The sequence below is a fragment of the Bos indicus x Bos taurus genome, chromosome 15 (assembly GCF_003369695.1).
Source record: "Bos indicus x Bos taurus breed Angus x Brahman F1 hybrid chromosome 15, Bos_hybrid_MaternalHap_v2.0, whole genome shotgun sequence".
Lineage (NCBI taxonomy): Eukaryota > Metazoa > Chordata > Mammalia > Artiodactyla > Bovidae > Bos > Bos indicus x Bos taurus.
This window is the reverse complement of record NC_040090.1, coordinates 5,586,938-5,659,026: the sequence shown is the minus strand read 5'-3', so window position 1 is coordinate 5,659,026 and position 72,089 is coordinate 5,586,938. Positions and strand designations below refer to the sequence as shown.

General features: G+C 37.9%; 5 protein-coding genes and 1 non-coding gene across 6 annotated transcripts; 5 read left to right on the top strand and 1 right to left on the bottom strand.

The window, feature by feature from the left end:
- Nucleotides 1-884: 884 nt before the first annotated feature.
- LOC113905287 (olfactory receptor 4A47-like) lies at nt 885-5,083 on the top strand. The gene is made up of 2 exons (XM_027562327.1): nt 885-1,634; nt 3,003-5,083. Exon 2 carries the CDS (start codon nt 3,047-3,049, stop codon nt 3,974-3,976), a length of 930 nt encoding a protein of 309 aa, XP_027418128.1. The 5' UTR covers nt 885-1,634; nt 3,003-3,046; the 3' UTR covers nt 3,977-5,083.
- A 4,379-nt stretch (nt 5,084-9,462) lies between these two features.
- On the bottom strand, nt 9,463-9,567 carry LOC113906093. The gene has a single exon (XR_003514783.1). It is a non-coding gene; the product is annotated as a U6 spliceosomal RNA (small nuclear RNA).
- A 13,423-nt stretch (nt 9,568-22,990) lies between these two features.
- On the top strand, nt 22,991-24,409 carry LOC113904700 (olfactory receptor 140-like). Its single transcript, XM_027561807.1, has one exon. The coding sequence runs from the start codon at nt 23,020-23,022 to the stop codon at nt 23,944-23,946; it is 927 nt and encodes a 308-aa protein (XP_027417608.1). The 5' UTR covers nt 22,991-23,019; the 3' UTR covers nt 23,947-24,409.
- A 14,802-nt stretch (nt 24,410-39,211) lies between these two features.
- On the top strand, nt 39,212-40,135 carry LOC113904699 (olfactory receptor 4A15-like). The gene has a single exon (XM_027561806.1). It carries the CDS (start codon nt 39,218-39,220, stop codon nt 40,133-40,135), a length of 918 nt encoding a protein of 305 aa, XP_027417607.1. The 5' UTR covers nt 39,212-39,217.
- Nucleotides 40,136-59,838: 19,703 nt separating this feature from the next.
- Nucleotides 59,839-60,756, top strand: LOC113904698 (olfactory receptor 4A47-like). Its single transcript, XM_027561805.1, has one exon. It carries the CDS (start codon nt 59,839-59,841, stop codon nt 60,754-60,756), a length of 918 nt encoding a protein of 305 aa, XP_027417606.1.
- Nucleotides 60,757-69,319: 8,563 nt separating this feature from the next.
- LOC113905185 (olfactory receptor 140-like) lies at nt 69,320-70,246 on the top strand. The gene has a single exon (XM_027562161.1). The coding sequence runs from the start codon at nt 69,320-69,322 to the stop codon at nt 70,244-70,246; it is 927 nt and encodes a 308-aa protein (XP_027417962.1).
- The last annotated feature ends 1,843 nt before the right edge of the window (nt 70,247-72,089 follow it).

Sequence of the window (72,089 nt, the reverse complement as noted above, 5' to 3'; positions counted from 1 at the left end):
TTTTGTTTCACTTCTTTTCACAGCTATTCGTAAGGCCTCCTCAGACAGCCATTTTGCTTTTTTGCATTTCTTTCTCTTGTGGATGATCCTTATCACTGTCTCCTGTGTGATGCCACCAGAAGGAATGTACCACGACATAGTAAGTCCACATGTGACAGATCCATTGTTAACATCTTCCTCAACATTAAAGCTTTAAAACTTCCACATTAAAATCTTGAAGAAGACAAATGGTCACAGTCTCACAAGTCCTTTCTAACATAGTACTGACATGGAAATTTTAGATTTTCCTAAGTATAGCTTCTGTTTTCTGAACTGAGATAATTTTGTTATTAATTTTTATTTAGTTTTGCTGTCTGTAACAGTGCTTCTAACGGTAGCCATTTCCTTTCCTTTTAATCTCAGTTTAAGCATCACTTTTTAAGAAAGACTGTCTCTGATTACATTACTCATAGTAGAATTCTTCCTCTTATTTTCTATGCAGTACTTTTATATTACCAGTATTTCTTATATTACAAACCATGAATACAACTACAATTAATGTCTCTTTCTTTGTCTAACTTTATTATGAGAAAATAAATAAAGGAATGCAGGAAAAAGAAACTTTTACTGATTTTAGCCCATTTTCATTAATTGCTGTGTCCTCTCTTATAGTACAGTTGCTGACATTACAGAGGTGCCCTACTTTTTAAAAAAATTACTAATTGTTGAAATTATTAGCTTTATATCTACAATTTTAATATATTTAATTGTGTCTTTTGATATAATTTTCACATTTGTAATCAAATTTTATGGTGATTAAATTGAGTATTAAACAAAAGTAAAGAAAATCTTGCTATTGCAGGTGGGGAAATACACAACAAGTAAGCTCACTGAAGCAAAATGACTGGGTTGATATTTTATTCTTGATTGGTAGCCGTCTGATAGAGATCTAAAGCATTGTTTTTTTCTCCATGTTGCACTTTTCTGACATGAATTATGTGATTTGGCCTATTAATATCTTTACATATAGACGTTCTTTAAAAACTTTGTGGAAAATCCCACTAATTAATTAAGCAAGAATCAGTCTTGGACACATTCCAAATCTAAGATTCAATAATAATTGCAACTGGAAGGGATGGAATGTTTCACGGTCATCATTCTTAAGTCGAAGAAAAGGCTATCCAGTTAGTAACTGGCATCGATTCTTCAGGAGGTCTTTTCTTAGATTTAAAAAAATACAATCTGGCCATGTCAATGTGACAGAGTGAGAAGGGCTGAACAATCAAATGCTATTTTTCTGTTTAATGTTATTAGGAAAGAGGTTACTTATGAAAAATTTCCCTAGGAAATGACTAGTTGCTATCTTCCTATGTTTATATAGGATTTGTTGGCCGTTCTGATAAATTTCCTAATGTGATAGACCTTTGTTTTTCTGTGTACTCATGGAATTCTTTTCAAACAATCTACACTGCATATAAAAATGACCCTCTGAATAAGGAGAAGAATCCATTTAGAAAATGAACAGTCAAATGACATAGTTTTATCCTCAAGTATAAAGACATCCTTTGCCCTCTACTGTCATACTGGATGAAAGAATTCCAGGGCTTACATTGAGTTAAAACCCATTCTTCAGATTGTGAACAAGCCTCCACAAGGTAAGACTAATGGAAAATACTGGGAGACAGCTTATCAATTGAGTGACAATTTATTATGAAATAAATTAACTTACTTTGAAATAAATGAAACTTAGATTCAATTGCAGGTATAGCACTTAAAAATGTGTGACTTTGGGAAAATGAAATAAATGTTCTGAGCCTTAGTGTTTTCAGTTATGATGCAGGGATTGTAGTCTATGTTACTATAAATATTAAATGTGATATGTTAAACTATGACTGCATAATTGGGATATACTGCAACACTTTTGAGCAGCAGAGTGATATCAGCAGAAAAAGACTGAAAAGGACAATTTGGACTGCTTCAGGAGAACCAATTTTTGGAGGCCAGAATAAACATGGAGAGACTTGGTAGCAGGCTATCACAGTGGACCAGGAATAATAACAATAAAAAAAAGTATAGCAGAAAAAAATAGAAGGGATTGCAATTTGTGATATATTTTGAAAGGAGTCAATAGGATTTGTTTAATTTTTATGACAGTGAAAAATAAGTGAAGAGAACTGAAATTTTTTATCTGAGCAATAACATGGAAAATTATACCATTTAGCAAGATAAATAGGTAATAATTCTTCAAATTTTATATAGAAATGCCTACATTTATTGTGGAGAATAAAAAAGTTTGTATTATAAATATTAGTTCAGTTCAGTTCAGTTGCTCAGTCGTGTCCGACTCTTTGCGACCCCATGAACCTCAGCATGCCAGGCTTCCCTGTCCATCACCAACTCCCAGAGTTTACAAATATTAAATTGGATTAAATTGGATGTCCATAATTAGAGATATATAATTTGAAACTTAGGTGAAACACAGGGTCTGGAGGCACAAAATTAGGCTGTTGCAGTGTTTATTGGTCAGGAAAAGGGAAATATCCACTTAAAGACCTGAGAAGTATCAGTGAGATCTGGGACAATTCAGGACAGAAACCTTCTTTTCATGATTTGATCTACTCACATTGATTATGTTAATTACCTTAAGTGAGTCTCTTACACTTTGTGACTTCACTGAAGTCCATTCCTGTCCTTTCTTGCTAATTCACTTAAAAAAAAAACTCAGCTAAAGCATTAATTCTTCTGGAAATTCTTCTCTGATTCTAATTTTGATTGATATATCCTTGTACCGTGACTCTTAACTTCTGTGAATATCCTTTTAACTTAATACAGGGTCGGAATTATCTGATCCCTAGTCATGCATTATATCATGAGGGCAAGCAACTCTACATTATTCAACTTGGCAATTAAAATATCAACAACACATTGGATATGGAAAGATTGTCCACACACATTCTTTTAATTGTATTTATAACAAAGGATGAAAATTATAATTCATTTAAAAATTTCCCCTTGTTTTGTAGGCACACCGTTTCTAACATGTGAACACAGCACCTATACAGATTAGATGGAACCAAGGAACAATGTAACTTATTTCATCCTCTTGGGCCTCACACAGAATCCAAAGGAGCAGAAAGTCCTTTTTGTTATGTTCTTGTTCTTCTACGTTTTGACTGTAGTGGGCAACCTGCTTATTGTTGTGACTGTAGCTGTCAGTAAGACACTGAACTCACCAATGTACTTTTTTCTTGCTAGTTTATCATTTATAGATCTAGTTTATTCCTCTTCTGCTTCCCCCAGATTGATTTCAGACTTGTTCTCTGGGGAAAATACCATATCTTTTGAATCCTGTATGACCCAGCTGTTTACAGAGCACTTTTTTGGTGGATCTGAGATATCCCTTCTGCTGGTGATGGCCTATGACCGCTATGTGGCCATCTGTAAGCCCTTGCATTATCTGATTGTCATGAGGAAAAGGGTGTGTGTTGTGCTGCTGCTGGTGTCCTGTGTTGGAGGTTTTCTGCACTCAATTGTTCAAGTTGGCACTGTTTATGGGCTCCCATTCTGTGGTCCCAATATCATTGATCACTTTATGTGTGACATGTTCCCCTTATTGAAACTCGTCTGTACTGACACCTTTGTCATTGGCATTTTAGAGGTGGCCAATGGAGGACTGATGTGCACTCTTCTGTTTCTGCTCTTGCTCGTCTCCTATGGAGTCATCCTGCACTCTCTGAAGAACCTGAGTCAGGAAGGGAGGCGGAAAGCCCTCCAGACTTGTGGTTCTCACATCACTGTGGTTGTCTGCTTCTTTGTTCCCTGCATTTTCATGTATGCAAGACCTGCTAAGACCTTCCCCACTGACAAATCATTGAGCGTGTTTTATACAGTCATAAGCCCCATGCTGAACCCATTGATTTATAGTCTAAGAAGTTTTGAGATCATGAATGCTATAAAGAAGCTCTGGACCAAAAAAGTGAGGTCAAGTAGCAAATAAGTGCATTATGCATTACAGAGAAAGTAGTTTAACACTAGGAATTTACTTCAATATCAGTCTATTGCTTTGATGAAAACTTTTCTTTTCTCTGAAGAATTTATCATGAGTTTTTATTGAAGAATACAATATTTGTTTATGTTATTAATAGCAGGTTCCCTCCTTGAATGTAAACATTACTGTCTAGTTTATCACTGCAACTGGAAAGTTGAAATTCATTTAAAAGAGAGTCAATAAGTCATATGTAATTTGTTGGTCAGAATTACAAAAATAATTAACTAACATGCATTACTTATATTACTTTCTCATTTTTTGTAACCAGATTCTTACCTTTTATCCTCACTTTTTATTGTACTAATTAAAATATTTTGTACTATATATGCTATCCTTTTCATTCACTTTTATTTGCTTACATATGAACATTTAGTGTAACATTTTCCATTTTATAGGAAATTGAAAGTACGATGTATAATAGTAAATGTTAAAAAATAGAATACCTACAGAAATAGAATCATGTAAAATGTGCCTCCTGTCCAACCAATATCAGAATTCCCCAGTTTTCCCAGATGCAGTCACTATACTGTTTCTAAGATTATTCAAATAATGCTTTTTGCAAAGAGAAGCATATTTTCATGTGTGTTTGCCCATATGTATGTGTGTATAAATTTTGCATTTTGCAACTCAGTTTTCTGAAGATCTTTCCATACAGTCTTTACAGATCTAACTCATTCTAATTTTCTCATACTGCTCAGCTTCTTTAAAAGTCTCTAAAATTTAGGTATCCAGTTTTCTTCAAGTTTGTTCTCTTTTTCTACAATAAATAATTCTGCAAAGAAGTCTTTTAAAAATTTTCTAAGCATGAGTTTCTAGAAGCGGAATTGTTGAGTTAAGTGGTATATGTATTTAAAATGTCGATATTCATAGTTATTCCAAAAATGCCATTATGAGCTTGAACAAACTATTCTCCTCACTTCAGAAAATACATTTGACAGCATGCTGAACCACTAGTGCTTGATAAACATTTATGGTATATGAAAATGTGATTAAACAAATTGTTTCATTTGTATACTTTAATTGCTATTCAATAAACATAATTGAATTTGAGTATCATCCATGTTTAAGTGATTTGTAGTCCTTTTTCATGAATTGTCTCTTAATGAATTTTTGTATTTGATTGCCAACACTTTTCCATACTGATTTTAATGATTGAATGACACACTAATTATCCCTATTACTCTGTGTTTGGATTATCATTTTTCCTACTTGTGATTTCTTTAAAATTTTTTTTAATACAGTGAAGAATATTTTTGGGCATGTACAAATATTTATAATTTACATAATTAATTCTATCAATATTTTTTACCTGTATATCTTAAATTTGTCTAACTCAATGTTGTCAAAATATTCTTAACATTTTCAACATTCAATTTTTTGTCTTTACATTTTATGCTTACATTTTCCTTTGATATAAGGAGGTAAGTAGGGATTATATTTTAATTATTTTTCTAGATTGTTATTATTATAGATGCATAATTATTTTTCCCCATGGCTTTGATATCTTAACTTTGTATTCCAAAATATGGCATGTGTTTGCATCAAATTCATTCCTCCACTAGCTTCTACTGATGTTTTTATTCATGTGCTATTTAACACACAATGTAATTGTGTACATTTGATTTAGAATATACTTTACTATCTGAAAAGCCTAGGATTCCTTCATTGATAATTTTTTATCAGAACTATGTCTATTTTTGCATATTTGCATTTTAAAATTAAGTTTCAATAAGCTAGTCTGGTAAAAACTACATTGAGTTAGTATTTTGAGTAATATTTGATTGAGAAAGCATTTGTATCTTCAGAGAATTGAGAATTCCTATCCACAAACTAAATGGTATCAGATCCATCAGAGAAAGGTTGGAATGAATATTTATGCCACCTATTTGTGGTCATATTGCATACATCTTATTCAAGAATTCAGTTCAGTTCAGTCTCTCAGTTGTGTCCGACTCTTTGTGACCCCATGAATCGCAGCATGCCAGGCCTCCCTGTCCATCACTATCTCCCAGAGTTCACTCAAACTCACGTCCATCGAGTCAGTGATGCCATCCAGCCATCTCATTCTCTGTCGTCCTCTTTTCCTCCTGCCCCCAATCCCACCCAGCATCAGAGTCTTTTCCAATGAGTCAGCTCTTCGCATGAGGTGGCCAAAGTACTGGAGTTTGAGCTTTAGCATCATTCCCTCCAAAGAAAACCCAGGGCTGATCTCCTTTAGAATGGACTGGTTGGATCTCCTTGCAGTCCAAGGGACTCTCAAGAGTCTTCTCCAACACCACAGTTCAAAAGCATCAATTCTTCAGTGCTCAGCTTTGTTCACAGTCCAACTCTCACATCCATACATGACCACTGGAAAAACCATAGCCTTGACTAGATGGAACTTTGTTGGCAAAGTAATGTCTCTGCTTTTCAGTATGCTGTCTAGGTTGGTCATAACTTTCCTTCAAGAATATGTGAATTCAAAAATCTCTGGGTTTGAAAAATACTTGCATCTGGCAATTGGATGAAGGAACATGATTTTCCTGAGTTGAAATCTGGTTGTTCAGTTCAGGTCCCTGTTCACCAGACCGAGATTTTTTTTTTTTAATCATTATCATTGTCACCTTAGTCTGCATGTGTTGTCATAACAAAATACTACAGACTGCCGAGCTTAGACAACAGACATTTATTTTCCCATAGTTCTTCAGGCTGATATCCAAGGTCAAGGTGATTGCTAGGTTTGGTTTCTGGTGAATCCTCTCTTCCTACCTTGCATTGGGCACTTTTTCACTCTGTCTTTGGATGGCCTTTCTTCTGTGCACTTGTGCAAGAGAAAGCTCTTTGTCCCTTCTACTTCTTATAAGGATGCCAGTTCTATCAGATTAGGACCCACCTTTATGATCTCAAGGAGTATGAGCTATTTCAATCCCCATTTCCAGGTTTCCAAGCGTCGGTACAAGATGTAGGAGTGAATAAAATTTTTAGATGACTTCAGTCTGACAATTTCTAACTGCAAAAATGAGAGAGGTGGAGACAGAAGTATTCAGGTGAATGGATCAAATTCTTGACTCACTGAAATACTCTAATATAATAGACTGAATATTGGTGCTTTATTATTTTTTATTTATTTTGATTGGAGGCTAATTACTTTACAATATTGTAGTGATTTTTGCCATACATTGACATGAGCCAGCCATGGGTTTACATGTGTTCCCCATCCTGAATCCCCCTCCTACATCCCTCCCCGTCCCATCCCTCAGGGTCGTCCCAGTGCACCAGCCCTGAGCACCCTGTCTCATGCATCAAACCTGGACTGGCGATCTGTTTCATATATGATAATATACATGTTTCAATGCTATTTTCTCAAATCTTCCCACTCTCACCTTCTCCCACAGAGTCCAAAAGTCTGTTCTATACATTTGTGTCTTTTTTAGTGTCTCGCATATGTGGTCATTGTTACCATCTTTCTAAATTCCATATATATGCGTTAGTGTACTGTATTGGTGTTTTTCTTTCTGGCTTACTTCACTCTGTATAATAGGCTCCAGTTTCATCCACCTCATTAGAACTGATTCAAATGTATTCTTTTTAATTGATGAGTAATATTCCATTGTGTATATGTACCACAGCTTTCTTATCCATTTGTCTGCCAATGGACATCTAGGTTGCTTCCATGTCCTGGCTATTATAAACAGTGCTGCGATGAACATTGGGGTACACATGTCTCTTTCAGTTCTGGTTTTTTCAGTGTGTTTGCCCAGCATTGGGATTGCTGGGTCATATGGCAGTTCTATTTAGAGTTTTTTTTTAAGGAATCTCCACAATGTTCTCCATAGTGGCTGTACTAATTTACATTCCCACCAACAGTGTAAGATGGTTCCCTTTTTTCCACACTGTCTCCAGCATTTATTGTTTGTAGATTTTTGGATAGCAGCCATTCTGACTGGCGTGAGATTGTACCTCATTGTGGTTTTGATTTGCATTTCTCTGATAATGAGTGATGTTGAGCATCTTTTCATGTGTTTGTTAGCCATCTGTGGTCATGTATGGATGTTAGAGTTGGACTATAAAGAAAGCTAAGCACTGAAGAATTGATGCTTTTGAACTGTGGTGTTAGATAAGACTCTTTAGAGTGCTTTGGACTGCAAGGAGATCCAACCAGTCTACCCTAAAACAGACCAGTCCTGGGTGTTCATTGGAAGGATTGATGTTGAAGATGAAACTCCAATATTTTGGCCACCTGATGCAAAAAGCTGACTCATTTGAAAGGACCCTGATGCTAGGAAAGATTGAGGGAAGGAGGAGAAGGGGGCAACAGAGGATGAGATGGTTGGATGGCATCACCAACTCAATGGACATGGGTTTGGGTGGACTCCTGGAATTGGTGGTGGACAAGGAGGCCTGGCTTACTGCAGTTCATGGGTTGCAAAGAGTCGGACATGACTGAATGACTGAACTAGCCATCTTCTTTGGAGAAATGTCTGTTTACTTCTTTGGCCCATTTTTTGACTGGGTCATTTATTTTTCTGGAATTGAGCTTCAGGAGTTGCTTGTATATTTTTGAGATTAATTCTTTGTCAGTTGCTTCGTTTCCCATTATTTTCTCCCATTCTGAAGGTTGTCTTTTCACCTTGCTGATAGTTTCCTTCGTTGTGAAAAAACTTTAAAGTTTAATTAGGTCCCACAGTGTCAGACTTTAACTTTTTTTGGTTCAAAAATCACTGCAGATGGTGATTGCAGCCATGAAATTAAAAGACACTTACTCCTTGGAAGGAAAGTTATGACCAACCTAGATAGTATATTGAAAAGCAGAGATATTACTTTACCAACAAAGGACCATCTAGTCAAGGCTATGGTTTTTCCAGTGGTCATGTATGGTTGTGAAATTTGGACTGTGAAGAAAGTTGAGTGCTGAAGAATTGATGCTTTTGAACTGTGGTGTTGGAGAAGACTCTTGAGAGTCCCTTGGACTGCAAGGAGATCCAACCAGTCCATCCTAAAAGAGACCAGTCCTGGGTGTTCATTGGAAGGACTGATGCTGAGGCTGAAACTCCAATACTTTGGCCACCTGATGCAAAGAGTTGACTCATTGGAAAAGACCCGGATGCTGGGGGGGATTGGGGGCAGGAGGAGAAGGGGGCGACAGAGGATGAGATGGCTGGATGGCATCACTGACTCGATGCACATGAGTTTGGGTGAACTCCGGGAGTTGGTGATGGATAGGGAGGCCTGGCGTGCTGTGATTCATGGGGTCGCAAAGAGTTGGACCTGACTGAGCGACTGAAATGAGCTGAACTGAGGTCCCGTTCGTTTATTTTTGCTTTTATTTCTGTTACTCTGGGAGGTGGGTCATAGAGGATCCTGCTGTGATCTATGTCAGAGAGTGGTTTGCCTATGTTTTCCTCTAGGAGTTTTATGGTTTCTGGCCTTACGTTTAGATCCTTAATCCATTAAAAAAAAATATGGAACGCTTCATGAATTTGTGTGTCATCCTTGCGCAGGGGCCATACTAATCTTCTCTATCATTCCAATTTTTGTGTATGTGCTGCCGAAGCGAGCACTATTGGTGATTTAAATAGTGAATTTTTTTCAGATATCACAATAGTACCTGAAACACTGTAGTAATTTGAACACTATGGTACTGGCTCATGGATATGTATACTGATTGAACAAAAGAGAAAGCTAAGATATACAATAGTAAATATACAGATTTTCGTATCTGGAAATAATGCTGTTGCAGGGTATTGGGAGACAGAATTGTTATTCAATATATGTACCGGGAAAATCTCTTTATCTTTTTTTTATTAAAAAAAATCATGATTTAAAAATTTTTTAATTTATTTTTTGCCTGTGCCACAAGGCACATGGGGTTTTAGTTCCTCACCCAGGGGTTGAACCTGCACCCCTGCATTGGAAGCACAGAGTCTTAACCACTAGACTGCCAGGGAAGTCCCTATTTATCCTTATGATAGAACAGTGTATTTTCATGTTACATTATACTTTAAAGAGTATAGTCTATGTGGGTTATATATGTAAATGTGAAATAAATAACTTTAAATGTTTAAAGATAATTATCTTTATAAACTTGAGGCTGGGAAGGACTTTGAGAAGTACATGCAGAGAACTTTCATCCTGCATCTAGTTTCCATATCCCTACGTGATAGAACAGGTGCTTAATCCTTGATCCCAACCATGTTCACTGCAGGATCCAGGTGTGAGCTCCCCTATTTTCATAATTTGGAAGTGTGTAATACAGTGAATTTCAGACACTTTTGTTGAGCATGATGGCTACTCAATTTCTTCTAGGGACTCCTGCCCACAGTAGTAGATATAATGGTCATCTGAGTTAAATTCACCCAACCAGAACAATTTTAGTTCGCTGATTCCTAGAATGTCTACGTTCACTCTTGCCATCTTTTGATCACTTCCAATTTCCCTTGATTCATGGACCTAACATTCCAGGTTCCTATGCAATATTGCTTTTTACAGCATTGGACCTTGCTTCTAGCACCAGTCACACCCAGAACTGGGTATTGTTTTTGCTTTGATTCCATCCCCTCATTCTTTCTGGAGTTATTTCTCCACTGATCTCCAGTAGCATATTGGGCACCTACTGACCTGGGGAGTTCCCCTTTCAGTATCCTATCATTTTGCCTTTTCATACTGTGCATGGGGTTCTCAAGGCAAGAATGCTGAAGTGTCTGCCATTCCCTTCTCCAGTGAACCATATTCTGTCAGACCTCTCCACCATGATCGCCTGTCTTGGGTGGCCCCACACGGCATAGCTTAGTTTCACTGAGTTAGACAAGGCTGTGGTCTATGTGATCAGATTGGCTGGTTTTCTGTGATTACAGTTTCTGTGTGTCTGCCTTCTGATGCCCTCTCACAACACCTACCATCTCACTTGGGTTTCTCTTACCTTGGATGTGGGGTATCTCTTCGTGGCTGCTCCAACAAAGTGCAGCCACTGCTCCTTATCTTGGATGACATCGCCCCTCCTGACCTTGAATATGGAGTAGCTTCTCTCGGCCCACCTGCGCCCGTGCAGCCACTGCTCCTTGAACGTGGGGTTTGCAGTACTTGGATGCAATCTCAAAAACGACAAAATGATCTCTGTTCGTTTCCAAGGCAAACCATTCAATATCACAGTGATCCAAGGCTATGCCCCAACCAGTCATGCTGAAGAAGCTGAAGTTGAATGGTTCTATGAAGACCTACAAGACCTTTTAGAACTAACACCCCAAAAATATGTCCTTGTCATTATAGGGGACTGGAATGCAAAAGTACGAAGTCAAGAAACACCTGGAGTAACAGGCAAATTTGGCCTTGGAGTACAGAATTAAGCAGGGCAAAGGCTAATAGAGTTTCACCAAGAGAACACACTGGTCATAGCAAACACCCTCTTCCAACAACAAAGAGAAGACTCTACACATGGACATCACCAGATGGTCAAAACCAAAATCAGGCTGATTATATTCTTTGCAGCCAAAGATGGAGAAGCTCTATACAGTCAGCAAAAACAAGACTGGGAGCTGACTGTGGCTCAGATCATGAACTCTTTATTGCCAAATTCAGACTTAAATTGAAGAAAGTAGGGAAATCCACCAGACCATTCAGGTATGACCTAAATCAAATTCCTTATGATTATACAGTGGAAGTGAGAAATAGATTTAAGGGACTAGATCTGATAGACAGAGTACCTGATGAACTGTGGGTGGAGGTTTGTGACATTGTACAGGAGACAGGGATCAAGACCATCTCCATGGAACATACTGCAAAAAAGCAAAATGGCTGTCTGGGGAGGCCTTACAAATAGCTGTGAAAAGAAGAGAAGTGAAAAGCAAAGGAGAAAAGGAAAGATATAAGCATCTGAATGCAGAGTTCCAAAGAATAGCAAGGAGAATTAAGAAAGCCTTCCTCAGTGATCAATGCAAAGAAAAAGAGGAAAACAACAGAATGGGAAAGACTAGAGATCTCTTCAAGAAAATTAGAGATACCAAGGGAACATTTCATGCAAATTTGGGCTCGATAAAGGACAGAAATGATATGGACCTAACAGAAGCAGAAGATATTAAGAAGAGGTGGCAAGAATACATAGAAGAACTGTACAAAAGAGATCTTCATGACCCAGATAATCATGATGGTGTGATCACTGACCTAGATCTAGACATCCTGGAATATGAAGTCAAGTGGGCCTTAGAAAGCATCATTACAAACAAAGCTAGTGGAGGTGATGGAATTCCAGTTGAGCTATTGCAAATCCTGAAAGATGATGCTGTGAAAGTGTTACACTCAATATGCCAGCAAATTTGGAAAACTCAGCAGTGGCCACAGGACTGGAAAAGGTCAGTTTTCATGCCAATCCCAAAGAAAGACAATGCCAAAGAATACTCAAGCTACCACACAATTGCACTCAGAGGAAGTAAAAGCTTTTCTCTTTCTTGATGAAAGTGAAAGAGGAGAATGAGAAAGTTGGCTTAAAGCTCAACATTCAGAAAACGAAGATCATGGCATCTGGTCCCATCACTTCATGGCAAGTAGATGGGAAAACAGTGGAAACAGTGTCACACTTTATTTTTTTGGGCTTCAAAATCACTGCAGATGGTGATTGTAGCCATGAAATTAAAGATGCTTACTCCTTAGAAGGAAAGTTATGATCAACCTAACTTCTGCTGCTGCTAAGTCGCTTCAGTCGTGTCTGACTCTGTGCCACCCCATAGACGGCAGCCCGCCAGGCTCCCCCATCCCTGGGATTCTCCAGGCAAGAACCCTGGAGTGGGTTGCCATTTCCTTCTCCAATGCATGAAAGTGAAAAAATAAAATGAAGTCGCTCAGTCGTGTCTGACTCCTAGCGACTCCATGGACTGCAGCCCACCAGGCCCCTCCGTCCATGGGATTTTCCAGGCAAGAGTACTGGAGTGGGTTGCCATTGCCTTCTCCCATGACCAACCTAGATAGCATATTAAAAAGCAGAGATATTACTTTGCCAACAAAAGTCCATCTAGTCAAGCCTATGGTTTTTCCAGTAGTCATGTACGAATGTGAGAGTTGGACTATAAAGAAAGCTGAGTGCTGAAGAATTGATGCTTTTGAACTGTGGTTCAAAAGAGAAGACTCTTGAGAAGTCCCTTGGACTGCAAGGAGATCCAATCAGTCTATCCTAAAGGAGACCAGTCCTGGGTGTTCATTGGAAGGACTGATGCTGAGGCTGAAACTCCAATACTTTGGCCACCTCATGAGAAGAGTAGACTCACTGGGAAAGACCCTGATGCTGGGAGGGACTGGGGGCAGAAGGATAAGGGGACCACAGAGGATGAGATAGCTGGATGGCATCACCGACTCGATGCACATGAGTTTGGGTGAACTCCGGGTGTTGGTGATGGACAGGGAGGCCTGGCATGCTGCGATTCATGGGATCGCAGAGAGTCAGACACGACTGAGCAACTGAACTGATCTGAACTGAACTGAATACAGTGAATTAAATGTTCCTTTCTCAGATCCTTCATAGAAAGGTTGGAATGAAGACTTACATCACCTATGTGTGGTCATATTGCAAACATCTTATTCCATAATACATGAAGACTCTTTCATTTAGAAGTCTCTAAATCTGGAAAGAAATTGTGTGTGTATGGTCAGTGTTATTGGGGAAGGAAATGGGAACCCACTCCAGTGTTCTTGCCTGGAGAATCCCAGGGATGGGGGAGCCTGGTGGGCTGCCATTGTGGGGTCACACAGAGTCGGACTCAACTGAAGCGACCTAGCAGCAGTAGCAGCATGGTCAGTGTTGTCTGCCTATTTGCAGTCCCATGGACTGCAGCTGCTCTGACCATGGAATTTCCAGGCAAGAATACTGGAATGCGTTTCAATTTTCTACTCCAGGGCATCTATCTGACTCAGGGATCAAGTTGGCCTCTCTTATGTCTCCTACATTGGCAGGTAGATTCTTTACCACTGCACCACCTGAGGAGTCCAAAAAGTCTTTACATCTGGTAATTAGATGAGGGGCCATGATTTTCCTCAACCAATTCAGGCTTCTGTTAACCAAACCCAGATTACTTTTTTTATCATCATCATTGCCACCTTAGTCTACCTGAGCCCTTTTCAAAATACTGTTTATCCTCTGGGTGCCAGAGCCTGTGTGACTTGCATGTGTGCTCTTTAATGTTGGAGTCTGGTTCTTACAGCTATCTTCTGGTTCTCCCCAAAGGAAGCCCCACTGGTCTTCAAAGCCAGAATATTTCGAGGGTCCCCCTTCCTGGTGCAGGACTCTTGGCTGCAGAGCTCGAAGTGAGGCTCAGACTCCTGACTTCTTGGGGAAAAAGCCTGCAACTGTTATTACCATCCTGTGTGGTTCACCCACTCAGAGTCATGGTCTTGACTATATTATGTCTTCACATTTCCTACCTGTTTGTTGAGGTTCCTTCTTTATATCATATCTTTTGCTGTAGGGGATTATCCTGCTAGTCTTCAGGTTGTTCTCTTTAGTAATTGTTCTGTATTATTATTATTGTGTGTGTGCTCAGTCATGTCTGACTCTTTGAGACCCCATGGACTATAGCCCACCAGGCTCCTCTGCCCATGGGATTTTCCAGGTAATACTGAAGCAAGTTTCCATTTCCTACTCTAGGGATCTTCTTGACTTGGATACAACCTGCATCTCTTGCATTTCCTGCATTGACAGGTAGATTCTTTGCCACTTGAAAAGTGCTCTGTTAATAATTATAATTTTGGTATCCCCATGGAAAGAAGTAAGCTCAGGGTTTTCCTACCCTGCATGTTGGCAACTCTCTCCTATATGTCTGTCTTTATGCCAAAGCTACGCTGCTGTGATTACCATTGTTTTGTCATATGTTATAGAACCAGAAATAGGAAATCCACAAATTTGTTCTTTTTTCAAGATTGTTCTGCCGATTTAGATTCCCTTGAGATTTCATATGAATTTTAGGATGAAGTTTTCTGCCATCCTATCTCAAAAGTGCATATTGTGGGAGAAGGTGGGAGGGGAGTTCAGGATTGGGATCACATGTACACCTGTGGCGGATTCATGTTGATGTATGGCAAAACAATACAATATTGTAATTAGCCTCTAATTAAAATAAATAAATTTAATTAAAAAAACAATACATCAATAAAATTTTTTTTAAAATGAAAAATGGTTGCTAAATTAAAAAAAAAATAAATCAATGGACTCTATGTCATAACAATATTTAGCACATATTATTGTCATGAAAATGTGATGGAGAGTAAGGACATTAACTTCAGGATCAGGAGACATTAGTTTTCTTTCAGACTATGCCATCATCTTCTATAACCTTAAACAGCTTTCCCTTGTTTTACAAGTACTTTACTTTGGTAAATTGAAAGGTGTTTCCAAGTTCTGTAATTACACCCAGAACAATATATTTATTGCCATAAATATTGTTTATTTTACTTCTACTTCAATTAGAAGTAAAATTGGAGGAGTTATGGGATGACAGTTCACCTCCCCAAAACATTTCCATTTCTGGTAAAAAAACCTTGGAGATGTCCTTGTCCTTCTGTGATGAAAGAGTCCTCGGATTGGACTAAATACTATCTCTGTTCCTTAGGGCTTTGTTATTTTGAGGATGTGTTTGTCTACCTATTTAAATGCATGAAGCTGCCCATAAGAATTCTTTAGCAGGTACCTTGTTTTTGTAAAATCAGTCCCTGACAACAAAAATCGGACCAACCTTCAACTAATTTCTGATCAACTATAATAAGATCCATATATAATTTCTCTTGCTTTCCTTCTGATTTGCGCTTCAGTTTTGAGACTATTAGTTGCTGATTCTCTGGAGTTTTAAATCACTATGTCCTTGATCTTGTATTCTGGAAACAGACTTTCCTGGTATAGTTCCAGGTGTTCCTCTTTTGAAGAACATTTTTATGGAAACCTTCTATGATTTGGACCTGATCCCATCTCTTTCCTTTTTATGCTGTTTCCGGGCTTGGGGAGTTGAATAGACAGGTATAGGGGTTCTAAATCAATTTTTACCAAGCACTGTAGCTAATTAAGTAGAGACTGGATGGCCACTTAACAGACAATTCCGAATGGGTTTCAATCTTTTATGAAGTTGGGAATGATGGCTTTGTCGGTCCATGCTATTTCTCTGATCTGACTTTCATTCCAAATACAAAGACAAGTTCATGCCATTTTCATGATGACACTTCAGGAAAATCCATACCCTTAATTATTGTTTAGATAGTTTCAAATTCTCATTCAAACTGTCTTTTTTTTTAAATTTAATTTAATTTTATTTTTAAACTTTACATAATTGTATTAGTTTTGCCAAATATCAAAATGAATCCATCACAGGTATACATGTGCTCCCCATCCTGAACCCTCCTCCCTCCTCCCTCCCCATACCATCCCTCTGGGTCGTCCCAGTGCACTAGCCCCAAGCATCCAATATCGTGCATTGAACCTGGACTGGCATCTCGTTTCATACATGATAATTTATATGTTTCAATGCCTTTCCCCCAAATCTTCCCACCCTCTCCCTCTCCCACAGAGTCCATAAGACTGTTCCATACATCAGTGTCTCTTTTGCTGTCTCGTACACAGGGTTATTGTTATCATCTTTCTAAATTCCATATATATGCGTTAGTATACTGTATTGGTGTTTTTCCTTCTGGCTTACTTCACTCTGTATAATAGGCTCCAGTTTCATCCACCTCATTAGAACTGATTCAAATGAATTCTTTTTAATGGCTGAGTAATACTCCATTGTGTATATGTACCACAGCTTTCTTATCCATTCATCTGCTGATGGACATCTAGGTTGCTTCCATGTCCTGGCTATTATAAACAGTGCTGCGATGAACATTGGAGTACACGTGTCTCTTTCCCTTCTGGTTTCCTCAGTGTGTATGCCCAGCAGTGGGATTGCTGGATCATAAGGCAGTTCTATTTCCAGTTTTTTAAGGAATCTCCACACTGTTCTCCATAGTGGCTGTACTAGTTTGCATGCCCACCAACAGTGTAAGAGGCTTCCCTTTCCTCCACACCCTCTCCAACATTTATTATTTGTAGACTTTTGGATTGCAGCCATTCTGACTGGTGTGAAATGGTACCTCATAGTGGTCTTGATTTGCATTTCTCTGATAATGAGTGATGTTTAGGTGTCTGACACCACAAATAGTGCTCAATATGCCAGCAAATTTGGAAAACTCAGCAGTGGCCACAAGACTGGAAAAGGTCAGTTTTCATTCCAATCCCAAAGAAAGGCAATGCCAAAGAATGCTCAAACTACTGCACAATTGCACTCATCTCACATACTAGTAAAGTAATGCTCAAAATGCTTCAAGCCAGGCTTCAGCAATACGTGAACTGTGAACTTCCTGATGTTCAAGCTGGTTTTAGAAAAGGCAGAGGAACCAGAGACCAAATTGCCAACATCTGCTGGATCATGGAAAAAGTAAGAGAGTTCCAGAAAAACATCTATTTCTGCTTTATTGACTATGCCAAAGCCTTTGATTGTGTGAATCACAATAAACTGTGGAAAATTCTTCAAGAGATGGGAATACCAGACCACCTGACCTGCCTCTTGAGAAATTTGTATGCAGGTCAGGAAGCAACAGTTAGAAGTGGACATGGAACAACAGACTGGTTCCAAATATGAAAAAGAGTATGTCAAGGCTGTATATTGTCACCCTGATTATTTAACTTATATGCAGAGTACATCATGAGAAATGCTGGGCCGGAAGAAAACACAAGCTGGAATCAAGATTGCTGGGAGAAACATCAATAACCTCAGATATGCAGATGACACCACCCTTATGGCAGAAAGTGAAGAGGAACTGAAAAGCCTCTTGATGAAAGTGAAAGAGGAGAGTGGAAAAGTTGGCTTAAAGCTCAACATTCAGAAACGAAGATCATGGCTTCCGGTCCCATCACTTCATGGGGAATAGATGGGGAAACAGTGGAAACAGTGTCAGACTTTATTTTTCTGGGCTCCAAAATCACTGTAGATGGTGACTGCAGCCATGAAATAAAAAGACGCTTACTCCTTGGAAGGAAAGTTATGACCAACCTAGATAGCATATTCAAAAGCAGAGACATTACTTTGTCAACAAAGGTCCGTCTAGTCAAGGCTATGGTTTCTCCTGTGGTCATGTATGGATTGAGAGTTGGACTGTGAAGAAGGCTGAGCACCAAAGAATTGATGGTTTTGAACTCTGGTGCTGGAGAAGACTCTTGAGAGTCCTTTGGACTGCAAGGAGGTCCAACCAGTCCATTCTGAAGGAGATCAGCCCTGGGATGTCTTTGGAAGGAATGATGCTAAAGCTGAAACTCCAGTACTTTGGCCACCTCATGCGAAAGGTTGACTCATTGGAAAAGACTCTGATGCTGAGAGGGATTGGGGGCAGGATGAGAAGGGGACAACAGAGGATGAGATGGCTGGATGGCATCACTGACTCGATGGACTTGAGTCTGAGTGAACTCCGGGAGTTGGTGATGGACAGGGAGGCCTGGCATGCTGCAATTCATGGGGTTGCAAAGAGTCGGACACGATTGAGCGACTGAACTGAACTGAACTGAATATTGGAATGTCCAGTGAATATAAGTTTGATCAAGTGGTTTCACTTTTCTTAAACTTTTTTCTTTTATAATACATGCTGCACTCAGTGATTACATTCTCTGGAGCCAGTTGATTTTTACTAAACAACCAGTTAGTTACTCAGTTGTGTCAGACTGCAACTACATGAACGGTAGCCTGCCAGGCTCCTCTGTTGATAGGATTCTCCAGGCAAGAATACTGGAGTGGGTAGACATTTCCCTCTCCAGGGGATCTTCCAGACCCAGGGATTAAACCCAGGTCTCCTGCATTGCAAGCAAATTCTTTACCATCTGAGCCACCAAGAAAGTGAAAGTATTAGTCGCTCAGTAGTATCCCACTGTGCAACCCCATGGACTGTAGCCCACCAGTTTCTTCCGTCCATGGGATTTCCCAGGCAAGAATACTAAAGCGGGTAGCCATTCCCTTCTCCAGGGGATCTTCCCAATCCATGGATCAAATCGAGGTCTTCCTCATTGTAGGCAGTTCTTAACTGTGTGAGCCACCTGGGGAACCCCTATAATTGAGTGTTAGGTACAATGTATTTTTCTTCCTAGTAATGCAAGCATAATCAAACATGCTGAATGAGTGTTGATCTATACAGAAATATTTCTGAGTTGAACTTATTTAAATTTATTTATAAAATGTTTTCAAATATCACATCAGTATTTATTTATTTACATAGACAATTGTAATGGGCCTTACAGTAGGTGGCAGCCTAAATGTGTCATGTCACTTCAGTTGTAAACAATAATTTGGATAAGGATCTTGGTCCAAGATTTGGTCTCCTGGCTTCTTATTTCTCCTTGGCAAATGACATTCTCCTTTCCTGTCTTATATTTTCCTGTTATAAATTGTGGATATTATTGCCCATTTTTTTGTGGTGATGATTTAGTCGCTAAGTTGTGTCTGACTGTTGAGATCCCATGGACTATAGCTTGCCAGGCTCTTCTGTCCATGGGATTCTCCAGGCAGGAATACTGGAGTGGGTTGCCATTTCCTACTCCAGGGTCTCTTACCAACCCAGGGATTGAACCCTGGTCTCCTGCATTGCAGGCAGATATTTTTACCAACTGAGATCTGAGGGAAGCCCATTTTTTTGTATTCCATATAAATATTGTACAATTAATTTAAATGACTGAAATAAATGCAGTTCAACATTTCTCTGTATAACTGAAGAATAGAATTTTCTTCAACATTATCATGCTAATCTAATTCCAGAATTGACACAGGAAAGAATTCAAAGAACTGTACACTTTACCTGATGTGAAGTGACAATACTGCAGTAGGATTTATAATTACAAATGATGTATATCTGAAAGCAATATTTTAAAATAACGATTAGTGTGAACAGTAGATCAATTAAAAAATAATTATTATAATAAAATTTTAAAATCTGTTACCCACTTAGATGTTTAATATGTATAATACTAAATATTAAGACCTCATGATAAACTCATGTTATCAAATATCTAAATTCATAAGTACTCAACTATTTTCTTGCTCTTGTCATAATGTTTTGTCTTCTTGTAGACACAAGAGGCATTCAAAATTAAAGATGGGTTCTATAAAATTCTCCTGTGTTCTTCAGTTAACATATATGAAATAACTGAGTACTTGGCAAGGTCTGCTAATGACGAACACCCCTGGGGTCCTATTAGCCACAGCTAGGAAACTACAGATTTTCCTACAAACAATATATATGGTCATACTTTTAAGGCTCATCCAAAGATATCATTTGTAAATCAACAAAGATACTTATTGTAGCTGAGCTAGCTGACATTTTAAAATCTTACAACTTCACTTTTTTCTTGGTCAACTAAGAGCTTCCTGAGGCCCTGGCCATGGATCCATGTCACATAGGTGAGCGCAGGTGAGATTTTTTTTCCCCCAGGAAATTGTATAATCATAAATTCTTGGGTTTAAATTCACCTTATAAATCATGTAATCACTGCTTATCTGCACCTGGCATTGAAATCTCATTTTCAGTATACAAAATTTTAAGAAAGATAGACACATATATAATATAATTTTAGAAATAAAAAGTTTGTTTTTTATTTCTTATGGATACATATTTAAATGTAGTTTGAGTTATACACAAGTTGGGATTAAAATAAAATAATTATACAATTCCAATTTGCATCCAGATTTTCTCCACTTATATTACAAATTGAGAATCTTCCAGTGATACTGAACAATTTTAAAAATCTACACAGTAGTCAAAGTAATGCCCTACATTTAATCATCCATTTCTCCAATTTTGAACATTCCATGCTGTCTCTAAGTTTCTGCAGCTCTTAATATTTGCATTGAACATAATTATAAATTATTTTTGTCCTTTAAAAGTATTTTTTGTCAGGGTTTATTCCTAGAGTGAATATTGTGGAGCCAAAGAAAAATGGAAAAGTGATTTATTTTTTCATATTTATTTCAAAAACATTTTTAAGTAGATCTAACTCTTATTTTCTGTATACTATGTCCTTTTTTGTTCTGCTGGGGGAATCCCGCCTGAAAATAATAAAATGCGATGGAGCTGCTGTACATTTGTCCATAAATATAAAAAATTTTCCTCTGGATAATTGAAAAATATAAGATTTTATCCATTTATCTTTGAAAAGAAAGACATATGTTTTGCAGAATACATTTTATGTTTATGTTTTCTCTTCTCTTTTCTTTGGAAAATGTATGTTCTCCCAATTTTTCGTTCTGTTATTAATGATAATGTGGTAACCTAGGACCAGGAAGATGAATGCTATGGGAAGATGGGAGAAGAAGACACAGTACTATATGTAGCAGAAACGTAAAGGAGTGAGAATTCCATTCTTACCATGGATGGATGCCTCATCTCTCTTTGGTAATGAAATTTCAGGCATTAAATGCATTTAACTAGGATGCTCTTCATGACACTGTGTAAACAAACATACATTAACACACACAATAAGTGATCAGTAAATGTTTGTTGAATGAGTAAGCCTGTGATAGGTACTTAAGTAAAAGAGTTCATATGCGTCTGTGTTAGTCTGTGTATACATGTTATATGTGTGGCACATTAACTTTCTATCTTACCTATCAATCTATTTCTTTTCGTTCTTCACATCAAATTTTTACTTTCAGAACTTTGAAAGTAAGGATATCCTCTGCATGAAAGATCTTTGTGTACTTAACACCTATGCAAGAGTTGTTTATCCACATCTATAGAAGCTGTAAATTTACTGAATATAACTATGTCAAATTGTATGTGGAACATAATTTGCAGACTAAAGAATAACAAGAAACAAACACCATAATTACACTGAAGGTAAAGTAACCCAGTAACATACTCTTTCCTAGAGATAACTAGATATATTCATATTTATTCCACACAACAGTGTGTGAGGAACTATTAAACTGGAGTGCAGGTTCCTTTCAAATATTTATTTATGGTTCTCATGAAGTAGAGACTAATGATAAACAGAACAGGGGGAAAAGAACACTTGAATCTATCATAGGTGTGTGGTCAGGGGAAGCAGCTGTACTTTACTCAGGGCAAAAGGCAATTCACTACGTATTTACTCATCACCTAATGGGTTTCAGGGGCTTCCGTGGGAGTGCAGTGGTAACAAATCTATCTTCAAATGCAGAGATGCAGGAGATACAGGTTCAATCACTGGGTTGGGAAGATTCCCTGGAGTAGGAAATGGTAACCCCATGGACAGAGGAGACAGGTGGGCAGGCTACAGTCCATGGTTTCAAAAAGAGTGGGACACGACTGAGCACCCAGGCAATAGGATTCAGGCACTGCAGGCATCATGCCAGGCACTAGAGGTAAGTGAGAAAACAATGGAATAGTTTATGTGTTCTGGTTGATATCAGCTGGAGTGTATCACCAATGACTAATATACATTTTACTAAATTCCCTTCTTATAACAGATACTTATTGATGGTGCCTTTCCTTCTACTTTAGAGCAGAGAATTCAAATGCAAATCCTCATGGAAGTGGGAAAAATTCTTAATTCTTTGAAACAATTGTAAACTTTAAAAGTTACATCTGAGAATTATAATTTGTAACCTCACAGACAGAGAGGAAAACTCAGAAGCCTAGGACACTCTGATAGCTTTGCAGAGTCACATGAGTGAGAACCAGAATGAGAATCCAGATATCATGTAGACAGCCCAGTGTTTTCTCAGCAAATTACACATAAAATATTGCTGTGGAGGTGTTTCACAGGGGACAGGGGCTAAGTGTCTGAAGAGATGGAAAGTATCATGGAGAAAATAAAGACTTGAAACAAGTATTGGGGCAGAAGTGCTGAGGAAATGCTCCACCGTTACAGTGAATAGATTGTTTTTTTTTTTTTTCTAATAAGTTTAGAACACAATCCTTTCATGATTAATAGGTATCATTCTTTATTCCTTTGTAGATAATTGAGGCCCCAGGAACGTGCTATTTTTTAAATGGATTTCTTCAGGCTTCCCAACAATGTGACTGAATTTGTTCTCCTGGGACTCACACAGAATCCATACTTGCAGAAAGTACTCTTCGTTGTCTTTCTGTTCATTTTCCTGTTCACTGTCCTGGCCAATCTTTTCATCGTCATCACTGTCTCTCTCAGCCCCACGCTTTCCACTCCCATGTACTTCTTTCTCACCCATTTGTCCTTGTTAGATGCTTCCTTGACCTCTGTCAGCACCCCTAAAATGACTTTTGACCTGCTGCACCACAGGAGAACCATCTCCTGGGGAGGCTGCCTGACTCAGCTCTTTATGGAGCACTTCCTGGGAGCATCAGAGGTCATCGTCCTCACCGTCATGGCCTATGACCGCTATGTGGCCATCTGCAAGCCTCTGCACTACATGACCATCATGCGACAGGGGCTCTGCCGGCTCCTGGTGGTGGTGGCCTGGATAGGGGGGATCCTGCATGCCTCAGTGCAGATTCTCTTCACCACAGACTTGACCTTCTGTGGTCCCAATGTCATCGATCACTTCATGTGTGATTTCTTCTCACTGTTGGAAATTTCCTGCAGCGACACCTACAGGCTTGGAATGGTGGTGGCAGCTAACACTGGGGGCATGGCCTTGCTCATTTTTCTTCTGCTTCTCATTTCCTACATAGTCATCCTGAGCTCCCTGAAATCCCATAGCTCTGAAGGACGACGCAAAGCCCTCTCTACATGTGGCTCCCACTTTACAGTAGTGGTGCTCTTTTTTGGACCATGTATATTCACTTACACACGTCCTGTGGCCACTTACCCTGCAGACAAGTTGGTGACAGTGTTTTACGGAATCCTCACGCCCTTGTTAAATCCTATCATTTACACAGTGAGAAACACAGAAGTGAAAAATGCCATGAGGAGTTTGTTAAAGAAGAGAGTGACTTAAGCTGTTCACGATGCTAAGAGAATAATGATTTATATACATAGGGAAGATTATTTGTGTTGTAAGTTGTGGATGACAATGAAGAATTTTTTCCATCATGGACAAAAATATAAGGCCCAGAAATTAACATTTGTTGATTATTTAATATTGACTACACATGTTTTAGGCATTTTGGTAAGCTTCAATATATTTTCCTGAGGTTTCCATGTTTGTGTTATTAGATTCAGAATAAGCATTGGAAAAAACAACTATATACCCTTGGTTTGATGCTTGTAGAGTAAGTTTTTTCCATAATCTTAGCCATTTATCAAATTCTTCATATATGTTAATTGGGTTAAATTGACTTGTCTATAGAACTTTGATCTCAGAACTTCTTCCATTTTTGCTTCACCTGATGTAAAGCAAATAAGGGATAGAAATTCTTAGGTAGATATGTGGAGAAGGGGCAGCTGGAATTTTTTCTGTACTATGAACTAATCAAAAGGAAAGAAGAACTCACTCTCTGTGTGTATTAGTCCCTCAGTCGAGTCCAACTCTCTGAGACCCCGTGGAATTTAGCCTGCCAAGCTCCTCCTCTGTCCATGGAATTTTCCAGGCAAGAATACTGGGGTTGGTTGCCATTTCTTCCGCCAATGTATCTTCCTGACCCAGGGACTGAATTCACGTCTCCTGTGTCTCCTACATTGAAGGCAGATTTTTTTACCTCTGAGCCACTGGGGAGGACCAAATAATTCACTATCTCTAATTATTTTCTTAACAAAAAATAATTCAGAAAATTTGAAGGTATTCTTAATTTTCTCTGTTTTGTTAAACACCTTTATGACTCACATTCTTTTGTGTGTATAAAGGAAATATTTTCATTTTCTATACCAAGACTTCAGGAACCATATGAAACAAGGTACAGATCTGTTTATAAATCTCAACAACAAAAAAAGCATATGGGTAGGTTCCAAAGCTATTGTTATGTAGGTCAGATACATATATTTACATTACATGAACACTTTATTATCTATTAGGCACAAAGAGAAGCAAATAGAGGTTTACTAATTTACTGGACTCAAATCACATGTGTTTCCCCTAAAGTATGTCAGGAATATTACACTGGATTGCAGTTTCCTGTCAACAATTTCACCTACAAAATACCAATCCAGGTCTTTAAAGCTCAGTCTTACTCTCTTTCAAATGAAAGAGAGTTTTCTGTTTTATGTTTAGGGCTATAGATGAGAAAATGATCTGCAGTCTTAATGATTGACTCTGTCCTTCGAGTAGATGGTGTCAGTATGCTTCAGCCTCGTCTTATAGGTAACAACATATTTCTGCAGTGCAAGTTTATTCTCTTTTTGAAGGTTTGTTATGCCACTTCACTTTTACAAAGACCAACATGAGTATAGTAATGGTAACCTGTAAAGAAAAAGAATCTGAACAAGTATATATACATACGTACATCCTGATAGCTCAGCTGGTAAGGAATTCCCCTGATGCAGGTGACGCCAGCTCAATTCCAGGGCTGGGAAGATCCCCTGGAGAAGGGATAGGCTACCGACTCCAGTATTCATGGGCTTCCCTGGTGGTTCAGGTGGTAAAGAATCTGCCTGCAATAGAGGAGACCTGAGTTCAATTCCTAGATGAGGAAGATCCCCTGCAGAAGGGGAATGGCTACCCCCTCCAGCACTTTTACCTCAAGAATCCCATGGACAGAGGAGCCTGGCAGGCTATGATCCTGGGAATCTCAAAGATTTGGACACCACTGAGTGAGTAAACCTTCAGTTTCATTTTTCTTCAAGGATAGGATAAGTCTTGAGTAAATGTGGTTTCTACTCTAAGAGCAATGAGAGCATTTAAAAAGAGAAAAAAACTAAGGCCAATGATTATGTTTTATGGGCTAGACCAGAGGCTCAGTGGAAGAGTAAGATTAAAGAGCACAAATTATAAATTGTCAACAGGAAAACTTGGAAGGTATGAGAACTGAAAAAGGAAATGAAAGCAGTCTGGCATTCACAGTGGATGCAATTTTACTAGATTGTAAGTAAATTTAAAGCTCCTTTAAATCTTCCTTTACACAGCCTCAAAAATCTGTCCTGAGGATAAACTGCCATGTGACTATTTTTTATTCATTAAAAATCTATATTTAGGGAATAAGTGTGTTTATCCTAAAAATCAGTGAGACATAGTGTTTGGATCTGTTGTATAAACATATTTGGTTTAATCTGGGATATCATTTGGTGAAAATGTTAGGTGTTAGTGAGGGAAGTGAGCTAACTACTGTTGATAAACTATGAAGCATACATCTTGACAGGTTCTTTAAATGCATTACTACTGTAGGAACAAGTATTGGTAAATAGATTTCTATCCATTTTATACAAGACAAAAGTGACTCAATAAAGTTAAGTATGAATATGAAGTCTTTTAGACTCTGCTTCCTCTACTCATCCCACTTCATGATGGGAAGATATCACTTTCCTACTTTCTCACTCCTTGTTGGGAAAATATCAAAACAGAGGTCTGATCATTGGCCACATTGTGAAGACTGTCTTTGAGGCATTCTTCTATTTTTATTTGGAGGGGAGATTTCTTTCCTTCATCTCTCTGTTGATCTCAATTTCCTAGGTTTCTCACACACCTGATTCCATTTGTGTCAAGGAAAATCATCTGCTGATATCTTTTTGGCAGATGTATTATCCTTCATGGGCATCATGAAAAGTGGGATATAATAGGCTCAAGAAATGAAATTCAAGGCTGCATTTCAAAGGGAGGGACACTTGGGTAAAAGAGATGTCTAGAGGAGACACAAACAACCTACAGCAGCCAACGTCTGCTGACCTGAAGCTGCAGGCAGCACAGTGGAGGGACGTGGCCCCTGGGGAGACTTTCTGGACAGCGTACCTGGTGGATCCTGCAGCCTCTCCTTTCAGGAACCAGCACTGAGAGGCTGTGGCCCTGGCTGGCGACCTGATGGGCGGAACAGCGCTGCCCTGCTGTGTCTGTGTGGCGCTAGGAGTAGGTCTCGTTTGCCGGCACCACATCCCGCCTCCAGAGTCTCGCGTCTTCTCCCTGAGTGTGGTCTTCTGCACCCTGTCCCCGTCTCCACAGTGTCTGTCCTTCTGGGCCTCCAGGATGGGAACCTTGCCGTCCACAGTCTCACGTGCTCTCTTTCACCTCTAGTTGGTTCTGGTTGCGATTCCCCTGTGCTTTTCACTTCCCCTTCTTCACTGGGCCTTCAATCTTCCAAACTCTTTTCAACTCAGCTTCTGTCCACTCTCCTGGGATCTCTGTTCCCTCCTCGCCAGCCTGTGCCTGTCTGTCCCTGACTTTGACCTATGCATCTAAACCCTGGCCCTCGAGTTCCCCTGCTGTTCTAACTGCCTGTGATTTGCTTTCGCTGAACGGTTTTGTGGTCACCCTATTTCCCTACATCAATCTCCCAATCTAACTTCTTTCCTTCAGTAACATGACTCTCATTTACCCAATGTGAGATCTCAAAGAAGCTCAAGTACAGTGATTTGCCTTTTCGTATGTAATATATTCTTACTAATTTTACCTCTGTTGTGAATTAAATTGGGCTTCCCAGGTGGTGGAGTGGAAAAGAATCCACTTGCTGATATAGGAGATGCAAGAGAGACTGTTCGATCCCTGGGTCAGAAAGATCCCTGGGAGAAGGAAATGGCAACCCACTCCAGTATGCTTGCCTGGGAAATCTCATGGACAGAGGAGCCTGGCGGGCTACAGTCCATGGGGTTACAAAGAGTCAGACCCAACTGAGCGACTGAGCACAGTCATTGAAGTAATTGATATCCTGTTTGGCATGGGTAGCACCTTGAAGAACTATAGGTGCTATTTCCATAGAGCTTTTCCCTTTGTTATGCCATAGAGTTAACATTTATATTGATTCTGTATTTTGAAGCATTATTGGATTTGTTTAGTAGTTCTAACAGGTTTGGTGCAATTATTCGCATTTTCTATATGTAAGATTGTCTCCTCTGTACTCTGTTAAATGTGGCTACTTGCTCTTAGTAACATGCATATGAGGTTTATGCATGTCAGTGTGTTCATCAGTAAGTTATTCATGTTATTGCTGAGTAATATTGTGACTTATGGATGTGCCACAGTTTATTTTTTCTCAGTTAACAGATATTTTGGCTGTTTCCAGCTATTTGAACTTATAATTAGAGTTGTTCTAAATATTCAGAACTGGACATGGAACAACAGACTGTTTCCAAATATGAAAAGGAGTAGGTCAAGGCTGTATATTGTCACCCTGCTTATTTAACTTATATGCAGAGCACATCATGAGAAACGCTGGGCTGGAGGAAGCACAAGCTGGAATCAAGATTGCTGGGAGAAGTATCAATAACCTCAGATATGTAGATGACACCACAGTTATGGCAGAAAGTGAAGAAGAATTATAGAGCCTCTTGATGAAAGTGAAAGAAGAGAGTGAAAAAGTTGGCTTTAAGCTCAACGTTCAGAAAACTAAGATCATGGCATCCGGTTCCGTCACTTTATGGCAAATAGATGGGGAAACAGTGGAAACAGTGGCTGACTTAATTTTACTGGGCTCTGAAATCACTGCAGATGATTTTTGCAGCCATGAAATTAAAAGACACTTACTCCTTGGAAGGAAAGTTATGACCAACCTAGACAGCATATTAAAAAGCAGAGACATTACTTTGCCAACAAAGGTCCGTCTAGTCAAAGCCAGGGTTTTTCCAGTAGTCACATATGGTTGTGAGAGTTGGACTATAAAGAAAGCTGAATGCTGAAGAATTGATGCTTTTGAAGTGTGGTGTTGAAGAAGATTCTTGAGAGTCCCTTGGACTGCAAGGAGATCCAATCAGTCCATCCTAAAGGAGACTGGTTCCAAATAGGGAAAGGAGTATGTCAAGGCTGTATATTGTCACCCTGCTTATTTAACTTCTATGCAGAGTACATCATGAGAAATGCTGGACTGGAAACACAAGCTGGAAACATGATTGCCAGGAGAAATATCAATAACCTCAGAAATGCAGATGACACCACCCTTATGGCAGAAAGTGAGGAGGAACTAAAAAGCCTCTTGATGAAAGTGAAAGTGGAGAGTGAAAAAGATGGCTTAAAGCTCAACATTCAGAAAACGAAGATCATGGCATCTGGTCTCATCACTTCATGGGAAATAGACGGGGAAACAGTGGAAACAGTGTCAGACTTTATTTTTTGGGGCTCCAAAATCACTACAGATGGTGACTGCAGCCATGAAATTAAAAGACGCTTACTCCTTGGAAGGAAAGTTATGACCAACCTAAATAGCATATTAAAAAGCAGAGACATTACTTTGCCACCAAAGGTTTGTCTAGTCAAGGCTATGGTTTTTCCTGTGGTCATGTATGGATGTGAGAGTTGGACTGTGAAGAAGGCTGAGCGCCGAAGAATTGATGCTTTTGAAGTGTGGTGTTGGAGCAGACTCTTGAGAGTCCCTTGGACTGCAAGGAGATCCAATCAGTCCATTCTGAAGGAGATCAGCCCTTGGATTTCTTTGGAAGGAATGATGCCAAAGCTGAAACTCCAGTACTTTGGCCACCTCATGAGAAGAGTTGACTCTTTGGAAAAGACTCTGATGCTGTGAGGGATTGGGGGCAGGAGAAGAAGGGGTCGACAGAGGGTGAGATGGTTGGATGGCATCACCGACACAATGGACATGGGTTTGGGTGGATTCCGGGAGTTGGTGATAGACAGGGAGGCCTGGCATGCTGTGATTCATGGGATCGCAGAGTTGGATACATCTGAGTGACTGAAGTGAAGTGAACTAATAAGTCATTGAAAAGTGTTTCCTCTTGTTTTGTAGGTTAACTGCTTCTAAAATGTGAACTCAGCTCCTGTTCAGACTAGATGGAACCAAGGAACAGTATTTCTTAGTTCTCTTAGGCCTCACTCTTTCTTTTTATATTTTGATAATGGTGGGCCACCTGCACATTATCATGACTAAAACTCTCAGTAAGACCTTGAACTCATAGACATAAATGCATGGGGCTGTGGGTATGTGTTTTACTGCCGGTAGTGTCCTGGGTTGGAGGTTTTCTGCACTCAGTGATGCAACTTAGCACTAATTATGGGTTCCCATTCTGTGGCGCCAAAGTCACTAATCACTTTATGTGTAACATGAACACTTATTGAAACTCATATGTACTAACACCTATATTATTGGCCTCTTACTACTGGCCAAAGGAGGACTGATCTGCACTATTGTGTTTCTGCTCTTATTGATCGCCTATGGAGTCATCCTGCACTTTCTGAAGAACCTGAGTCAGGAGGGAGGCAGAAAGCCCTTCACATCTGTGGTTCCCACATCACTGTGATCGTCTGCTTCTTTGTTCTGGTATTTTTATATAAGGAAGACCTGCTAAGACCTTCCCCATTAAAAATAATTGAGTGTATCTTATACAGTCATAATTCTCATACTGAGCTCATTAATCTGCAGTCTAAAAAATTCTGAAATGATTAATGCTATAAATAAGCTCTGGAGAGGAAAAAAAAGCAGACCAGGTTTTAAATTAGTGCAGTATACATTATGAAGTTAGAAAATTAGCATTGAGGCCAAACTCCTTAGAATGTAAAAGTCTTCATAAATTTGATACATACTTTCCATTTCTTTAACAGATTAATGACAATTATAATTAAATTATATGTTCATGCTATTTATTAATAGCAATTCCCTGATGGCATATAAACTGACTAATATCTAGTTTATCATTGAATCTTGAAAGGTACCATACATTTAAACTAGAAAGTCAATAAATAATATGTCACAAATTAGTCAATGAAATTTTTTTTAAAATTTTATTTTATTTTTAAACTTTACATAATTGTATTAGTTTTGCCAAATATCAAAATGAATCCAATGAAATTTTTATAGTTACTAATTTTAAATTAATTTGTGTTTACTTTTATTTTTTCTTATTTTTTTTATTGTTAGATTCTTATTTTTTATCTTCTTTCTATTTATTGTACTAGTTAAAATATATTGTGTGTATAGAATGTTTTTTCCTCACTTTCTTTTGTATTCATATGAAATTTTAGCATAATATTCATTTAATTTTTTAAGTAAGAAAAAATGCTATTCTAGTAATGGAATTCATGCAATGAAATAATTTACAATAAAACTTATCCCCATCATAACCCAGATTCTTCCAGTCCTTTCAGATGCAGTCACTATATTCACTTTCTCAGATTGCTCAAGTTATAATCTGCAAATACAGGCATATTTTCATTTATGTGTTTGTGTTTCTGCTTCAGTGTATACAGTTTTCATTTTACTGCACAGCCTCCTGGAGATCTGTGCATGCCAGTTTACTTAGATCCTAACTCAGTCTAGTTAGTTCCTACTACTTAAGTCTTTCATGCAGCTACACTAAAATTGATGCATCTGGTCATTTTCATGTTTTCTTTCAGTTTAATAACTCTGTGATGAAGTTTTTAAAATTTGTCTGTATGAGTTCCAAGAAGTGGAATTTTTAAGTCAATTATTTTATGTATTTAAATTTTGATGTTTATAGTTATTGTCAGAATGTCATCTGTTTAGGCATCTTTTCACATGTTTCAAGGCATTTGTATGCCTTTTCCATGAACTGCTTATAAATTAACTTCATATATTTTCTTTGATTGCTGATCTTTTCCATTTGATTTGGATAGTGTGGCCACTTTAACAACATTTTTCTTTATTCCTCCAATTCATGAACATTGGGCATCCTTCTTTGTTCCTTTAATTTCTTTCATTGATGTCATATATTTTTCAGTTTAGCAGATTTTCACTTCCATTATTTACTTTATTCCTATGTATGTTATTCTTACTGATACTATTTTAAATGGGATTAGTTTCTTAATTTTCTCTTTATATATTTGATTGTTAAATATGTAAATGCAACTCATTTTTGCAGGTTGATTTTGTACCCTGAAAATTTGTTGGATTTATTTATTAGATCCAGCAATTTTGGTTCAGTTGTCTGTATTTTCTGTATAAAGATTATGCCTATTCTGATTTGAGATTTATGCACATCCTTGTGTTTATCAATAGTTTATTCATTTTATTCCTAATTTGCATTCCATTTTGTGGATGTATCACAGTCCTTTTAAGCTTTTCTTGGTTAAGAGATATTTTGTCTGTTTCCAGCTATTTTAACTTATGATTAAAACTACTGTAAATATGCATGTAAACTTTTTAAGAAACAAGCAAACAGGTTCAGAAAAAATAGAAAATGATTATTTTTGAGGTACTAGATATAAGAATTAAGTGGCAGTGATTACCGAAAGATGGAAATTTAGTTGAGTTCCAAGTGTTTTCCTGTTTATTACTTTTAAAATGTTTCATGTTTGTGTACGAGACAGCAAAAGAGACACCGATGTATAGATCAGTCTTATGGACTCTGTGGGAGAGGGAGGGGGTGGGGAGATTTGGGAGAATAGCATTGAAACATGTATAATATCATGTAGGAAACGAGTCGCCAGTCCAGGTTCAAAGCACGGTACTGGATGCTTGGGGCTGGTGCACTGGGACGACCCAGAGGGAGGGTAGGGGAGGGAGGAGGGAGGTAGGTTCAGGATGGGGAATGCGGGTATACCTGTGGCGGATTCATTTCGATATTTGGCAAAACTAATACAATATTGTAAAGTTTAAAAATAAAATAAAATTAAAAAAAATGTTTCATGTTGTGGTATAGAGAGGGATACATCAAAAAAAAAAAAAAAATCCCCCTTAAAAAACTGGAAATACAACTGCCTTATGATCCAGCAATCCCACTGCTGGGCATACACACTGAGGAAACCAGAAGGGAAAGAGACACATGTACCCCAATGTTCATTGCAGCACTGTTTATAATAGCCAGGACATAGAAGCAACCTAGATGTCCATCAGCAGATGAATGGATAAGAAAGCAGTGGTACATATACACAATGGAGTATTACTCAGCCATTAAAAAGAATACATTTGAATCAGTTCTAATGAGGTGGATGAAACTGGAGCCTATTATACAGAGTGAAGTAAGCCAGAAAGAAAAACACCAATACTGTATACTAACGCATATATATGGAATTTAGAAAGAGGGTAACAATAACCCTGTGTACGAGACAGCAAAAGAGACACTGATGTATAGAACAGTCTTATGGACTCTGTTGGAGAGGGAGAGGGTGGGAAGATTTGGGAGAATGGCATTGAAACATGTATAATATCATGTATGAAACAAGTCGCCAGTCCAGGTTCGATGCACGATACTGGATGCTTGGGGCTGGTGCACAGGGATGACCCAGAGGGATGGTATGGGAAGGGAGGAGGGAGGAGGGTTCGTGATGGGGAACACATGTATACCTGTGGCAGATTCATTTCTATATTTGGCAAAACTCATACAATTTTGTAAGGTTTAAAAATAAAATAAAAAAAAATCCCAATAGACTTTCTGAGTTGAAAATATGATGTTCAGAGTCTGAGGACACCAAGACAGCTAAATTTATGAGAGCAGAATACTGCAGAGGATACAACTATAGTTCTGGAGTCTTGAGAGGGTTGTGGGAGAGAGAGGGAGATTACTCATTATTCAAGTTTCATCAGAATACTGATATGTGCTTGCATTTGAGGAAAATACCTGAGGCTGGAGGGAAATTTACCCAGATGGATTACAAAGAGGGCTTGGAGCTCACATTGGGCCAGGAATAGTGTTTATTCTCACCAGCTGAGAAACCTCATCGTTCACAGGGACAGTGCAGTTGGTTGAATACTCAGAAAGATTTTACGTCAGTAGTGGGACATGATTAGTCCTAGATTGAGTACTTCTCAGGATGCGACTCAAAAACCATATTAACAAGTTAAAAAAAAAAATCCCTGAAAAAGGATCCAAAGGAATCAAAATAAGAATTATGTTCAGGATTTTGTGTATTTACTAATCTGAGAAATTGATCCAATTATTTTCCTTGTGATGCCCTTGTTAAGGGTTATTCTGGGGGCGTAAAATGCATTAGGAGGCATGTTCATTTTCTCCCTTTTGTGAAAGTGTTTGTGTAAGGTTGGTACCATTTATGGATTAGCTGTTATAGAGCTGATTGATGAATGCCATGTGAGAATGACATTTTGAGGGGAAAGTAATTCTAAGCATTGATTTATTTAGATGTTAGACTATTCCAGCTTTTAGTTATTCGCTCTGTCTGATTAGAAAGTTGTCTCTTTCATAGCAGTGTTTCATTTTCTTTTCTTGGCAAGTATACTTCTGTGAATTCATTTATAATATCATTGTATCATCTTTTTAAGATCTCTAGAGTCGAGAGTGATGACTCTTTCTTCAATATTTGTTTAAAATCTACCATTTAAAACATTGTATTGATTTATTTTAAAATTTCATTTATATCACTGCATCCAGTCTTAGTTCCGCCTGAGGGATGTCCGTTGTCTCACGCAGGATCATTCTTTGTAGCGTGTCAACTCTCTGAGCGCACAGGCTCAGAATGCGGCAGGAACTTACTTGCTCCAAATCCACTCAAGGATTCTTGCCTGGAAAATCCCAGGGACAGAGGTGCCCTGTGGGCTACAGTCCATGGTGTCGAAAAGAGGTGGACATGACTGAGCGACTAGCACAAACACACATGTGGGGTCTTAGTTCCCCAACTAGGGATTGAACCCAAATTCCCTGCACTGTGAGGATTCCCTGGTGACACAGACAGTACAGAATCTGCCTGCAATGTGGGAGACCTGGGTTCCATCCCTGGGTGGGGAAGATTCCCTGGAGGAGGGCATGGCAACCCACTCCAGTATTCTTGTCAATCCCATGGACAGAGGGGTCTGGCAGGCTACAGTCCATGGGGTGGCAAAAAGTTGGACATGACTAAACGACTAAGCACACAGCCCAGCACCATAGGGTGGATTATTAACTATTGGACCATCAGGGAATTTCCCCTCTCTTCAATCTAGATTCTGATAATTTTTTTCTTTTGTTTTTTTCTTTGTACATTTCGCTAGAAATGTATCAATTTATTTAAAGTTCAAAGACCTAATTATTGGTTTTAAATAGATTTGTTATTTTTAAAGAATTCCTCTTTAAATGATATCTGTGTTCTCAATACTGTTTCAAACTACAATGCTCTCTAGGTTTATTTTAATTTTTCTTTTCTAGTATCTTGAGACAAGAGCTGAGTCCATTTCTAAAAATATTTATTGTTTTCTAATATTTGCATATAAAGAAAACTCTACATTTCTTTCTAAGCACTCTTTTAGTTGCATCCAGTTAATATATACATATTATATTTTCCTTTATGTGTGTGTTCAGTTCAGTTCAGTTTAGTCACTCAGTCGTGTCCAACTCTTTGCAACCCCATGAATCTCAGCATGCCAGGCCTCCCTGTCCATCACCAACTCCCAGAGTTCACTCAAAGTCAGCGTCCATCGAGTCAGTGATGCCATCCAGCCATCTCATCCTCTGTCGTCCCCTTTTCTTCCTGCCCCCCATCCCTCCCAGCATCAGAGTCTTTTCCAATGAGTCAACTCTTCGCATGAGGTGGCCAAAGTACTGGAGCTTCAGCTTTAGCATCATTCCCTCCAAAGACTGGAAAAGGTCAGTTTTCATTCCAATCCCAAAGAAAGGCAATGCCAAAGAATGCTCAAACTACCTCACAGTTGCACTCATCTCATATGCTAGTAAAGTAATGCTCAAAATTCTCCAAGCCAGGCTTCAGCAATACGTGAACTTCCAGATGTTCAAGCTGGTTTTAGAAAAGGAAGAGGAACCAGAGATCAAATTGCCAACATCTGCTGGATCATGGAAAAAGCAAAAGAGTTCCAGAAAAACATCTATTTCTGCTTTATTGACTATGCCAAAGCCTTTGGCTGTGTGGATCTCAATGGACTGGGGAAAATTCTGAAAGAGACGGGAATACCAGACCACCTGACCTGCCTCTTGAGAAACCTATATGTAGGTCAGGAAGCAACAGTTAGAAGTGGACATGGAACAACAGACTGGTTCCAAATAGGAAAAGGAGTATGTCAAGGCTGTATATTGTCACCCTGCTTATTTAACTTCTATGCAGAGTACATCACGAGAAATGCTGGGCTGTAAGAAGCACAAGCTGGAATCAAGATTGCCGGGAGAAATATCAATAACCTCAGATATGCAGATGACACACCCTTATGGCAGAAAGTGAAGAGGAACTAAAAAGCCTCTTGATGAAAGTGAAAGTGGAGAGTGAAAAAGTTGGCTTAAAGCTCACTATTCAGAAAATGAAGATCATGGCATCTGGTTCCATCACTTCATGGGAAATAGATGGGGAAACAGTGGAAACAGTGTCAGACTTTATTTTTTGGGGCTCCAAAATCACTGCAGATGGTGATTGCAGCCATGAAATTAAAAAACACTTACTCCTTGGAAGAAAAGTTATGTGTGTATGTGTATATATATATAATTTTTTTTCTAGATATGTATGTTTGGTCATGTTTGAGTGTTTGTGACCCCATGGACCCATGGATTGTAGCCCACCAGCCCCTCTGTCCATGAGATTTCCCAGGCAACAATACCGGAGCAGGTTGCTATGTTTTAGTCCAGGGGATCTTCCTGACCCAGGGATCAAATCAGCATCTCTTGCAACTCTTGTACTGGGAGGTAAATTCTTTACCACTTGCACCACCTGGGAAGTCCCACTTTTTACATAGCTTTAATATAGATTATTTTATATAATGTGTATCATTATCTTTCTGTAAAAAATGTCTGAAAATTTACACAGGTAATTTTAGGTTTGTATTGCTTAATTGGTAAATGAAAAATGTTATATTTTTCTTTTATTTATAAGTATATATTTACATATATATGTATATATGCTATATACATATATATGTAAATATAGATATATGCTTTATGATTTAAATCTTTAAAAATGTACAGCGACTTCTGTCACAGCTTAGGGTGTTTCTACTTTGGCAAAGGCCCTGTGAGCACTTTGAGTTAAATGGAATAACCCCACAAATGTTTCCTCTTTCACAATTTTAACACTGAAACAGATTCTATCAACTTGTCTGTCTGAAATCATATGACAACTTTTATCTGTACTTGAAATAAACCTTAAATAAGTTATTCTGAAGTTAACATTAATAATATTTGGAAATAAATTCAGATATTATCTTCAAAGACAAAGCTTAAACTTAAAACTATTGGCCTATTTTTAAGGTTTGATTTAAGATAGAAAGTTTTTACATATTTCATTTCTGCCGAGATTTGATTTTCCCTTTTGGTGATATGGTCTCTATTTACACTTTATGATTTTTCCCCCCAGAGGACAGGATTCTACAAGTCCTGTTCCACATGGTGATTGTTTGGTACCATCTCTGGAGATAAAGACTCTACCCTCAAAATTATGATTAAAGTCCCAATGAATTTAATTAGACAAAAGTCACCCTTGGAGATGTACCTACTGAATGCCTCGCCTGTCCGTACTGCAGTTAAATACAGACCGAGTGTGGACAGCCCTTTGCCTTTACCTGAGGAGTGATTGTCTGCAGCAGCAATCACATGACAGACTTCTACTAGAATTAAAATGATGGACTCAGAACATAATAAAGTGTGTATATGAAATTATCCCCATCCTTCAAGAAACCCAAAATTCAACAATGCTGTTTGAAGACAGGACAATATAAGTGAAAATCAAAATGTTGCAAAGTCCATTTCACTTTCGCTGGTATATATACAAGCAGCAGATTAATTTTTTTCACTTTAAACAATCCTTACATAATTTGAAGTTTTTGCTCTCTCTCTTTCTCTGGTTAAAATGGGGATTTAACATTTGTTTGTTATTAGGACAAATTCTGACGGTAGTAAACATTTTGAGTTTCTTTTCACAATCTAGATTCAGAGTTCCTTAGGTAACAGGACATTCATATTCATTTTGAAAATTCCAATAATTGACGAGTATTTTTTTTTCTGAATGTCTGAGATGAATTACATGTCCTGTAAGATTGACTCAAAATCCAGTGATGCTGAATGTACCTTGCTCATTATTTTGCCAGAGATGGCACCAGTGCATGAAGGACTAAAGAGATGGCGCCAGAGCTCAGAACATGGATTGTAAACTTCCATCTTCTGCAGGTAACCCAGGAAGTGTATTCAGACACAAAATTCTTAACGAGGCTTTCTGTTTTATGAGTCCATTGGTGGAGTGAGAATTCAATCCTTTAAGAGTTTTCCTTTGTGATTTTCATAATCAGTCATGTTAGGATTCTTTCATGATTATTAAATATGTAAAAATTGATTCTATTCAGCAATACGCTTTTTGGATAATTTCATATTCTAATGATCTGAAATAAATTTACCTTCCAGAAAGTACTCTTAGAAATTAATTTCAAGGTTAATGATTTGAGAATATTTTCATTTCAGATATTTATATATCTGACCCTACTTTCAATTTTTATGTTCTCTAAACATAGCATATTAATCTGTTAAAATTAAATGATGAGGTATCATCTGTATATTTTGACTGATTGACTTCCAAGAACTCAAGCAAATACTGTACTAAGCAAGCTGGGACTTCAGGTCCTACTTTTTTATTCCCAGATTAGCTTCAGCATTCTATCATACATTTGTTGGTCTAAATGACCAACAAAAGATAAAAATACGAAAATATGAAATATAAAAATATGAAAATGAGGCATTTTTCCTCTTTTTGTTGATATTTTAATTTATTTCATATTTTTATCTTTTGTTAGTTAACTGCTTACAGATCTTTACTTTCAATAATAACTCTGTGCATATCATCTAACATGCGTATCTTCAGACTTTTTTGTCTAGTGGTGTTTTGTTATACTTTCCTAAGTCCTTAAAATATTTGAAATTGTCAGATATATTTATTTGAGATTAACTGGTTGGTTAAGAAGTTTCTTCCAACCCTAGAAGGAGGAAAGTCACCTCTTTCATAAAATGGACATTGAAACTTGCTTTACTTCTTTTTAAAACTTTAATTAGCTTTTATTTTTGTCAGATATTCGCTATATGTACAATTTAAAGTTTCTAGATAGAAAATTAGTTGCAGGACTTCACTTATTTGATATTCTTTTCCCACTTTTTTTTTTTTTTATTCACTTGCCTATCTATTAGTTTGTGGTCAAGGAAGATGATTTAATCAGCCTTCTATTATAATATCTGAAAGTACCCAAACATAATAAGCCACAAGGACTGTTTGTTGAATAAAAAGCAAATTATTGTAAGATTTTAGGAAGTCACTTTTAATAATTGTATTTATAGATAATGCTGTCCTGAACTCTGGAATAAGACATACAGAAGAACCTATGGAACAAAGGAAAAATGTAACTGAGTTTGTCCTCTTGGGGCTCACTCAGAGTGTCCAGGGGCAGGGAATTTTATTTGTCGTGTTCTTGCTCATCTACATCGTGACCATGGTGGGCAACCTACTCATTGTCCTGACTGTAGTACTCAGCCCAACATTGGATTCCCCTATGTACTTCTTTCTTGGCTACTTATCATTTATGGATGCTTTTTATTCTACTTCAATCACCCCAAATACAATTATAGACTTACTCTATGAGAAGAAAACCATTTCATTTCAAGCTTGCATGACCCAGCTTTTTACAGAGCATCTATTTAGTGGTGCTGAGGTTTTTCTCCTGGTTTTCATGGCCTATGACCGCTACCTGGCCATCTGCAAGCCCTTGCATTATTTGACAATCATGAATCGGAGAGTGTGTGTTCTGATGCTGCTATTGGCTTGGGTTGGTGGGTTTTTGCATGCTCTACTTCATATCATTTTCTTTTACAACCTTCCGTTCTGTGGCCCTAATGTCATTGACCACTTCGGGTGTGACACGTATCCTTTGTTAAAACTGGCCTGCACCGACACCCACATTACTGCCGTCACAGTGGTTGCCAACGATGGGGCGATCTGTGTGACCATTTTCACACTCTTACTCGTCTCCTATGGGGTCATTCTGCGCTCTTTGAAGAATCTCAGTCAGGAAGGGAAGCGTAAAGCCTTATCCACCTGTGGCTCCCACATTACAGTGGTGGTCCTCTTCTTCGTGCCCTGTATTTTTACGTATGTGAGACCTCCTGTTACCTTACCCATTGATAAATGCTTCGCTGTGTTTTACACCATTGTCACCCCCATGCTGAACCCTCTAATCTATACTCTGAGAAATGGAGAGATGCAAAATGCCATGAAAAAGCTATGGATCAGAAGAAAACAATGAAGCAGCTGCAAAATATATTACTTATTTTCAACAAACAATTGCTCTTTCAATGAGCAAGGAAAGTCGTGTGTGTGTGTGTGTGTGTGTGTGTGTGTTTTACTGTAATAAATGTCTCCTCAGTTTAAATAACTTGGGTATGATGAAAAAGGTTTATCATTTGAATACTTCCAATCTACTTCTGCTCTATTGACTATGCCAAAGCCTTTGACTGAGTGAATCACAATAAACTGTGGAAAATTCTTCAGGAGATGGGAATACCAGACCACCTGACCTGCCTCTTGAGAAACATGTATGCAGGTCAGGAAGCAACAGTTAGAATTGGACATGGAACAACAGGCCAGTTCCAAATAGGAAAAGGAGTACGTCAAGGCTGTATATTGTCACCCTGTTTATTTAACTTGTATGCAGAGTACATCATGAGAAATGCTGGGCTGGATGAAGCACAAGCTGGAATCAAGATTGCCGGGAGAAATATCAATAATATCAGATATGCAGATGACACCACCCTTATGGCAGAAAGTGAAAAATAATTAAAGGGCCTCTTAATGAAAGTGAAAGAGGAGAGTGAAAAAGTTGGCTTAAAATTCAACATTCAGAAACTAAGATCATGGCATCTGGTCCCATCACTTCATAGCATATAGATGGGGAAGCAGTGGAAACAGTGGCTGACTTTATTTTTATGGGCTCCAAAATCACTGCAGATGGTGATTGTAGCTATGAAATTGAAAGATGCTTTCTCCTTGGAAGGAAAGTTATGACCAACCTAGACAGCATATTAAAAAGCAGAGATATTACTTTGCCAACATAGGTCCATCTAGTCAAGGCTATGGTTTTTCCAGTGGTCATGTATGGATGTGAGAGTTAGACTGTGAAGAATGTTGAGCACCAAAGAATTGATGCTTTTGAACTGTGGTGTTGGAGAAGACTCTGGAAAGTCCCTTGGTTGCAAGGAGATCCAACCAGTCCATCCTAAAGGAGATCAGTCCTGGGTGTTCATTGGAAGGTCTGATGTTGAAGCTGAAACTCCAATAATTTGGCCACATGATGCGAAGAGCTGTCTCATTTGAAAAGACCCTGATGCTGGGAAAGATTGAGGGCAGGAGGAAAGGGGATGATAGAGGATGAGATCGCTGGATTGCATCACTGACTCGATGGACATGGGTCTGGGTAAACTCCGGGAGTTGGTGATGGACAGGGAGGCCTGGCATGCTGAGGTTCATGGGGTTCAAAGAGTCAGACACGACTGAGCGACTGAACTGAACTGAATGATCAAAATAAGCTTATAAAATTTTCTTATTTTCCTAATGCAAAGTATATATTTAGTTTGAAATACATTTTTATGATTTCCACAGTTTTGGACGAAAATATATATATATAGTTTGGTGGTATAAATTATCTCTATTAAAGTGATAGATTTATGTTCTATATGATGAGTTATGCTGCAGCTAATAACTGCAACTTTTTTTTAATTAGGAAAAGGTTTTCTCATGTTTTTCTCTTCAAAAATATAATATTCTTCAGAATAGAGCTCATTACAGATTTCAGGAAAAATAATTTTTAAAATATGATTAAAAAATAGGTTTATTCCTCTATATACAAAGACATTCGATATTAATATTTGATGCAGATTTCTTATTTCTCTGTGAGATCCTTTATACACATTATTTTATTTCTATTGTTTAGCACGTTAATGTTGAAGGTTTCAGTCATAATATCATTGAGGAGGTTATGTTTGTAAAAATAATCTGAAAGACTAAAGATTTTTACAGAAAAATAAACAAACCTTACTCAATATTCCAATTGGGTAATCATATTATTGCCTCATTTTTGTCAGCTTTGTTTGGAGTTACATTTTCATAAAGGTGGCTCATTCCACTTTCCAGATACTTTAGAATACCTGGTGAAACCCCAGATACATTTTCAGTATCCTGGTCACCTTTTTTTGCTTATATAACCTTTTGTAGAGACCCAGGCACATGAATCTCTCTCATATGTAAATTTAGCACAATCCATCATCCGTGCACTTTAAATATTTAGTTTGGAACTTGACACTAAATATTTGGAGTTATATCATTGTTAAGAAATATTCTGACAATATATACCATTATTATCTCTCTTATTAATATAATAGAGATTGCCAGGATATATTGTTTCATTTGACAGAAACAGTATTCATAAAATCCTCCTCTGAATCAGGCTTGAAACAAAATATTATCTGCCTCTAATATGGTCAGTGCATGTGATCAAAGAAGATTATCATTTTGCCTCTCTTGTTTACTCTGGTTTCATGAGGTGCTAAGGCTACGGGGTGATGAGTGCTTTTTGCTAGTAAATCACACTGTGTGTGAAGCCGTACATCCTGATTTTAATCCCTATTACCTGAAGATTTCTCATATTATCTCAGTGAAAGTGCTAGTCACTCAGTCGTGTCCGACGTTTTGCGACCCCATGGACTGGGATCCATGAGTAGCTCGCCAGGCTACTCTGTCCATGGAATTCTCCAGGCAGGAATACTGGAGTGGGTTGCCATTTCCTTCTTCAGGAGAACTTCCTGACTCAGGTATCAAACCCGTGTCTCCTGAATTACACACAGATTCTTTACTATCTGAGCCATCAGGGAAGCCCTTTATTATCTCAAAGTCTTCTCAAATAAAATACTAATCACCAAATAATAACAAGCATTTGGGTTTATCAGAACTTATGTAATTTACTTCTCCACTTTGGGATTTGCTATAGACTGAAAGTTTACTTCCCTCTCCAAAATCATAAGTTAAATCTTTTCTAGTGTGATGGTATTAGGAGGGGAGCCCTTTGGGTAATGGGTAGGTCATAAAAGTTTCACCCTGATGAGTGGGATTGATGCCCTTCTAAAGAAAGGTCAGAGAGTTCACTTAACTCTTTGGCATATGAGGACACAGGAAAAAAAAAAAAAAAGGCTGTATGTGAACTAGGGACAGGACCTCACCAGATATGGAATCTGTCAGCACCTTAATCTTGGATTTCCTAGCCACCAAACCACTGAAAAAATAAATACCTATTGCTTAATCTTCTAGTCTATGATGTTCCATAAAAACAGGCCATATGCAAAGTATACCAAGACATATGTTTAGTTAATTTTAAAACTTATGTAGTTATTTCAAGTAATAAGATAAAAATATTTGCTAGTTCTCTATGTTCCTTAGTCTATGAGCTTCCTGAAGTCAGGGACATTGTTCTAACTGCCTTTGTATTTTCTATTCCTTGCACAGTGTATGGGACCTAGAATCCACTCTATAGTTTTGTCAGTTATCAGAATTATTGATCTATTGGAGTGAGAATCTTTACTGAAAGCTTTTTACATTAAATATACTCAAAAACATTACTATTCTTTGACATCTCTTACAATCATGTATTCTGTTGTTTATGTTAAATTTTAAGTGTTTTATAGATAGCTCTTATTTTCATACTTTTCCTTTTTATTTCTTCTATCACATTACTTTTGAAAAGTTTCATTTCCTAGCAATTATTTTAAAGTTTTAACCTCTTTTTTTTTTTTTTTAAAGAAACATGGATGGACCGAGACAGTATCATACCAAAGTAAGTCAGAAAAAGAAAGACAAGTAGCATCCAATCTCATTCATATGTGGAATCTAAACTATAACACAGATACAATTTTCTACAGAATAGAAAGGGACTAAAGACAGAAAACTGACTTGTGGTTGCCAGGGGGTTATTCGGGGAGAGGGATGGATTGAGAATTTAAGATTAGCAGATGGAGGTTATTACATATACATTGTGTAGGAAACAAGGTCCTACTGTATAGCACAGGGAACAATATCCAATGTCCTGTGATAAAGCAATAAAACACCATATAAGACATACGAAAAGGAGTGTGTGTATGTATATATATATATGTATATATATATATATGTATAACTGAGTCACTTTGTTGTGTAGCAAAAACTAAAGCATTGTAAACTACCCTTCAATAGAAGAAATAAAAATTCAATTATTCATTAACAATCTAGAATTTACTTTTATTTGTGATAGGGAAATATTTAAGCCTATTTTTCCCCAACAGGCAAAATAATCTATCAACATAATCATTAATTTCAGTTTATTTGACAATTTTCTTTTTACTATGTGAGGTATTACACCATCTAGAAGGCTGAATTCTGAGGAACTTGCTCTTCCTCATCACTCTCCTGCTTTGCTACCTTCTCCTCCTGCCCTAAACAGTAGGCTCATTTTGAACAGTTTGCAAACTTCCCATAAAAGTATATGAGGGATGGTACGGGGAGGGAGGTGGGAAGAGGGTTCAGGATGGGGAACACGTGTATACCTGTGGTGGATTCATGTTGATATATGGCAAAACCAACACAATATTGTAAAGTTAAAAAATAAAATAAAATCAAAACTGAAAAAAAATTATATTTAACTTGTCATGACACTATATATTTATTTTGATGAAAATTACATGTTTTAATATTATATTTTCTCATCCAGAATAAGACACATATCGTAAAGTATTCACTGATGTCTCAACAAAAATTTATAAGTATCTCCATAGAGTGTATACAAATCTTGTCTTTTCGTTCTCTTATAGAAAAGGATGACTCGTTAATTTGCATTTGATTTACTGACACATTTTCAATGAACAGCTCAGAGAAGAGTCAGTGTCTTTTACTGGTGTGACTTATAGCTCATTTCTAAAGGTCACAGGTATATCAGTCAGTTCAGGTCAGTCACTCAGTCATGTCCGACTCTTTGTAACCTCCACGGATTGCAGCAGCCCAGGATTCCCTGTCCATCAACAACTCATGGAGTTTACTCAGACTCATGTCCATTGAGTCAGTGATGCCATCCAACCATCTCATCCTCTGTCGTCCCCTTCTCTGACTTCAATCTTTCCCGGCATCAGTGTCTTTTCTGATGAGTCAGTTTTTCACCTCAGGTGGCCAGAGTATTGGAGTTTCATCTTGAGTGTCAGTCCTTCCAATGAATATTCAGGTCTGAAGTCCTTGAGGATTGACTGGTTTGATCTCCTTACAGCCCAAGGGCCTCTCAAGAGTCTTCTCCAACACCACAGTTCAAAAGCATCAATTCTTTGGCACTCAGTTTTCTGTATAGTCCAACCCTACATTCATACATGACCACTGGAAAAACCGTAGCTTAGACTAGTAATGTCTAAGAAAGTATTGTCTTAGAAAGTAATGTCTCTGCTTTTCAATATGCTGTCTAGGTTGGTCATAGCTTTTCTTTCAAGGAGCAAGCGTCTTTTAATTTCATGGCTGCAGTCACCATCTGCAGTGATTTTGAAGTTCCCTATAATAAAGTCTGACACTGTTTCCACTGTTTCCTCATCTATTTGCCATGAAGTGATGGGACCAGATGCCATGGTCTTAGTTTTCTGAATGATGAGTTTTAAGCTAACTTTTTCACTCTTCTCTTTCATTGGGAAGCTCTTTAGTTCTTTGCATTCTGCCATAAGTATGGTGTCATCTGAGTATCTGAGGTTATTGATATTTCTCCCAGCAGTCTTGGTTCCAGCCTGTGCTTCATCCAGCCCAGCATTTCACATGATGTACTCTGCACATAAGTTAAATAAGCAGGGTGATAATATACAGCCTTGATGTACTCCTTTCCTAATTTGGAACCAGTCTGTTGTTCTGTGTCCGGTTCTAACTATTGCTTCTTGACCTGGAAACATATTTCTCAGAAGGCAAATATGGTGTTATGGTATTCTCATCTTTTGAAGTATTTCCCACAGTGTGTTGTGGCCCACACCGTCAAATACTTTGGCATAGTCAATAAGGCAGAAGTAGATGTTTCTCTGGAGCTCTCTTTTTTGATAATCCAATGGATGTTGGCTATTTGATCTGTGGTTCCTCTTCCTTTTCTACATCCAGCTTGAACATCTGGAAGTTTGTAGTTCACATACTGTTAAAGCCTGGCTTGGAGAATTTTGAGAATTACTTTGGTAGTGTGTGGGATGAGTGCAATTGTGTGCTAGTTTGAACATTATTTGGCATTGCCTTTCTTTGGGATTTGGAGAGGGCAATGGCACCCCACTCCAGTACTCTTGCCTGGAGAATCCCATGGATGGAGGAGCCTGGTGGGCAGTAGTCCATGGGGTCGTGAAGAGTCGGACACAACTGAGCGAATTCGTTTTCACTCTCATTTTCTTTGGGATTATTCAAACATTCCTAGGCCTATATCCAACAGTACACATGTATGTATCCCACCACACTCTCAGATCTGTATCCAATCTCATGTGAATTTCTATGACAAATTGTAACTACATATTCAATGTTATTTAGGTATCTATTCAATTGAACACACTATATATCTGACAATATATAGTTACTAAGTGAACTAGTGAATATGCTTATAATTGTTACGGATTTTGTCTAGAATGGTGTTGATTTTGATCTGTGATTTCCAGATATTGGGAGATCCTTCCTCTATATATTGTTGGTTATTATTTGCAACAATTTGGTAATGTATGCCTCTGTGAGTAGACTTGAGATGTTTTCCTTTTCCCTCTGCCTGTTTGCTTCAAAAATTGGAGACTCTGGGCTACTGTTAATAAGCCCTAGTCCAATAATAGCACACTGAGTGGCCTCTCTGTGAAATTTTCAGCAGATCTTTGAATGAGCATTTCTAACACCATGGGTTGAAATAGTCATAAAATGTCCTTAATGCCATATCTGAAATTAAGACCCTGAAGGAGCCTTGTCAACTGGAAATTGGCACTTGTCAGCTTCTGCAAGGATTAAGTCGATGGTCACCACAGTCACTGACCCTCAAAACTGAACGGAGTTCAGGGAAGAGATTTGGAATGAGGCACTCTGTGCTCTGAGAAAAGCTGGCAGAACAGGCCTTCAGATCGATATTTTCAGAAGATTTTATGAGCCACAAATCTTACATCTTCTCATGTCTAGAAAAGCACTGAAATCATTAACAGAAACATCTGCTTCAGACATTAGGAAGGAAATAAATTTGAAAGTCAAAATGGGATAATTGTAGTTCAGATACTGAAGGTAAAATTAGATGGCTATTGTTGATTTCAGACACATTCCTGTATTGCTAAGAACTTAAATTTTCTGAGCTGTGTCAGATTAGGGGATGGCACTGGTCACTGGTAGCTGCAACCTTATGATTTCAAGGTATCCTCCTGTAACTCTTAAGACCTTCTACACTAAAATTGTTTTAGGTCAGATATTAACAAAAAAGCGGAGACATATGTAGTGGCCAATATACCACATCAGAAGTTAAAACCTACTTAGATAAAGTTAAACAACTGGCTACCTGGCTGCAAGTCTCCCTTGAGTGTCAGGCCCAGATAGACTTATTCTTCTAAATCCCAAGTGACTGAGTTCTTAATCATACTAAACTCAACTTGGAAGTCAGGAATATTTCAACCTGATATTCATTCCATGAACTGAGGCAGAACTATGCCCCATTTCATCTGGAAGTAGCCAGAGCATTTGTCCCCCCATTCCCTGAAAAACTTAGGGGAGGTTAACCTAATGGGAAATTAAAGGTCATCTCCCATAAAACCGAGTTCCTCTACTAAGTTTGACTAACGTCTCTATCCAAAATGATTATTTCATTTTTGCCCAACACTTTTTCTCCTCAAGACTGATGAATATCAGAGAAAAGGGGGAATTGATACTGAGCAAAGCCATGTGGGGTTCCTGGGCATAAAAACCTTTATGTGTCCCTCATTTCTTTGATTACAGAAAATTGATTTCATTCAACATCGCTGACCTTCCCCGAGTTCCAAATGGAAGATTCAAGCAGTTGTTAATTAGGTAAGGAAGAAGGTGTGAGACAAGGGAAAAGCAAACATCAGGAAATAATAGTCAGTCTTGGGGAAGATCCTAATTCCCCATCAAGGGATACACACATCCACTTTGAGCTGTTCTGCAGATACTGAAACCCCCACCAGGTGGGAGAAGTTTACAATGGTATACTGCCCACATGCACTTGACCCTAGACCAGTTGGAACCAGAAAGTTGGTGATGCTGACGCCCACTTACCAACCAATCAGAATAATGTCCACTCACATTTTTTTGAACCATTGCTATAAAACTTCTCACTATCCTCTCCAAGTGGAGACACACGGTTTTGAGGGCTGCTCTGACCCCCTTTGCCTGGCAAAGCAAATAAAGCTATTTTTTCCTACTTCACACAAAACTCTCTCCAATAGCTTAATGGTGTTTTCAGTGTTACTTTGGATTGCCGGCTAAGTGAAGTCCAAAGCAAAATTAAATGTCTATCTCAAGATAAATCCATCTTAAGCAATTAATGGTCTTTTGTAAGTTACCTACAACCTATGTATGAATCCTTGGCCTTTAATTAAGTTACTTTGAATTAACTTATTTTGATAATGGTCTTATCTAAAATTCTTTAAAAAATTTTTGACAGTATACTCAGTATATATCCTTGGGTGGAAAAATGATAAAACAATAGTGTAGTCTTTTCCACATAAAAGGAAATGATGGTTGACATTCCTATGTTTCCAAGGTTCATTTGAAAGCATAACATACCATTTCACACCAGTCAGAATGGCTGCGATCCAAAAGTCTACAAATAATAAATGCTGGAGAGGGTGTGGAGAAAAGGGAACCCTCTTACACTGTTGGTGGGAATGCAAACTAGTACAGCCACTATGGAGAACAGTGTGGAGATTCCTTAAAAAACTGGAAATAGAAGTGCCTTATGATCCAGCAATCCCACTGCTGGGCATACACACTGAGGAAACCAGAAGGGAAAGAGACACGTGTACCTCAATGTTCATCACAGCACTGTTTATAATAGCCAGGACATGGAAGCAACCTAGATGTCCATCAGCAGATGAATGGATAAGAAAGCAGTGGTACATATACACAATGGAGTATTACTCAGCCATTAAAAAGAATACATTTGAATCAGTTCTAATGAGGTGGATGAAACTGGAGCCTATTATACAGAGTGAAGTAAGCCAGAAGGAAAAACATCAATACAGTATACTAACGCATGTATATGGAATTTAGAAAGATGGTAACAATAACCCAGTGTACGAGACAGCAAAAGAGACACTGATGTATAGAACAGTCTTATGGACTCTGTGGGAGAGGGAGAGGGTGGGGAGATTTAGGAGAATGGCATTGAAACATGTAAAATATCATGTAAGAAACAAGTTGCCAGTCCAGGTTCGATGCACGATACTGGATGCTTGGGGCTAGTGCACTGGGACGACCCAGAGGGATGGTATGGGGAGGGAGGAGGGAGGAGGGTTCAGGATGGGGAATGCATGTATACCTGTGGCGGATTCATTTTGATATTTGGCAAAACTAATACAATTATGTAAAGTTTAAAAATAAAATTAAATTAAAAAAAAAAGAACAGAAAAAAAAAAAAGAAAGCATAACATTTTGCAAATAGCAACTAAATTAAACAAATCTATACTTCTGACTGCATCTGGTCTTAGTTGTATCACATGGGCTGAGTCGCCCTGTGGCATGTGAGATCTCAGTTCCCCAATCAGGGGCTGAACCTGTGTCTACTCCTTTGAAAGCAGAATTCACTTTTGAAAGAGTAATGAGTCATTCTAGTGACAACACAAATTATCATGTTACAAGTAAAATCATGTTGTACTGGTTCAAAGATAGATATAATGTAAATGAGTAATAGGACTTATAAATTCACTCAGAATCATAGGATTTTTCCGTAGTATCCTTTTGGTTGTAAGTGACAGAAAGATCAACTGAAATGCTTTTGAAATTTAAGGATATTTGTTGATTGGCTAACATGACTGCAAACTTCAAAAAAACTAAGATTCACAGTTAGTTGATATATTGGATCAAACATGCCACAAAGGAGTCCTTTTCTTGTTGTTTTCTTCTCTGACTGATCTTAAATCTGACTTACCTGGCACTTAGAAGGATTGCTATCTACAACAACTCAGAGAAAAGGCTCTTTATACGACTCTGGCAGAAGTAACTGACCTCGATCATCAGGTACATACAACAAGGACTAAACCACAGTGGAGACAGGGCAGAATGCTTTTGCATTTCAGGTGACCTATTAACACTTGGCTACCTCTTGCAACTCACATTGAGACAGTAAACAAGAAACTTCAGGAACCTGGCCTGCATTTTGGGTAGACTGAAGACGTGATTAGGCATCGCAGGGGTAAAATTCTAGGCTATACCTCTAGCTAAGCCACTAAAATCAGCTGAGAAGTTAGTGGAAGGTGAAGGGAGAAGAACAGAGTCGATAGTGAAAGGAAAAGACAATAGCAGACGTTGAAGCTCTATGATCAGCAGCAGTGTCAAGTGGCATAGTTCATTACTCTAGCCATTCTCTTCTAATCTGTCAGGAAACTATTTTTAGGTAAATTCCCCACTTCTGAATTCATCATCAGCATCAAAATGAAAGAAGACAGGATGAATGCGACTGAATTCATTCTAATTGGACTTCCCCAGGGTTCTCAGATGCTGATAATTCTATTTTTGGTGTTACTTAGCATCTACATCAGAGAAGGCAATGGCGCCCCACTCCGGTACCCTCGCCTGGAGAATCCCATGGATGGAGGAGCCTGGTGGGCTGCCCATGGGGTCACTAAGAGTTGGACACGACTGAGCGACTTCACTTTCACTTTTCACTTTCACGAACTGGAGATGGAAATGGCAACTCACTCCAGCGTTCTTGCCTGGAGAATCCCAGGGACGGGGTAGCCTGGTGGGCTGCTGTCTATGGGGTCGCACCGAGTTGGACATGACTGAAGCGACTTAGCAGCAGCAGCATCTACATGGCAAATAGATGGGGAAAACAATGGAAACTGTAACAGACTTTATTTTCTTGGGCTCCAGATGGTGACCATCACTGCAGATGGTGACCACAGCCATGAAATTAAAAGACGCTTGCTCCTTGGAAGAAAAGTATGACAAATCTAGACAGCATATTAAAAAGCAGAGACATAAATTTGCCGACAAAGATCTGTAGAGTCAAAGCTATGGTTGGTCCAGTAGTCATGTACGAATGTGAGTTGGACCATGAAGAAAGCTAAGCACCAAAGATTAGATACTTTCAATCCATGCTGCTGGAGAAGACTTTTGAGAATCCCTTGGACAGCAAGGAGATAAACCCAGTCAATCCTAAAGGAAATCAACCCTGAATATTCATTGGAAGGACTGATGTTGAAGCCGAAATTCCAATACTTTAGCCACCTGATGTGAAGAGCCAATTCACTGGAAAGGACCTTGATGCTGGGAAAGATTGAGGGCAGGAGGAGAAGAAGCAACAGAGGATGAGATGGTTGGATGGCATCACCATCATCAATGGACATGGGTTTGAGCAAGCTCTGGGAGATGGGGAAGGACAGGGAAGCCTGGCTGCTGCAGTCCGTGGGCTCACAAAGAGTTGGACATGACTGAGACACTCAACAACAACAATACCAAAAATTTCCATGATGTGGCACAGAGAGGGAGATCTCCAAAGATCGTGATGCTGCCTCTGAGTTGAGAATCTGAAATTCACAGTCAAGGACACTAAAGCAGAAAATGCATCTATAGTCCTGGAGAGGCTGAGTGTGAGAAAGAGAGAGAATTATGCATAGCTAAGAGGATGCATCTCAAGTATACATCAAAGAACTGATCTGTGTGTGCATCTGAGGAAAACACCTGATATCTGAGAAATATCTGAGAAATTTGCTCAGATAAATTAGAGAGGATGGCTTGGTTTTCAAACTAGGTCAGGAAGAGAGCCTACTCTCATTCTCTGGAAAACCTCATATTTACAGGGGCAGTGCTGTTGGTTGAATACTTTGAAAAATTTTCATTAGTTGTGGGACATGAATAGTTCTAGACTGAGAATATCCCAGGACCAGCTTCAAGACCTGTATCAGCAATGTATTTTAAAAAAATCCTCAAAGAAAACACCCAAAGGAATCAAAACAAGTATTTTGTTCAAAATTTTGTGTCTTTGCTAATGTGAGCTATTAATCTAATTATTTCCACTTGATGCCCTTGTGTCATGCTGGTGTAAGTGTTATGCTGGGTGCATAAAATGCATTAGGAAGTATATTATTTCATTACTTCTTTGTTTTAAATTAAATTTATTTATTTTAATTAGAGGCGAATTACTTTACAATATTGTATTGTTTTTGCCATACATCAACATGAATCCACCACAGGTGTATGAAAGTGTTGTGTAACAAGTTATTTCTTGATTAGTTGTTATGTAAAATTAATTGATTTAAGTTCCATGGGAATGAACTATCTTGCAAGAGAATGTTAGGATTCTACCCCTACATATGCTGTCTACAAGAGATCCACCTCAAAACAGGGGACACATACAGACTGAAAGCGAAGGGCTGGAAAAAGATTTTCCATGCAAATAGGGACCAAAAGAAAGCAGGAGTAATACTCGTATCAGATAAAATAGACTTTAAAACAAAGGCTGTGAAAAGAGACAAAGACGGTCACTACATAATGATCAAAGGATCAATCCAAGAAGAAGATATAACAATTATCAATATATATGTACCCAACACGAGAGCACCGCAATACGTAAGACAAATGCTAACAAGTATGAAAGGAGAAATTAACAAGAACACAATAATAGTGGGAGACTTTAATACCCGACTCACACCTATGGATAGATCAACTAAACAGAAAATTAACAAGAAAACACAAACTTTGAATGATACAACAGACCACTTAGACCTAATTGATATCTATAGGACATTTCATCCCAAAACAATGAATTTCACCTTTTTCTCAAGCGCACATGGAACCTTCTCCAAGATAGATCACATCCTGGGCCATAAAGCTAGCCTTGGTAAATTAAAAAAAATAGAAATCATTCCAAGCATCTTTTCTGACCACAATGCAGTAAGATTAGATCTCGATTACAGGAGAAAAACTATTAAAAATTCCAACATATGGAGGCTGAACAACACGCTGCTGAATAACCAACAAATCACAGAAGAAATCAAAATAGAAATCAAAACTTGCATAGAAATGAATGAAAATGAAAACACAACAACCCAAAACCTGTGGGACACTTTAAAAGCAGTCCTAAGGGGAAAGTTCATCGCAATACAGGCATACCTCAAGAAACAAGAAAAAAGTCAAATAAATAGCCTAACTCTACACCTAAAGCAACTAGAAAAGGAAGAAATGAAGAACCCCAGGGTTAGTAGAAGGAAAGAAATCTTAAAAATTAGAGCAGAAATAAATGCAAAAGAAACAAAAGAGACCATAGCAAAAATCAACAAAGCCAAAAGCTGGTTCTTTGAAAGGATAAATAAAATTGACAAACCATTAGCCAGACTCATCAAGAAACAAAGGGAGAAAAATCAAATCAATAAAATTAGAAACGAAAATGGAGAGATCACAACAGACAACACAGAAATACAAAGGATCATAAGAGACTACTATCAACAATTATATGCCAATAAAATGGACAACGTGGAAGAAATGGACAAATTCTTAGAAAAGTACAACTTTCCAAAACTCGACCAGGAAGAAATAGATAATCTTAATAGACCCATCACAAGCATAGAAATTGAAACTGTAATCAAAAATCTTCCAGCAAACAAAAGCCCAGGTCGAGATGGCTTCACAGCTGAATTCTACCAAAAATTTAGAGAAGAGCTAACACCTATCCTACTCAAACTCTTTCAGAAGATTGCAGAGGAAGGTAAACTTCCAAACTCATTCTATGAGGCCACCATCACCCTAATACCAAAACCTGACAAAGATCCCACAAAAAAAGAAAACTACAGGCCAATATCACTGATGAACATAGATGCAAAAATCCTTAACAAAATTCTAGCAATCAGAATCCAACAACACATTAAAAAGATCATATACCATGACCAAGTGGGCTTCATCCCAAGGATGCAAGGATTCTTTGATAGCCGCAAATCAATCAATGTAATACACCACATTAACAAATTGAAAAATAAAAACCATATGATTATCTCAATAGATGCAGAGAAAGCCTTTGACAAAATTCAACATCCATTTATGAAAAAACTCTCCAGAAAGCAGGAAAGGAAGGAACATACCTCAACACAATAAAAGCTATATATGACAAACCCACAGCAAACATTATCCTCAATGGTGAAAAATTGAAAGCATTTCCTTTAAAGTCAGGAACAAGACAAGGGTGCCCACTTTCACCATTACTATTCAACATAGTTTTGGAAGGTTTGGCCACAGCAATCAGAGCAGAAAAAGAAATAAAAAGAATCCAAATTGGAAAAGAAGAAGTAAAACTCTCAGTATTTGCAGATGACATGATCCTCTACATAGAAAACCCTAAAGACTCCAGCAGAAAATTACCAGTCAATGATTATAGTAAAGTTGCAGGATATAAAATCAACACACAGAAATCCCTTGCATTCCTATACACTAATAATGAGAAAACAGAAAGAGAAATTAAGGAAACAATTCCATTCACCATTGCAACGGAAAGACTAAAATACTTAGGAATAAATCTACCAAGAGAAACTAAAGGCCTATATATAGAAAACTATAAAACACTGGTGAAAGAAATCAAAGAAGACACTAATAGATGGAGAAATATCCCATGTTCATGGATTGGAAGAATCAATATAGTGAAAATGAGTATATCACCCAAAGCAATTTATAGATTCAATGCAATCCCTATCAAGCTACCAACGGTATTCTTCACAGAGCTAGAACAAATAATTTCACAATTTGTATGGAAATACAAAAAACCTCGAATCGCCAAAGCTATTTTGAGAAAGAAGAATGGAACTGGAGGCATCAACCTACCTGACTTCAGCCTCTACTACAAAGCCACAGTCATCAAGACAGTATGGTACTGGCACAAAGACAGAAATATAGATCAGTGGAACAAATAGAAATCCCAGAGATAAATCCACGCACATATGGACACCTTATCTTTGACAAAGGAGGCAAGAATATACATTAAAGATTAATGTATATTAAAGACAATTAATTAAAGATTAAAGACAATCTCTTTAACAAGTGGTGCTGGGAAAACTGGTCAACCACTTGTAAAAGAATGAAACTAGAGCAGTTTCTAACACCATACACAAAAATAAACTCTAAATGGATTAAAGATCTCAACTTAAGATGAGAAACTAAAACTCCTAGAGGAGAACATAGGCAAAACACTCTCTGACATACATCACAGCAGGATCCTCTATGACCCACCCCCCAGAATATTGGAAATAAAAGCAAAAATAAACATATGGGACCTAATTAAACTTAAAAGCTTCTGCACAACAAAGGAAACTATTAGCAAGGTGAAAAGACAGCCTTCAGAATGAGAGAAAATAATAGCAAATGAAGGAACTGACAAACAACTAATGTCAAAAATATACAAGCAACTCCTACAGCTCAATTCCAGAAAAATAAATGACCCAATCAAAAAATGGGCCAAAGAACTAAATAGACATTTCTCCAAAGAAGACATACAGATGGCTAAGAAACACATGAAACGATGCTCAAATTCACTCATTATCAGAGAAATGCAAATCAAAACCACAATGAGGTACCATTTCACGCCAGTCAGAATGGCTGCTATCTAAAAGTCTACGAGCAATAAATGCTGGAGAGGGTGTGGAGAAAAAGGGAACCCTCTTACACTGTTGTTGGGAATGCAAACTAGTACAGCCACTATGGAGAACAGTGTGGAGATTCCTTAAAAAACTGGAAATAGAACTGCTATATGACCCAGAAATCCCACTGCTGGGCATACACACTGAGGAAACCAGAACTGAAAGAAACACGTGTACCCCAGTGTTCATCACGGCACTGTTTATGATAGCCAGGACATGGAATCAATCTAGATGTCCACCAGCAGATGAATGGATAAGAAAGCAGTGGTACATATACACAATGGAGTATTACTCAGCCATTAAAAAGAATACATTTGAATCAGTTCTAATGAGGTGGATGAAATTGGAGCCTATTATACAGAGTGAAGTAAGCCAGAAAGAAAAACACCAATACAGTATACTAACGCATATATATGGAATTTAGAAAGATTGTAACAATAGCCCGGTATACCAGACAGCAAAAGAGACACTGATGTATAGAACATTCTTTTAACTCTGTGGGAGAGGGAGCGGATGGGATGATTTGGGAGAACGGCATTGAAATATGTATAATATCATATATGAAATGAGTCACCAGTCCAGGTTCGATGCACGATACTGGATGCTTGGGGCTGGTGCACTGGGACAACCCAGAGGGATGGTATGGGGAGGGAGGAGGGAGGAGGGTTCAGGATGGGGAACACATGTATACCTGTGGCGGATTCATTTCGATATTTGGCAAAACCAATACAATATTGTAAAGTTTAAAAATAAAATAAAATTAAAAAAATAAACATTCAATTTATTTGCACTTAGATTATCCCAGTTTTAAATTATTTCTCAATGTATGTTTAGATCATTGTGTTTTTCATAGAAATGGTCTGTTTTCTTTTCTTGGCACGTTAACTGCCATACATCCTTTTATCACATCATTTTGTTGTCTTTTTAAAATTTGTGGATTCTACAATGATGGCCCTCTCTTCAATCTTGATTCTGATAATTTGGTTTTTCTCTTACTTTTTCTTAGTCCATTTGGCTAGAGATTATAATTTATTCAATGTTCAAAGGATCAATTCCTGGTGTTCTTTACTTTATATAAATTACTCTTTTAATTATGTATAGCTTCTTCACACCTTCCACACTACAATGCTCTTTATGTTCATTTTAAATTTTCTTTTTTATCATTTTGAGACAGAAGCTTAGTTCATTCTTTAAAGAGTCTATTGTTTTCTAATATTTGCATTTAAATCTATAAAATTCTCTCTAATCACACAGCTGCATCCAGTTAATTTATACACATTGCAATGTATTATACATAGCCCTTTATATATATTAATATATATCTTTTATAAATATTTTTCATATAGTTTATATATATATATGTATATCATAATGTTCCTGTTGAAAATATATTTTTGAAAATACTCATGAGTGATTTTAGGCTGAATAATTGGAAAATATTACATGTTTGTTATAAATTTCTACTTAAAGTACATATGTGCTTTATGATTTAAGTTCTTAGAAATATATTGCAAATTGTGTCATGGCCTTAGGTATTTTCTACTTTGGTGGCTGCCCCATGAGCACTTTGAAATGAAGGGGACAGTCCCACAAATACTTTTTTCTTTTCCTAGTATGATACTAAAACTGATCAAAGTTTCTATCAAAGTTTCTATCTGAGTCTGAAATTATGTGACACTTTTTATCTGCATTTGAGATAAGGTTTATATGACTTGCTCTGATATTAACATTCATGATTGGAAATTAGTTCAGATATCATCTTCAAAGATAAAGCTTAAAAAGATTTGCTTGTTTTGAAGAACATACTTTCACAAGAATGTTTTCACATATTTCATTTCCACCCAGATTTGAATTTCTCTTTTGGTGATATGACCTAAATTTGTTTTTCATGATTTTTTCCCAGAAGGCAGAATTTTATAAGTCTTGTTCCACACGGTGATTGTTCTTGTACTATCTCTGGAGATCTACCCTCAAAATTATGATTAAAGTCCCAGTGAATTTAATTAGACAAAATCATACTTGGAGATGCAGGAATTGAATGACCCAGTTGTATGTGCTGCACTTAAATGTAGACAAAGTGCTTCCAGCCCTTTGCCAGGCCCTGCGGCGCATTTGTCGACAACAGTGATCACATGACTGGCTTCTTCTGGAACTGCAGTGATGGACTCAGAACATAATACAGTGTGTATATGAGATCATTCGCCCTCCTTCAGGAAGACTGAAGGTCAACAGCACTGTATGCGCACAGCACAGTAACTGATTAAGAATCGAAATGTTGCCACAGTCATTTCACAGCTTCACTTTGACTGCTATAAGCGCAAACAGGAAATATTTTATTACATATTCAAAATATTTTATTATAAACAATTTACACATAGTTTGAAGTTTTTTCTCTCTGTCTGATTAACGTACTGATTTAATATTGGTTTGTTATCAGGACAAATCCAGCCAACAGTGAACATTCTGAGTTTCTGTTCACAATCAAGATTCAGGGTTCCTTAGGAAATAGAATGTTCATATTCATTTTGAAAATCTCAGTCATTTGAAAAGTAATTTTTAAAAATAACAGATGATTTCGATTTCCTGCAATCATGGAAAGCATTGGTCACAAGGAAGCAGTTCAAGGTGCTGTGAGGCTGCATGAATCTTACTCTCTGCATTACCAGAGACAACATCAGTACATGAAGGACAAGCAAGAAGGAAGCAGAGCCCAGAAGATGGATTGAACAGCTTTCTTCATAGGCAGGTAACCCAGGAAGCATATTTAGAAACAAAATTCTGAACGAGGCTTCCGATTTTGCAAGAGTACGTTGGTGAGGTGAGCTTTCTTACTTGCTCAGTCATGTCCAACTCTTTGGGACCATTCGAATTGTAGCCCACCAGGCTCCTCTGTCCGTGGGATTTTCTAGGCAAGAATACTGGAGTGGGTTGCCATTTCCTCCTCACAGGGATCTTCCTGACCCAGAAACTGAACCCGCACCTCCTGTGTATCCTGCATAGAAGGCTGATTCTTTGCCCACTGAGCCACCAGGGAAGCTCAGGATGGGGTTAGACTTCAGTCTTTTAGAGTTTTCCTTTGTGATTTTCCTAAGTCATGTTACAAGTCCATTATGATTATTAAATATGTTGATTCAATAGATTTATTCTATTCTGTAATACTTCTTTTGAATAATTTCATATAATAATGATCTGGAATAAAGTTATCTACTTGAAGATAAAATATCCTTAGAAATTAATTTCAAAGGTAATGATCTGGGGATAGTTTCATGGGAAGAGATATAAAAATTTGCTAATAGTTTTAATTTACATGTTCTCTAAACATTGTGTGTTAATTAAAAGATGAGGTAACACCTGTAGACCTTGACTGAGTGACCCTCAAGAACATGAACAAATGCTGTAATAAGTAAACCTTGACTTTAAGTCCTGTTTTTTGTTCAAGGTGGGCTTAGGCACCCTATCATGTTTATTGGCCATTTAGAAGCCATCTTCTGTTAATTTTTTTGGTTGATAATTTATTCCATATTTCATACTTTTATATTTATCTTTTCTTCATTAGATGATAACTCTCTATATCATCCAATATGTAAGTCTTTCTTCAAACATTTCATCTACTGCTGTTTTGGTATCATTTCCTAGATTCTTAAAAAACATGAAATTGTCAAATAAACCTATTTGAGATTTCAAGGACTGGTTAAAAATATTCTTCCAACCCTAGAATGAAGAAGTGTACCTCCTTTATGAAATGGATGGCAAATATAAAGTAAATCTTGCTTTACCTTTGTATTAAACTTTTAATTTTTAATAGATATTAGCTATATGTACAATAATTAGCTTCCAGATGGAAAGCTAATAGTGACACCTCATTTATTTAATGATGTATCCTTTTCCCACAAATGTCTCTAATTAATTGCCTGTCCATTAGTGTACAAGATTTTGAGTTTAAGGATGCTGTTTTAATAAGCCTTGATCATGTTAATAATATCTGAAAATATAAGAACCATACTGCTCATTTGCTGAATGAATGAACAAATTAGACATCAGAACGTCAGTCGTGATAATTATATTTGTAGGAAATGTTGTCCTGAACTCTGAAATAAAAGATGCAGAAAGACCTATGGAACAAAGGATCAATGTAACTGAGTTTGTCCTCCTGGGGCTCACTCAGAGCCCCCAGGGTCAGAAAATCTTATTTGTCATCTTCCTGCTCATCTACCTTGTGACCATGGTGGGCAATCTCCTCATTGTCCTGACTGTGGTGTCCAGCCCGACCCTGCATGTCCCTATGTACTTCTTTCTTGGCAACTTATCATTTATGGATGCTGTTTATTCTACTACAGTCACCCCAAATATGATTATAGACTTACTCTATGTGAAAAAAACCATTTCATTCCAAGCTTGCATGATTCAACTTTTTACAGAGCACTTATTTGGTGGTGCTGAGATTTTACTCCTGGTTGTCATGGCCTATGACCGCTACGTGGCCATCTGCAAACCTTTGCATTATATGACAATCATGAATCAACGGGTATGTACTCTGTTACTGCTGTTAGCCTGGACTGGTGGGTTTTTACACGCTATCATTCACATTCTCTTTGTTTACAACCTTCCCTTCTGTGGTCCCAATGTCATTGACCACTTTGGATGTGACATGTACCCCTTGTTAAAACTGGCCTGCACTGACATCCATATTATTGGCTTCTCGGTGCTGGCTAACGACGGGGCCATCTGTGTGGTCCTCTTCACACTCCTACTCGTCTCCTATGGGGTCATCCTGCGCTCCCTGAAGAATCTTAGTCAGGAAGGGAGGCGCAAAGCCTTGTCCACCTGTGGCTCCCACGTCACGGTGGTGGTCCTCTTCTTTGTGCCCTGTGTTTTTCTGTATGTGAGACCTCCTTCCACCTTACCCACTGATAAATCCTTGGCTGTGTTTTACACCATTGTCACCCCTATGCTGAACCCTCTAATCTATACTCTGAGAAATGAAGAGATGCAAAATGCCATGAAAAAGCTCTGGATCAGAAGAAGAAAATGAGGCCATAGGGAAATATGTCACCTGTTTTCAATTAAAAATTACTCTTCTCAGGAAAGTAATGTGTGATTCTTTAACTGTAGTACCTCCTTAGGCTAAATAACTTGGATATGATGAAAAACATCTCTTATTGAAAAATTTGAGTGGTCAAAATATATTTTAATATTTTCAAAATTTCCTAGTTCAAAATATATATTTGTTTGAAATGCATTTTTATGATTTCCGTGATTTCTTGGGGGAAGCACATATAGTTTTGGGGTATAAAATGTCTCTTTGAGACTATAGATTTATGTTCTATATGATGAGTTAAGCTATATAGTTAACACTGTTAATTTATTAGATTAGGGGAAGGTTTTACCATATTTATCTCTAAAATAATGCAATATTTTTCAGAATTAATAGGGTATATTATGTTATAGATTTCAGAAAAAAATTACTAAAAATATAAGTTCCTCCACACACACACTTATTAATATTTGAAGTATAGATACAATTTTTCTATCTGCAAAATACTTTATTTATACATCATTTTCTTTCTATTGCTTAACATCTAAAGATTGAAGTAAAATGTTTCAAAGATTTAAATTTAATAACAAGGCCATGTTTATAAAAATAATCTAAAGGAATGAAATTTTATGTAGAATAAAACCGAATCTTAATTTTCCAATTGTTATAATTATGAATGTTTTAAAACAAATGTGCTATTTTACTATTTTTTGCTTTTATATTTCTATTACCGTATCACTTTTGAAAAATTCCAATTCCTTCAAGTGATTTCATACACTTTAAACACTTTTAAAAAATAACTTTTAAAAACACTTTATGAAAGTGAAAGTCATGTCTGAGTCTTTGTGACCCCATGGAATGTAGTCCATGGAATTCTCCAGGCCAGAATACTGGAGTGGGTAGCTGTTCCCTTCTCCAGCAGATCTTCCCAACTCAGGAATCGAACCCAGATCTTTCCCACATTACAGACAGATTATTTACCAGTTGAGCCACCAGGAAAGTCCAACAACACTTTATATTTTAATCCATATAGAATTTATTTTCATTTGTCATGGACAAACATGTAAGTCTATTTTCCCTAAAGAGGTAAAATAGTCCGTCAATATAATGATTCATTTCACATAGCTTGAAAAGTTTCTACTTAGTAGGTCATGTTTTACACCATCTAAGATGTTCAATTCTGGGGCACTTTCTCCTCTATCCATCTCCTCTCTCACATTTCCCCTATCCTCTAAACTTTAGGGTCATTTTGTAAAGTTTGAAAATTTCCATAAAAACATATTTAGCACGTCATTGCTAAATATGGTTAGGCTCTCCCTTGTCTAGAGGATCTTCCTGACCCTGGGATCAAACCCAGGCCTCCCAGATTGCAGGTGAATTCTTTACCAGCTGAGCCACAAGGGAAACCCAAGGATACTGGAGTGGGTAGCCTATCCCGTCTCCAGGGGATCTTCCTGACCCAGGAATTGAACCGGGGTCTCCTACATTGCAGGCAGATTCTTCACCAACTGGAAGTCCAGCATGTCATAGCACAACATAATTATTCTGAAGAAACTGGCATGTTTTACTATTTTGTTTTCCTATCTAGAATAAATATATATCGTGAAGGATTAAATGATAGCTCAAGAAAAGTTGTAATCATCTCCTAAAAGTGAAGACAAATCTTGCTTTTTGGCTTCCTTTTTGAAAAAGAGGATTTTTAATATACATTTGATTCATGTTTTCAGTCAACTGTTGGTCATAAAGGTCTTAGTGTCTTTTGCTGGCCTGAACTAAAGCACAGTTTTCAATGACATGGGCATATGTCTGTATCCAAACATTCATTGGTCTGTGCTCAGCAATACTCAACTGAGTATGCTTCTACACACTCAGATCTGTATCCAACCTCACCTGATTGTGACCACTTGTATATACATATTCAGTATTATATACTCTGTATTGAATTGCATGTATTCATCTATATGTAAAAACAATCAGATATGTATAAAACAATACGTTGGTTGGTGAGTACTTGATTATCAATAAGGATCCATTTGTTTATGTATATGTTTTTGATATAATCACACACAGGCATGCATCTTTCCACTCACTGCCCTGTATCTGATCATATAAATTTAGGCAGAATGTGTCTGAATGATTCTTCTGTTCCAAGTGGCATGAATCAAGGTCATTCTTTGATAATCAGCATGTTGCTGGGCTTTTAAGGAGGGTCCAAGGTGGCTGCACCTGCGTGAATGGTGCCTTGGTAGGGATGGCTATAAGATGGGGCCCTCTGGGTCTTTTTCGTTTTCTGTGTAGATACAGGGCTTTGTAGACAGTGTCTAACAAGTGAGGTTGCTAACTTGTAAAAAAGTCATCTCAGGACTCTCAGAGGGTGAAGGTAAAAACTTTCATGTTAGTTAAGTCTCCTCTCATCATATCAGCCTGAAGTTCCAGATCTCAAGTTCTAAATCCAGACTGCTTCCACATGTTGCAGGAAACAATCAACAAAATGAAAAGGCAACCTGAAGAATTAGAGAAAATATTTGCAAATCACATATTCATAAGGAGTTAATATCTAAAATATATAAGGAATTTCTACAACTAAATACCATAAAAACAAATAACCTGATTTAAAAATGGGAAAGGAACTGAGTAGATATTTCTCCAGTGAAAATATAGGAAGGGCCATAAAACCTGAGAGGGTGTTTGACATCACTAATCATCAGAGAAATGCAACTCATAACAAAAAAAGAGGTCACCTTTTATCTGTTAGCATGGCCATATGATATCTATATGAGACAAAAAGTTTGGTGAGGATGTAGAGAAAAATGGAATTATACTATTAATGGGAATATAATTTTTTAGTCACTACAGTGAACATTAGGGAGGTTTCTCAAGCAATTAAAAACAAAACCATTGTATTATGCAATCCTGCTTTTGTGTATATATTCAAGAATATGAAATCAGGAATCTGAAGGGTCATCTCTACTCCCATGCTCATTACAGCATTATTCACAATAGCCAAGATCTGGAAACAACCAAATGCGCATTGATAGATGAATGGATAAAAGAAATATGAGAGGTGTATATATACATATACATATATATACATGTATATATATATATATATATGATGGACTTTCATTCAGCAATATAAAAGAAGGGAATCCTGAAATTTATGAAAACATAAAGGAACTTTAATGGCACTATGCCAAGTGGAATAACCAGAAATAGAAAGATAAATACTCAATGATCTCACTTATATGTGAAATTAAAAGAAACAACCAAACAAACTCAGATGCAGAGAGAAGAATGTTGATTGCCAAGGGCAGGAGGATGAGGGTTACAAAAATGCCATTCATTTCAGCTCAGTTCAATCGCTCAGTTGTGTCCAACTCTTTGTGACTCCATGAGCCACAGCACGCCAGGCCTCCCTGTCCATCACCAACTCCCAGAGTTTACCCAAACTCATGTCCATTGAGTTGGTAATGCCATCCAACCATCTCATCCTCTGTCATCCCCTTCTCCTCCCGCCCTCAATCTTTCCCAGCATCAGGGTCTTTTCAAATGAGTCAGGTCTTCACATCAGGTGGCCAAAGGATTGGAGTTTCAGCTTCAACATCAGTCCTTCCAATGAACACACAGGACTGGTCTCCTTTAGGATGGACTGGTTGGATCTCCTTGCAGTCCAAGGGACTCTCAAGAGTCTTCTCCAACACCATAGTTCAAAAGTATCAATTCAGCGCTCAGCTTTCTTTAGAGTGCAACTCTCACATCCATACATGACTACTGGAAAAACCATAGCCTTGACTAGATGGACCTTTGTTGACAAAGTAATGTCTCTGCTTTTCAATATGCTGTCCAGGTTAGTCATAACTTTCCTTCCAAGGAGTAAATGTCTTTTAATTTCATGGCTGCAATCACCATCTGCAGTGATTTTGGAGCCCCCCAAAATAAAGTCTGACTCTTTCCACTGTTTCCCCATTTATTTCCCATGAAGTGGTGGGACTGGATGCCATGATCTTCGTTTTCTGAATGTTGAGCTTTAAGCCAACTTTTTCACTCTCCTCTTTCACTTTGATCAAGGGGCTTTTTAGTTCCTCTTCACTTTCTGCCATAAGGGTGGTGTCATCTGTGTATCTGAGGTTATTGATATTCCCCCTGGCAATCTTGATTCCAGCTTGTGCTTCTTCCAGCCCAGCATTTCTCATGATGTACTCTGCATATAAGTTAAATAAGCAGGGTGACAATATACAGCCTTGATGTACTCTTTTTCCTATTTGGAACCAGTCAGTTGTTCCATGTCCAGTTCTAACTGTTGCTTCCTAACCTGCATATAGGTTTCTCAAGAGGCAGGTCAGGTGGTCTGGTATTCCCATTTCTTTCAGAATTTTCCACGGTTTATTGTGATCCACACAGTCAAAGACTTTTGCATAATGAATTCATCAGAAATAGATATTTTTCTGGAATTCTCTTGCTTTTGTGATGATCTAGGAGATGTTGGCAATTTGACCTCTGGTTCCTCTGCCTTTTCTAAATCCAGCTTGAACATCTGGAAGTTCACAGTTGACGTACTGCTGAAGCCTGGCTTGCAGCATTTTAAGCATTACTTTACTAGCGTGTGAGATGCGTGCAATTGTGTGGTATTTTGAACATCCTTTGGAATTGCCTTTCTTTGGGATTGGAATGAAAACTGACCTTTTCAAGTTCTGTGGCCACTGCTGAGTTTTCCAAATTTGCTGGCATATTGAGTGCAGCACTTTCACAGCACCATCTTTCAGGATTTGAAATAGCTCCACTGGAATTCCATCACCTCCACTAGCTTTGTTCATAGTGATGCTTTCTAAGGCCCACTTGACTTCACATTCCAGAATGTCTGGCTCTAGGTGAGTGATCATACCATCATGATTATCTTGGCCATGAAGATCTTTTTTGTACAGTTCTTCTGTGTATTCTTGCCATGAACAGTAGATCAATTAAAAATAAAATATCATAATAAAAATTAAAACTAAAACACACATCTAAGTGTTTAATTTATATGGTATCAAATATTCAGACTCCATATTTAAGCTCATTTATTATCAAATATCCAGTTTATGGCTTCCCCAGTGACCCAGTGGTAAAGAATTTGCCTGACAATGAAGGAGATGCAAGCCATACAGCTTTGATTCCTGCAGGCTATAGTTCATGGGGATCACAAAGATTCAGACACCACTTTAACCACACACAAACACACAATTCAAGTTTACAAGTGGTCAAATTTTTCTCTTTTGAGATGATGCTTTGTTTTCATGGAGACTTACGGATGAAGTTTAAAATTAGTGAGGAACAGTGTAAAAGTTCCTGTCTGATGTTGTCACCTTATTTGAAATAATTGGTTTGTTGGCAAGACCTGTTAATGATAGGGAAATACCCATGAGTTCCAATTAGTCACAGAGAAGGTATTTCATAGATTTTGCCAACAAATAGGATATGTGGTAGTGCTTTTTAAGGCTTCTGCAAAGTTATGATTTATAAATGAAGAGACACTTACTGCAGCTGAGTTAGTTGATATTTTTATCTTATGGCTTTTACTTCTTTCCTGATCAACTAACAGCTGCCTGGGGCCTCGCCATGGACATATGTCAGACACTTTCATAGGTGAGATTAATTTTTTAGAAATCATATAATCATACATCTCAGGTTTAAATACATATTACAAATCATACAATCAACCCTCATCCAAGCTTACCTTAGATTTAAATCCCTTCTTCAGCATACAAATAATTACAAATCATACAATCAACCCTCATCCAAGCTTACCTTAGATTTAAATCCCTTCTTCAGCATACAAATAACAAGAAAGGTAGACTCAGCTATAGTACTACCAATTTAAAACTAAGAATATTTTGGAATTGTTTATTTCTTATTGATATATACTTAAATGGGCTACCCTGGTGGCTCAGATGGTAAAGAATCTGCCTGCTAATGGAGCAGACGTGAGTGCGATCCCTGAGTCAGGAACATCCCCTGCAGAAGGGAATGGCTGGCTACCCATTCCAGTATTCTTGCCTGGGGAATTCCATGGACAGAAGAGCCTGGAAGGCTACAGTCCATGGGGTTGCAAAGATTTGGACATAATGGAGTGACTAACACTTTCACTTTCTCCTTTCATATATTTAAATTAGTTGAATTAATAATATAATTAGTTGCAATTACATAAGTTAGAATAAATTTGCAAGTCAAATATGCATCCAAAATTTCCCTCACTTAATATTACAACTTTAGAGTTTTTTTACGACATTGCACAATTTTTAAAATGATCGCTCTTAAAAAGTATATAATATTCAAAGAGATGTACTTTTTATTATTCAACGAGATGTACAATTAAAAGGAATTTTAATCATCTTATTCCCGTGTTGAACATTCCATGTTGCTTCTAAAATTTCCACAGCTCTTACTAATAGTATTGGACAAATTTGTACATAGTGATTTTTCTCCTTTAAAAATATTTTACATTAAGGTTTATTCCTAAAAGATGCATTGCAGAGCCAAAGAAAAAATGAAAAAAAAGTAATTTATATTTTTTCATTGTTGTTTCTAAAATAGTTTCATAAACTATGTTTGATTCTTACTTTATTTACACTGTCCTCTTCTTTATCTGATGGGGGATCCCGCTAAAGAATGAGGAAATGCTGTGACAACGGTGCGTGTTGTTTCCACATGTGCATGAAAGTTTCATCTTAGATAATCTAAAATAAAGTTTTTCATTCACTTATCTTTACAAAGATATGCTCTATGAAATATATTTAATTGCATCTATTTCTCTTCTCCTTGGCAAATTTAAAACTGCAAATTTCTTGTTGTATTAGTCATGCACTATCTTGTAACCAGGAATGATGGATGCTGTTGGAAGATAGTCGAAGAAGGCGTGAGAATGCAAGTAGTAGAAACATAAAGGACCGGGAGGGTCGTTCCTACATGGATGGGTGAGCTGCTGCTGTTTGGTAACGGTAGGTCAGGCACTAAGGGCATTTAATAGCAGCACCATTTATGACTTTGTATGAATAAGCATACATTAATATACATAGTAAGTGTCCAGTAAATATTTGTTGACTGAGTGAACTTGTAGGAATAAATAGCAGTAACGGATTTTATATGTGTTTGTTGTAGTTGCTGCATATACACTTGTATGTATGGTGCATTACCTGTCTCTCTAGCAAGTTATTTCTGTTCTTCACATTAAATTTTTATTTACAGAACTTGAAAGTATTTCCTTTGCTTGAAAGATTTTTGTGTGTTGAACACCAATATGAATTTAGTTTCTTTTTTAATCAAAACTACTGAAGGTATGGGTTTCTCTGGTGGCTCAGATGGTAAAGAATCTGCTTGCAATATGGAAGACCTGGGTTCAGTCCCTGGTTTGGGAAGACCCCCTGGAGAAGGGGATGGCAAATCACTTCAGTATTCTTGCCTGGAGACTATCATGGACAGAGGAGCCTGAGGTCTGGCAGGCTACAGTCCATGGGGTTGCAAAGAGTCAGACACAACTGAACAACTCACACACACACAAACACACACACACACATACACTGAAGCAATGAATATACAGAATATGTTTATTAAATTATATGTGGAGCAGAATTTTGAAAAATAAAATAATCAATTAACATATCTACAAATTATCTTTAAAGTAAAATGATCCATAACATGCACTTTTCTAGAGACATTTAAATGCTTCCTCTGGAGAGTGTTCAGAAACTCTTAAACAGGAGTGCAGCTTCCCTTCAAATTTCTCATACAGTAGAGAGATTATAGATCAACAGAGCTGGAGAACAAGGGCATTTGAATTTCTGTTGAGTTTATGCTTTGGGGAAACAAGCATATCCTTACTTTTGGAGAATGACAATTTAATACCAAACATTTACTCATCACCTGCTAGGATTCAGGCACTGCGGACGTCATTCCCTGCACTCTAGTGGGACAGTAAGGAAACACGACTGAATAGTTTATGTGTTCTGATAGGTACCAGAAAGGTTGTTTCACCAAGGACTTATATATATTCCCCTAAACTCCCTGTTTAGCTGATATTTCTTGATCATGTTTTTTCTTTGCAAAGTTAGGAGTTGAGATTGCAAACTGAAATTCCATCATGGAAAAGGGAATAACTCTTACCTGTGTACAGCAGTTCTTAGCCTATAAAATATATCTGAGAATTGTGATTTGTAACCTTACAGACACAGTGAAGGGCCTGAACAACTGAAAGGATGCAGCCAAGTCCAGTGGGGTCAGAACAAGAAGGAGAATTCAGATCTCAAGTAGATCTCCAGTGTTTTCTCAGTAAATTACACATCAAACTTGCCCTCCAGATGGTTTACAGGTGACTGGTGCTAGGTATCTGAAGAGATGGAAAGCTTTATGGAGGAAAAAAGAAAAAACTGAAGCAAGTACTGGGACAAACTGTCAAGGGCATACTCTACAAGTCACAGTGATCGCACTATTTTGTTGTAAGTCAGACCACAATTCTTTGGTGATGAACGAGTATCATTCTTTGTTCCTCTGCAGGTAAGGCAGGCCCCAGGAAGCGGTTACTTGCTGAATGGATGTCTTCAGCCCTTCCAACAATGTGACTGAATTTGTCCTCCTGGGACTCACACAGAATCCACACGTGCAGAAAATACTCCTCATTGTCTTTCTGTTCATTTTCTTATTCACTGTTCTGTCCAACCTGCTCATAGTCATCACCATCTCCCTCAGCCCTACACTTTCTGCTCCCATGTACTTCTTTCTCACCTACTTGGCTTTATTAGATGCCTCCTTCACCTCAGTCACCACGCCTAAATTTATCATTGACCTGCTGTTCCAGAGGAGAACCATCTCCTGGCGAGGCTGCCTGACTCAGATCTTTTTGGAACACTTCCTGGCAGCATCAGAGGCCATCGTCCTCATTGCCATGGCCTATGACCGCTATGTGGCCATCTGCAAGCCTCTGCACTACACGACCATCATGCGACAGGGGCTCTGCCAGCTCCTGGTGGTGGTGGCCTGGATAGGGGGGATCCTGCATGCCTCAGTGCAGATTCTCTTCACCACGGACTTGACCTTCTGTGGTCGCAATGTCATTGACCACTTCATGTGTGATTTCTTCTCACTGTTGGAACTCGCCTGCAGCGACACCTACAGGCTGGGAATGGTGGTGGCAGCCAACAGTGGGGGCATGTGCTTGCTCATTTTTACCATGCTGCTCATTTCCTACATAGTCATCCTGAGCTCCCTGAGATCCCACGGCTCTGAAGGACGACGCAGAGCTCTCTCTACATGCGGCGCCCACTTTACAGTAGTGGTGCTCTTTTTCGTGCCTTGTGTGTTCACCTACACACGCCCTGTGGCCACTTACCCTGTGGACAAGTGGGTGGCTATGTTCTTTGCAACCCTCACTCCCATGTTAAATCCTATTATTTACACAGTGAGAAACACAGAGGTGAAAAAAGCCATGAGGAGTCTGATGAAGAAGAGAGCAACTTAGGCTATTCAGGATACCAAGAAAATGATGATTTATATACATATACAGGGAGGATTATACATGCTGTAAATTGTGAATGTAAATTAGCAAATTTTGCAGACTATTGACAAAACAGCCTAGAAAGTAGGCACTTTGACAACTTTTTAAAATACTTTGCCAAGACTTCTATATTTTTACTCACAGTTTCAGAATAGCCAATGGCAAGAATATCAACAATAAACCCCTAGTTTATTGTAGAATATATTTTTTCCAATGTCTTCTTATTAATTTTTAAAAATTATTGAGATAAGTTACTTGGATGAAATGGATTTTTTCATATGACTTTCATGTCAGAAATCTTGTTTTTGCAGAGCCTCTGGGACAGCCAGTAAGGAATAGATATACTTAAATAGATGCATGGAGAGTTGGGGAAGTTTAAGAATCAGTGCTGAATTTTATATTAATTTTCCAAAATCAACAACATGAAACACCTAGAAAAAGAGATAATAATAACTCACAAACTATTCCTTTTTTTGGCACAAAAATTAAGCCAGAAAATTTGAAATTATTCTTTATTTGCTCTTATTTTATAAAGTATCTTCATGACTCATAGCTTTTCTTGAACATGAAGGAAATGTTTCTTTTTATGTCTCAAGGCTTGAGGAGCCATTTGAAACTAGAAGGGTAAGCGTCTTTTATTAAATTTCAATAGAAAATCATATGGGTAGATCCCAAAGCTCTACAAACTCTACATCTGATACATATATTTACATTACTTGAACCTTTTATTTATATTATCTGTCAAGCATCTGTGTTTCAGTTGATTTAGTCATGTACTAAGCTGGTGGTTTCATTATCATTAAACCCATTTGTTGCTGTTGTTTAGTTGTTAAGTCATGTCCAGCTCTTTTGCAACCCCATGGACTGTAGCCCACCAGGCTTCTCTGTCCATGGGATTTCCCAGGCAAGAATGCTGGAGTGGGTAGCCAGTCCCTTCTCCGAGGGATCTTCCTGACCCAGAGATTGAACCTGTGTCTCCTGCATTGACAAGCCAATTCTTTACCACTGAGCCACCTGGGAAGCCCTATTCCCCCCATTTTAAAGAAGCAAATTGAAGCCAAGGGAGTTTTACTAGTTTACTTGTCTCACCTCACATGCCCTTCCCCTATTAGTGTGTCAGGAACTATTACACTGGAATGTATCATCCTTTCAAAAGTTTCAGCTACAAGCTTCCAATCCAGGTCTTTAAAACCCAGTCTTCTTTCAAATGAGACAGGGCTGTCTGTGGTATGTTTAAGTATATCAGATCAGTTCATCAGTTCAGTTGTTCAGTTGTGTCTGACTGTACGACCCCATGGATTGCAGCACATCAGGAGAATAGATAAATTTATCTGCAGTCTTAATGGTTCACTTTGTCCTTTAAGAAGATGGTGTCAAATACACAAAAATAAACTCAAAATGGATTAAAGATCTTAATGTAAGACCAGAAACTATAAAACTCCTAGAGGAAAACATAGGCAAAACACTCTCTGACATAAATCACAGCAGGATCCTCTATGACCAACCTCTCAAATGGAAATAAAAGCAAAAATAAACAAATGGGACCTAATTAAACTTAAAAGCTTTTGCACAACGAAGGAAACTGTAAGCAAGGTGAAAAGCCTTCAGAATGGGAGAAAATAATAGCAAACGAAGCAACTGACAAATAATTAATATACAAGCAGCTCCTGCAGCTCAACTCCAGAAAAATAAACAACTCAATCAAAAAGTGGGCCAAAGATCTAACCAGACATTTCTCCAAAGGAGACATACAGATGGCTAAGAAACACATGAAAAGATGTTTAATATCACTCATTATCAGAGAAAT

Bases quoted from the DNA above. Each gene is read 5' to 3' on its own strand.
- LOC113905287 (XM_027562327.1), top strand. From the start codon at position 3,047: ATGGAACCAAGGAACAATGTAACTTATTTCATCCTCTTGGGCCTCACA.
- LOC113904700 (XM_027561807.1), top strand. From the start codon at position 23,020: ATGGATTTCTTCAGGCTTCCCAACAATGTGACTGAATTTGTTCTCCTG.
- LOC113904699 (XM_027561806.1), top strand. From the start codon at position 39,218: ATGGAACAAAGGAAAAATGTAACTGAGTTTGTCCTCTTGGGGCTCACT.
- LOC113904698 (XM_027561805.1), top strand. From the start codon at position 59,839: ATGGAACAAAGGATCAATGTAACTGAGTTTGTCCTCCTGGGGCTCACT.
- LOC113905185 (XM_027562161.1), top strand. From the start codon at position 69,320: ATGGATGTCTTCAGCCCTTCCAACAATGTGACTGAATTTGTCCTCCTG.